Raw genomic sequence first — 67,548 nt, forward strand, 5'->3', positions numbered from 1 at the left:
AGGGCGGGGAGGCAGGGTAAGGGGCAGGGTGGAGGGTAAAGGGCGGGGCGACAGAGTAAGGGGTGGGGCGGCAGGGTAAGGGGCGGGGCGAAGGGTAAAGGGCGGGGCGGAGGGTAAGGGGCGGGGCGGAGGGTAAAGGGCGGGGAGGCAGGGTAAGGGGCGGGGCGGCAGAGTAAATAGTGGGGCGGAGTAGGGGGCGGGGCGAGGTAAAGGGAGGGGCGGGGGTAGGGGCGGGGCAGAGAGTAAGGGGCGGGCGGCAGTTGGTAAGGCGCGGCGCGGCAGGGTAAAGGGCGGGCGGCAGGGTAAAGGGCGGCGCGGGTAAGGGGCGGGGCGGAGGGTAAAGGGCGGGGAGGCAGGGTAAGGGGCGGGGCGGCAGAGTAAATAGTGGGGCGGAGTAGGGGGCGGGGCGAGGTAAAGGGAGGGGCGGGGGTAAGGGGCGGGGCAGAGAGTAAGGGGCGGGGCGGCAGTTGGTAAGGCGCGGCGCGGCAGGGTAAAGGGCGGGCGGCAGGGTAAAGGGCGGCGCGGCAAGGTAAGGGGCGGGGCGGAGGGTAAAGGGCGGGGAGGCAGGGTAAGGGGCGGGGCGGCAGAGTAAATAGTGGGGCGGAGTAAGGGGCGGGGCGGCAGGGTAAGGGGCGGGGCGGCAGGGTAAGGGGCGGGGCGGCAGGGTAAGGGGCGGGGCGGCAGGGTAGGGGCGGGGTATGAGCGGAGCGGCAGGGTCTGAGCAGGGCGTAGAATAAGGGACGGGGCCTCTGGTAGGGGCGGGGCCAATGCGGGCTGCTCCTCGGAGCCTCCTCCAGGGCAGAGCCGGCCTCCTTCCGGTGAGGCGAGAGCTGGCCCGGGTTTGTCTGGAACTGTCGTGAAAGGGGGCGTGGCGCTCCGCGGTGTGCTCTGACGTAACAGGAGCGCGACGCTTGCGCGGCGGCCGGCGGCGCGGGCGCTATGGAGCGCTGTTCTGGCGCCTTGGAGGAGGCGGCGGACGGGGCCCGGCAGCAGGAGCGGCACTACCAGTTGCTGTCGGCGCTGCAGGGCCTGGTCAAGGAGCTGCCCAGGTGCGCGGCCGCTGGGGCGGGCAGGCTGGGGGGCCGGGCGGGCGGGCCGCGGGCTCACCGCGCTCCGCCCGCAGCTCCTTCCAGCAGCGCCTGTCCTACACCACGCTCAGCGACCTGGCCCTGGCGCTGCTCGACGGCACCGTGTTCGAGATCGTGCAGGGGCTGCTGGAGATCCAGCACCTCACCGAGAAGAGCCTGTACAACCAGCGCCTACGGCTGCAGAACGAGCACCGAGGTGCGCGGGGGCGGGGGCGGCCTGCCCGGGCTGCTTGGTCTCGGGCGGAGCCCTTCCCCGGGTTCCGTTCGGCAGCAGCCCCTGAAATCGACCTCATTGAGGGAGCGGGGCTTGATGGCATATGGGGTCCAGTCAGCTCCACGTTGTCAGTTGCAGTGTCACCTTCGCGCGGGACCCCCAGAGATGCTCTCACCCACTCCCAGGCGGGATCCGTCAGCCCGTGAGCAGCTCTGGCTGCGCGTAGCCCCGCAGCGCCCGATAGGGCCCGTTCCCTCTCCAAGGTGCATCAGGTTCCCATGCACGGAGCCCCGAGGCACCCTCTGGGCCCTGATAACTCGTCCCTTGGAGCCACACACTGGGCAAAACCTCCTGAGCCTTGGCCCCTCCCAGGCATCCCTACAGGGGTGGGAGGGGCCTCCGGAGCCCCTTCCAGCGGGGTGTGCCGGGCCGCTTTTCTGGCCCCCTCAGATTTCTCACCTTTGTCGTTTTATTTTTACCCAACTTTATTTTTAAAATAAACAGGAAAGTTGAAAGTACACTATAATGAATACCCATACGTTCTCCAGCTCCACTCAGTAATTAAAGTTTTGACAAGATTCTTTTTGTCCATCAATGTATGCAACACCGCCGACTTCCCCAGAAGCCCTTAGCATTCCTCTAGAGCAAAGTTTTTAATAGCAGCGATGCTGGAATCTGTGGCTGGACAGGTCTTCATGGTTCTTTGCAAAACATTAAACAGCATCCCTGGCTTCTATACTAGACGAGAGTGGCACCTTCCCCCAGAGCCAACAGCCAAGAATGTCTCCGGACATCCTTGGGGTCAGCCTTGGTCCAATGTTAGAACCAGCGATCTAGAACAAGAACACTGCTGTGTAACCACAATGGATAGAAATCAGTCATTCCAGGGTGCGTTCTGATGTTCAGACACACCAACACTTGTCTCAGATTATCCACTGACAAGGATCCAGTGTGTGGTTGTGCATTGCGGTTTGGCCTCTGCTTCTGAAAGAATTCCCACCATTCACTGTGGTGCTGACTTTTTGAAGAGTCCGGGGCATTCTGCCTTAGAACATCCCCACTCTGCATCTGATGGACTGCCTCATGCTGACATCCTCCCTCCCTGTCCACCTTCTGTGCTCCCTGTGACCTGGACAGCGTGACGATATGTGCTAAATGTTTGTGGCAAAAGTGCCTCCTGGTGATGTGAGGTCCCTTCCCTGTGGGGCGGGTTTGATGGACGTCTGTCCCCGGATGAGTGTATCTGTCAGGAATGGATGTTGGGTTTTGTCAAAGCTTTTTTTCTGCATCTTTTGAAATGATCAAGTGACTTTTTGGTGACTAGAGTGAATTAACAGTATTTTTTAAATTCCTGGGATAAACGGTGCATTTTTTAAATTCTTAGGATAAACGGCATTCCTGGGATAAATCCTACTTGGTCATCATATCCTTGGGCCCCCTACGGTCTGTGCCACCCTACTCCCTTGGGAGCTGTAGACAGGGTGTGCAGGGTGGCTCCACCCCTCTGCCAACCAAGGACAGCAGAGGAGTGACTGCTGTACCCTGGAGCAGAGGTCATCCTGCTTGTCCTCCTTTCCCGGGCCTTTGCCTGCGTGGTCTCTGGGACATCTCAGTGGATATCCCACAGATGATAGGCCTGTCACGCCGGATTCCTGGCCTGTAGCCATGTGGGCCTAGAAACCTCCAGCCCGCAGTCTCTCCCATCCCCATCTTCCAATTCCCTGCGCTCAGGCTGTGGCCCTGGCTCCACCCTCACCCCACATGCCTGGCCTCCCCCTCCTCTAGGAGTCTGGAGCCCTGCTGCTGCAGACCACCATACCCTGGGTGAGAGCAGGCCCGAGTGGGCTGGGGGCTGCATGTCCGGAGCTCCGCCCAGCATCCGGTGCAGGCCTCTACCACATCCCCACCACTGGCCTGCTGCCTGTGGTGCTGGGACAGCCAGAACATGCATTCACCTCACCCCTCCTCACCCTTCGCCACCTGACGGTGCCTCTGGTCTCGTCCTCTCCCAGTGCTCAGGCAGGCGCTGCGACAGAAGCATCAGGAAGCCCAGCAGGCCTGCCGGCCCCACAACCTGCCTGTGCTCCAGGCGGCCCAGCAGCGTGAGCTCGAGGTAGGGGTGTGGGCATGGGGGGGGCCCACCTGCACTCCGCTGACAGGGCCATGTGGAGGGGATCGGAGTGGTGTGGGAGCCGACCTGGGCTGGGCCGCAAGGGCCTGATGTGCCTGCGTGTTGCTCTTTGGATGGGTGTGCTAAGCATGGGTACCACAAAGGCCTGACGTGCCCATGTATTGCTCTTTGCTGGGGGGTGTACACTTGGCATGGGTGAAGAGTGTGTGGTGTCCCCACCCCTCCACGTGCTCCCACAGACCACAGCTCCTCAGCCTGGGCCTTTGCAGGGCAGGTGTGAGTGGGGGCCACTGTGCCCCATGTCCTTGGGGATGCGAGGACAGTGGTGGGAGGATGGAGCCACCAAGTCCTGTTCCCAGATGGACAGGAACAACCCAGAGGCCCACCCACAACCAAGAACCCCCAGGGGAGGGTGCATGCCCAGACCTGCACAGGGTCCCGAGGCAGCCCCAAGCCAGGGCATGCAGGAAGGAGGTGCTGAGTGGGGCGGTGGCAGCTCTAGTGGGAGGAGACATGCAGAGGCTAAAAGATGGTGGTCAGCTGGACAGCCAGCAGAGGTGGGGCCAGCATCTGGCCGTTCATGGGGGTCAGTGCCAGGTGGCACCCGGCAGATCAAAGGGAGGACACCTGGCAGGAGGTGGGAAGAAGGGTGTTGGGAACAGGGCTCTGTGTGGGAGGGTCATAGGTGCAGGTGCAGTGCATACACCATCCTTAGTTTTGAACCTGGAGCAACTGGGGAGGGAAGAGGGACCAGAGGTGGCAGGCCAGGAGTGTGTCTGTGACATCAGTGGGCGGGCAGGAGGCTGAGCCCTGAGCCGCCCTCTCCATGGCAGGCGGTGGAACACCGGATCCGTGAGGAGCAGCGGGCCATGGACCAGAAGATTGTGCTGGAGCTGGACCGGAAGGTGGCAGACCAGCAGAGCACACTGGAGAAGGCAGGGGTAGCCGGCTTCTACGTGACCACCAACCCGCAGGTCAGTGCCGTGGGCCTCGCCTGGCACAGCCCAGGGGCTACTGGTCCCCAAAGGCCACATCCCCTCTGGGGGTCTAGCTGGTCACTGGGGGGCCTCTGCCACCGGAGGACAAGCCAGCTGCTTGCAGGGCATCGCCCACCTTGCTCGGGCCCGCTGTGCGCCACATGGCCCTCATCCGCGGTTCCCTGCATCTCTGCGCACCTCTGTGTGTGCCAAGCCAGGGCTGCTGCAGACCCTGCTGCGGGCCGAGTCCCAGCTTCAGCCCGTTTCTGGCAGGCAGCGGCCAGACTTCCCACAGGCTCCCTGCCCGGTGCCCGCTCGGCCCTGATGGTCGCCTCGAGTGCCTGGGGAAAGGAGGCTGCTTCCCTGGGTTCTGCCAGGGCTGAGGAGGACCCCCTGGGCCCATCTGCACCCCAGGAGCTCACCCTGCAGATGAACCTCCTGGAGCTCATCCGGAAGCTGCAGCAGAGGGGCCGCCAGGCAGGGAAGGCAGCCCTGTGAGCCTGGCCGCCCGCAACCACTACCCGTCCCAGCTGGGAGCACCACCCCGCCCCGCAGTGACCACAGGCAGCAGATAACCCCGTGGCACTGGTCTTCCTGAAGCCTGGCCACCACTCTCCCAGCAGCCTGCAGGAGGGGCACCCTGTGAGGAGAACCCAGGTGGACCACGCTGCCCCTGCCCCCCACCCTCACCCCAGCTGGTGAGGGTGGGCAGGCAAAGGGCACAGCACGCCCAGCTATCTGGCTGCCTACCCTGGCCTCCCTCTCGGCCCCTCCCTTGGTAGGTGCGGCCTCTGAGAGGGACAGGCTTCCAAACTGCGTGTGACCCCGAGAAATAAAGCTGCCTCAGCGTGACCTGCACATGGCTTGTGTGACACTCTGTGGAGCCTGTCATGACCGGGCCCACACAGCCCTCATCTGGGGGCTCCGTGGTCTACAGAAGTAAGAAGATGCCCCCACCCCCCACATCACAGGGACCCCTCACCAGCCAAGTCCCAGGGCACTTGGGCCACAGCCAGCCTGCTCCGTGGGTTGTCAGAGCAGCAGGAGTCTGGTATGGGTCACTGGGGGGCAGGGGTGAAGGGCACGGGGCAGGGAGGGTCTCAGGGGAAAGACCAAGGCCGGGCAAGCATGAAACCTGCCCATTGGAGGTGCTATCTATCTGCATTGCTCTGAGCCCAGCTCTGGGGCTGGGGTCGGGGGTGTCCAATGCCCTGCCTGGCCGGGTCTGCATGGGGTGCCTGAGGCTGGAGTGGCTGAGCCTGACCCTAAGGCCTCTCAGGCCATCAGAGCCACTCCCTCAGCCGCAAGCGAGGGCCCGATGCTGTAGAAAAGTGGTTTATTGACAGGCCAGCTTCCACAGCCAGCCGCTGCCCAGCATGGGGCTCAGGGCGCCAGGGTTGGACTCTGGGGAAGGTGGTTCTTAAGATCCAAGGTCGTGGGGGTGGGCAGGCAGTTCCTGACGGCTCCCAGCTCCTCTGGCAAGTGTGGGCCTCAGCCTGCACCTGGCTGCCCACGAGCAGAGCAGAGATCTGCAGGCTCTCACAGCTCAGGGTGAGGCTGGGGTTGGCCGGAGCCCCGGGACGTCGCCGCCTGGGTGTGGGTACAGGAAGCCTAGGCCGGCTGGTGGAAGAGGCTGCCGGTGCAGAGCCTCCGCTTGAGCTCCTGCCACAGCAGCTGCCGCTCCCGCTGAGCCCCCTTCATGACCCCGCTGTTCTCTAGGGCGCGGCGGGACAAGTAGGGCAGCACCTCCATCACGGGCCCGTAAGGGACATACTTGTACACCGGGAAGCCTGCCTGGCCTGCACGCAGGGGAGGGATTGGTGAGGCCCCGCCCCTGGGGAGACCCAGCCCCACCCCCGAGGCTACCCCCGCGCCCGCACCCAGTCCCACCCTTGAGGACATCCAGCCACGCACCCCGACTCCACCCCCGGAGGCCCAGCTCCGCCCCTTGCGCTACAGCCCCGCCCCCCACCATACAGCTCCGCCCCTGCACCCTGGAAACCCAGCCCCACCCCTGTACCCCGCCCCGTCACCAAAGAAGCCCAGCCCCACCCCCGGGAGGCCCAGCTCCTCCCCTCTGCGTTACAGCCCCGTTCCCAGAGAGACCCAGTCCCGACCCCGGGGAGGCCCGACTCCGCTCTTCTGCACCCGGCCCCACCCCCAGGGAGGCCCAGCTCCAGCCCCACCCCAAGGAGGCCCCTCACCCAGCGGGAAGCTGATCTGGTCGCACATGCCCAGAAGCTGTCCAAAGTACACCTGGCGGTCGGCGGGGTGCAGGCCCAGCTCCTCCATCCTGTAAACAGGCAGAGTGCGGGCTGAGACCCTCTCCCCTCACCCTGAGACCCCTACCTGCAGGGTAGGGTGAAGGGCATAGGCTCTGTCCTGCCTACTGCAGGCCTCCGCCCAGCTGCTCCTGCCGCGGGCCAAGGCCACCAAGTGTCCCCTTCCCCAGCCAGCCTCCCCTCCTGCTGTGCTTGCCCCCAGCTGCCCAGAGAGGCAGACTCACCCAGCGGCTGGCCCTCTGTATGGCCTGGGAGGCCCTCAGCCCTCCCACCACACCCTCCTCAAATCCTCGGTACCAATACTGTGTTCCCAGCCCCGCAACCCTGCCACCAGCCCCTCACCCTCCCCTCGCTGGCTGCTCTGTGCACAGTGCAGTCACCAGCCACTGGTGGCCACTGAGTCTCTGGAGGATGGATGGTCTGAGTTGAGATGCACTGCACACATCAAACACACATGGGCCTCTGAAGACAGTGTGCAAACAGAATGCAGAGTATCTCACTGCTTTTCTGAAAACGTTTAAGTGGTGCTGTTTTGGGTATGTGGGGTTAACTGAAATGTATCAAATTCAACTTCTGTTTTTTAAGTTGACTGCAAAGCATTTGGGATTAATGCCTGTGGTTCACATTTGTCCTAGTGCTGCTCAGACACAGGTGGGGGCCCCAAGTTTGGTCCACACCCTCCCTACTCTCACTTCTGGTCGTAGGATCTTTAAAAAATCCCGAGTTCGAAATACCTATGCACTGGTGATGCCCACACTTTACCTCTGGCTCCTGACCAGGCAGATCCGCAGCTACCACCCTCCCTCCACCTGGGTCCTCACACTCACCCAGGCTGGGCCTGTCATGGGACCCCCATCCCATCCCTGGAGCCCACCACCCTTCTCACCAGAGCACCCAGCGCACCTCACCCTGGACATCCACACAAGGGGCATCCCACAGACACTTCTCTCCCTCCCCTGGGGCTGGGCTCCGAGGTCGGGCCCCAGTCTGGGAACACGCACGTGGCATCCTGTGAGATCTGCCCCTCCCAACCCCCCCACTGCAGCCCCTTCTGTGCCAGCCCATGCCCACAGCTGTGTGACTGCAGCTGCCCCAGCACAGGAGAGGCTCTCCATCCGCCCGGCGACACCTGAGCTGGGCCTGACTCCCTCTGGCCCACAGAACAATAACAAACATCACACGGGCAAAGGCCTGCTATCTCCAGGGCTTCTGGAAGCCTGAGACCACCTGTGGAGAAGCCTGAGCTAGCCTGCTGGACATCCGACCTGGGAACCAGTGTCCTTCGCTGCCCCGGCCACAGATGAAGCTGTTCAGGGCCAATGGGACCCCAGCTGACCACGGACGCAGGACAACCCCAGGCCAGGCCCGCTCACCCTGCTGGCTCACAAAACACTGTGCACAGGCCCCCGAGCTGTGGGTGGGCTCATGACTTGGCCAAACCTAACCCAGGCTCTCTGACGGGGTCCCTAACATGTGGCACCAGAGGCCACAGCACTTCCCCGGGAAGACCAGCCCAAACTCTTCCGGGCCCAGGGCCTCTGGAGCAGGACGCAAGACCCCAGCCTGCCTGCAGGGCAGAGGCTCCCCCAGAACGGCCTGGCCAGGCTGCAGGGCCTGGGACGGCAGGGCACTCGGGTCAGGGAAGCCACGTCTAGGGTCGCAGGACCGGGCCAAGATGGGAGGCCAGACCAGCTCCTGTGGGACGATCCTGAAGTTAGGAGAAAGGAGGCCTTCTGTGGACAGTTACACCTTCAGCATTCTCATGGTCCTTGCCTAGTCAGGCTGAGAGGACCGGCCTGGGACCAAAAGCTGAAGTGCAAAAGGGCAGCCACAGGTGGCTGAGACTGCAATGGGACCTAAGGATGTGGGCGCCAACAGGGCCTCTGTGAACGCCGTCAGGGGGGACCATGGGCACAGAGGGACTAGTCTCAATCAAGGCTCCAGCACAAAATTGTGTTTTAAGCCTAAGCAAAAACCAGCTTTTAAAATTTGCAACTCAATCCTGTGTTCCTTCCAAAGTCAAGGAAGCCAGAACTCATCTCCTCTGAGCACAGAAGGGTGCCCCTGGCCACCTCACATCCAAGGACGGGGTGGGCTGTCCAAGGAGGCTCCAGGGAGGAAGAGAAGAAGGCAGAACAGCCCACCCGGCCAGGATGCCAGTCAGACTGCCCCACACCAAGGAAACACCTGACCTCCCCCACAGGACTCCAGAGGCTGCCCTGGCCACCCCGTGGCCTCCACGCTCCTGTTCCCAGTCAGGCGGTTTCAAGGGCAGGCATCAGAAACCGTGGCTCTGAGCTGCAGATTCAGGCTGCAGAAAAGCAGCCCTTGGCAGGAGAAGGTCAAGCAGGACATTGCTGAACCGCTCAGGGCAACCAGTCACCCCAGGCAGCACCAGCAAGTGCCCCGGGCACACCTCGGCACCTCCAGTACCCAGGCCTTGCCTAGGGGTGCCCGCTGTGGGAGAGGGGCCCGCCTTGCTCCTGGGGAAGGCGCGGGCCAGCCAGGCCACCACGCACCCAGCTTCCTGTGGGGGGAGGGGAGGAGCCAGAACCCCTGGTGGGGTCCAGGTTCGGTTGAGATATGAGATAAAAGAACATAGGACGAGGAATCTCCCATGGTTAAGACTCAGCACCTTTACTGCTGGGGGGACAGCTGTGATCCCTGTTAGGGAACTAAGGAGTTTCCCCAATGGCTCAGCGGGTAAAGAACCCACCTGCAACACTGGAGACACAAGAGACTAGGGTTCAATCCCTGGGTTGGGAAGATCCCCTGGAAGAGGAAATGGCAACCCACTCTAGTATCCTTGCCTGGAGAATCCCATGGACAGAGGGGCCTGGCGGCCCACAGTCCATGGGGGTCACAAAGAGTCGGACACAACTTAGCGACTGAGCACTGCACTGGGGAACTAAGATCCCACAAGTCACGAATCAATGCCAAAAATAAAAAGGAATGTATTTCACTTCATTCCTATCTGTGACTTACAAGGCTACCCCATGGGGACACAGACCGCGTTAAATCCCAAGCGCAGTTTAAAGTGCTGCGGAGCTGTCTATAAATGAGGTGATACGTCTCAGGTCGCCAACATTTCACGCTGTGTGAATCACCTGATGACATTTATTTTTAATCAGAAACCTGAGGAAGTCGGGTATTAATGCTAAAAGCCACAGGAACTACAGGCAGCCTTTCTGCTACTGCAGCGAGATGCCCAGCCAGGCCCAGGAGGTCCAGTGGCCACAGATGTCCCCCGAAATCCCCACCTGCCTCATGCTTCCAGTGCAGCCCAGGGCATCGGGGGGGTGGGGGGGGGGTGGGGCAGGACCCACCTACGCAGAGTGAAGCGCACGGTGTCCTCGTTGTGCGAGGCCACCATCACTGCAGCCCTGGCGTTGTGCTTCAGCTCCTCCAGGACATAGTCCAGGCACCTAGAGGGGGACGCGTGAGCCAGGCCGCACAGCCCCCCGGGGGCAGAGGCCACGGGCCAGCCCGGGGTTCCGGGACCACGGGGAGAAGCAAGTGTCCCACTCACCTGGGGTCGTGCGTCCAAGACCACGGAGGCTGGCCCCCCAAGACACCCGGCCCGCCCCTCACGCCCAGAGCCCTGCCCCCTGGGAGCTGGGCGCCACCCACCTGTGGTACACAATGCTAGTGGCCTCGTACGTGGGGTTGATGGGGTCCTCGTAGCCCACCTCCAGCGCACGGGCGCGCTCCTGAGTCATGTACGCACCACGCACCAGCTTCGCCCCGAAACACCAGCCCTCCCGGCGAGCCAGCTCCACGTCCAGGGTGACGTTGTCGTAGGCATCCTGTGGGCCACGCCGGAGGTCAAGGACGACTGGGATGAGACTCCCTCCGGCCTGTGTCCCCCAGCGGAGCCTCCCTGGGGCCTGGTGCCCCCAGCGTGTAGCCAGCAGCTGTGGTCACTTGGCGGGGGCTCTGCAAGCTGCCAGCACCTGCCAGGACCCCACCCACCCACTCGCCCTGTCCCCGAAGCCCCGACGCTGACCCCTCCAAACACCCAGCTGGGCCCCGAGTGGCCACCCAGGGTTTGCACTCAGGGTCCCTGAAGCACATGCACAAGTCTGGGCGGGGGCCCAGAGCCTGCGTTAGACACTTGGAGAGAACCAGGATGCAAGGGGCCAGAGAAGACAGCCACTCAAAACCTGGGGGTTGAGGCACTTTAAGTGGACTCAGAAAGCTGCTCCATCCATGTTCCTGCAGCCCCTCATCCCCAGCGTGGGGCAGGAGCACACCCTGAGGTAGCACTGGAACGTATTGAAGATGAGCGGCCTCTCCACGTTGAATCTGCGCTGCATCTCCAGCGTCAGGCGGCTGATGGCTGGCTGGAAGTAGGTCTGCTCCGCGTCCACCATCAGCCGCACACCCGCCTGGCTGGCTTTCTGAAGGACGCAGGGGAGGAGGTCTGTGTGGGCACAGGTGAACGAGCACCCCCCTGACCCTACCGCGTCCCGGGCGTCCCCCCCAACCCCAGCACGTCCGGGGCACCCTCCCGACCCCAGCACGTCCTGGGTGCCCCCCCAACCCCAGCATATCTGGGGCACCCCCATCCCAACCCCAGCGCGTCCTGGGTGCCCCCCCAACCCCAGCATATCTGGGGAGCCCCCATCCCAACCCCAGCACATCTGGGGCACCCCCATCCCAACCCCAGCGCGTCCAGGGCACCCCCCGACCCCAGAGCATCCAGGGCACCCCCCCGACCCCAGCACATCCTGGGCGCCCCACCTTGGCCAGCACGTCCATCCTTTGCAGCATGCGTGTCATCTGCCGCTCCTCCTCCTCTGTGAACCGTGACAGCAGGGGCTCCAGCCGTCCCGTCTGGGGGGCAGGGCCATCTGGTCAAGGCGGGCTCCCTGCCTGGGCCCCTAGGCCAGCACGGCCCACTCCCATGGGCACCCTGTGCCCTGTGCCCCAACGTCCCAGGCCTGGTACCCCGGCCCCGCTCCCCACCCTGCCGTGTCCAAATGTGAAGGCCAGTGGCCCACCCAGGGTCCCCAGCCACCAGGACTGCGCTGCCCCTGGGAAGCTGGCTCCTGTGCAGGCCCAGCCTGCATCCAAGGAGTCTGACCCCACATGAGGTGACACCCGCGCCTCCCCGAGGAAGCCCCAGCTCTGTGCATGGGGCTCCCCACAACGACACTGTGGGAACCGTGAGGCGGGGACTGGCTGGCCGGGGCACGTCACCTGCATGTTGGGGACCACCAGGTGCCTGGAGAGCTCGGTCCTGCTGTCGATGAGGCTGCACCAGTCCAGCAGGTCCAGCGTGCTGCAGGAAGAGGCATGCCCGTGCCAGCCACACGCCCAGGCCCCACACCAGCCCCCTCCCTGCGGGAGCGCCCCCACACCAACCCCCACGGAACCTGCCTTGAAATACAGATACAAATGCAAATAGTACATCCTCTGGTTATGAAACAGAAGTGAGACACAAGACCCTTCAGAGGATCTCAGCTGCCCTCACACTCCACCCGCCTGCCCGGCAGGTCCGGGACAATGGGGTGTAGCACCCCCACTGGAGAACCCAGACAATTCCCTGGGAAGCTCTGGGATTCAGGGTTCCCATGACCTAGTGGAGAGTTAGCAAGAAGATTGGGAGAGGCCGTTGAGGCTCAGCCAGAACCCCGCCTGGATGCAGGCGGCCACCCCTGGGGGACCTCAACAGGGCTCCGCCTACCCAGACACGCCCAGTGTCTCCGCAGTGAACCAGTCCTCAATCTCCGCCCGGGACGCGATGCCCATCTTGACCACGCTTTCCTGCAGAAGCAGGGAGCATCAGTCCTCCCCGCCCTGCTCCTGGCCCCGCTCACAAGCACCTCCTGCCCTGCTTGCTGGCCTACGATGCCAAGCTGACCTCCTCACACCAGCACGAGACCCGGCTACCTTCTGCCTCGGGTCTCTGCTCCACAGACAGCCTCTCCCTGCTGCCCACCACCCCCCAAGGCTCCCCACATGCCTGCCCCACCCCTGCGGGGCCCCCCCTCCCACCCAGCGCCCGCCTGCCCTAAGTCCCTCCCTGCCTGCACACAGGCCCTGGAGAAGTGGCAGGGCTCAGACACAGCTGGGCCTCCTGGGCAGGGTTCCTCGCGGCCCACCTGCCCACAACCACCAGGGAGGGGCACCCACCTGCAGCGCAGCCACCTCCAGCTTCGTGTCCACGGCGGCCAGCCCGGCCTTGCCCTGCTCAGCAGCCACATGGTGGAAGAAGCGTCTCCACTTGGTCAGCACGTCCGAGAACTGCAGCTGTGAACACCAGCCCTGAGCTTCCACCCAGGCGCCCGTGAGCCCCTCCCGGGACCCCCTGCAGCCCAAGCCCCCAACCCCACCTGTGCTCCAGGCTCCCAGCCTGAGCCCCCTGAGTCTGCCTGAGTGCGCCCAGAGCCCAGACACCAGCACATGAGTGAAGGCACCTTCACTTAATGCTTGCAGTGCCCCGCGTTCGTACCAACCCTCTGCGGGTGGGCGGGGGGTTCTGACACTCACCAGAAACTGCGGTCTCCCCAGTGCCGTGAGCTTAATGGCTGAGAAGCCATCCTCGCTGGCTCCGCCTGTGAGAAGACACAGGAAGAGCCATCAGGCCTTGGGGGCTGGGGGGACCCTGAGCCCAGAATCTGTGCCACTCCAGTCAGGACATGTCTCAGCAACATGCAGGAGGCTGCAGGCGGCGGGCGGGGACCACACCTTCTATGGGTTACCCACGACACCCGGCCTTGAGACTCCCAGAAAGCGCTAATGATCTCACTCAAATGATCCACCCAGTGAGACGGTCGGTGGTACCAGCACACCCGTCCTCCCAGGAGGACACCTACCCGCCCTCACACCCAGGCCCTCGGAATCAGCTCTGGTGGCTGCCTGGCAATTTCAGGTTGCGGGAGCGGCAGCGGGAGGGGAGGGCCCTTCGAGGACCCAGACACCTGGGCCGGGTGACCAGCCAGGGCAGAAGGACACCAATCCCGCATGGCCTGTGAACGCCCTGCACACGGCTGCCCCTGACGCCACCACAGCCAGGCAGGCCACTCAGCGGGCTTGGAGCTGGCCACGTGCGGTCAGGAAGGCGGGGGGCCAGGGAGCGAGGGAGACCTGCCCACGCTCGCCCGCCTGGTTCCTCTCCGGTGGCCTCAGCACCCCGGGCTGCCCCGAGGGCACACAGAGCACAGACTTGCCCGCAGAGCACCGGCGGGAGGCAGACGGCACTCCACCGCCTCTGTCCATCTCGTCTGGCTGCTGGAAGCCCACGATCACACCTCTGTTCATCCACCCCCAGGCCAGAACCAAGGAGACGCCCTGAGCCCTGGACACCAGGCAGCTGCTGTCTGTGCAACCAATCAGGCGCCCGATGCTGACCCCGGCAGGCTGCCTCTGGGTGGTCCTCACTCCTGTCCCTAAAGTGTTCACAAAGTGTCAGGGCCCTAACAGGAGAGCTGCTGGGGACCCGCTGGATTTCCGAGACTAAAGTACACTGAGGCCAGTGTGTCTTCCGGCTGAGCTCACCTTGTGAGCGGGTGGTCCTGCCCCGGGGCCACACAGGGCAGCATCTCCATCCCGGAGGGCGCAGCTGCAGCCCCTGGGACGGTGCTGCCCTCGGCAAAGCCAAGCGCCATGTGACGAGATCCAAGCCCCCCGACAGGTCCGCATCTGGGCACGTGGGGCCAGCCAGGCTCCTCAGGAAGCAAGGGGCTGGACTAGGTGTGTGAGCCCAGGCAGCCTCCCGACCTCGGCCACCGAGACAGGACCAAAGCCTGGGTGAGCACTCCAGCCCCCGCCTCGAGCTCGCCCCCCAGCGTCCCTGGAGCGGGGGCCAAGCAGGCCTCACCTGAGGCCTCGATGCAGTGCAGGAAGGTCTCCATGTGGCTGTCACACTTGGCCTCACTGGCGTAGAAGTAGGTGCGGGCACTGGTGACCCCGTCCCTGCGGTCCCCGAAGGCCCGGTGTGCCTGGAACTGCTTCTCCCTCTTACTGACACCTGGGGGCAGGGGCGCCAGCCTGAGTACCCCGCCCCCACCGCCCTACACATGACCCCTGCCGCCGAAGCTGCACCCGCTCTACCTCCAAAGCGGCCCATGCCTGCTCCCTGACTCAGCCCGGGTCACACCCAGGCCAGGAAGGCAGAGCCCAGACCTCCAGGAGGGCCAGGAGGGCCAGGAGGGAGTGTCACCCATCCAAGTACCTGGGGACACGGGCTGGAGCTGCAGCAGCAGCCCTGGGCCCCAAGCCAAGGGTTGTGTGCGGAGGGCGGGGGGGGCTCACTCCTGACTGGCTCCCCTAACTCACCGTGGCCGTCACGCTCCAAGGCCGAGGAACAGGACCTGCAGGTGGAAGGGGACGGCGAGGGTCAGGCCTCCACTGAGGAGGGCAGGCGGGGGGCAGCTCACCTGCCAGGCGGGAGTGCCCCGCCCCACCCACCCCACCCTCCAAGGTCACCTCCTCCGAGCCTGGCAGACCTGGCTATGCCGACCAGCCCCGTGCCCCACAGTCTCCACCCCTCACCCCAGGGAGCCCCTCCCTACAGCGGATAAGGGGCAAGCAAAGCAACACACAGCCCAAGGCCTGGGTGGGTCCTTCCCGAGAGGAAAAGGCGGGGCCCCAACCAGAGAGAGGGTGGCCGCCAGCTTCCAAGCAAGGCCACACAGCCCTTCCCTCAAGGCTCTCACCCACCCACACAACACAGGGTTACTTTCAAACCCGCAACCCGAAGGCATGTTTCCAGCGCACACCCTCTCTTGGCCGCCCCGGCCATCACACCTGAACACCCAGGTCCTCCCAAGGGCAGGACCCTAGGCCACCCTGGAGGAGGCACCGCAGCTGTGGCCCAGCAGGGTGGAGGGACGCCACGGCCCCCATCCACACCGAAGCTGTGGGGGCTCAGGCCTGCTCCATCAGCGCCCAGTCCAGAGTCCACCTCTCAGGCGACCGCCCGCCACAGAGGGGACACCATCGCTCAGAGGGCCCCAGGGCCGGGGCCGGTGACATTCCCAGGTAGTGGCCGGCCGTCTGCCCTCCAAGCCCCAGCCAGGCTCCAAAACCACAGGGAGCAACCAGCCACACAGCTGCATGTGGGGCCAGGGCCCAGCCTGAGCAGACAGCACTGGGGGGACAGGGCTGTGGTTCTGGAGCAGGCAGGCGAGGGGGTGGGGCCTCCGGGAGACAAAAGGGGCAGTTGACAGGCTGGGGGGAGGGGGTGTCATCTCAGCATGGGGAGAAGGGGGAGCACACTCTGTGCATGCACACACATGCACACACATACACGTGCACACACATGCAGCCATGCATGCACACACATGCAAACACACATGCACACACATACATGTGCAGACATGCATGCACACGTGCAGACACACACATGCAGACACGTGCACATACACGTGCAAACAGCCATGCACCACATGCACACACAACACACATGTGCGGCGGTGTGCACATGTATGTGAACACATGCAGACATGTGTGCCCACATGTGCAGACACACATGCAGACACGCACACATGGGTGTGCAGGCACACACATACATGCACGGCCCAAGATGTGGATGTTAGGTAGTTAGAATAGGGAAAAGGAGTCCAGAATGGCAGTGGCTAAAAGACCTGGAAGGGAAAAGCCCACAAAAATAGAACAAAGAAAGGTCCGAGGACTGGAGTGAGAACCTCAGGTAAAACAAACAGCACTCCTGGCTGGCCCAATTTACATAGGACAAGCCCAGGGAGAGAAAAACATAAAAAGAGGAGCCAAAGCTAGCTCTTGCTCTCTCTCTCTCTCTCTCTCTCTCTCTCTCTCTCTCTCTCTCTCTCCCCCTCTCCCTCTCCCTCTCTCTCCCTCCCTCTCCCTCCCTCCTCCTCTCTCTCCCTCCCTCCCTCCCTCCTGTGTGCTGGGGTGCTGGGGTGCTCTTCTCTTCTTGTCTTTGGATCGACGCGCCCTCACACCTTGAAGATGGATTTTCCTGTTATCTTCTAAATAAAATACAGCTGTAACGCTAAGCTGTAACACTGATTTGTCTAAGAGCTATAACACAGTCCGTTTGAGACCTGAGAGTTATAGCACGGTCTGTCCAAGACCCAAGAGCTGTGACACGCCGAGGGGGCTTTAATGTCCGTCACCCCAAATCTTTGTTGTGACGAGACAAACACTGAGGAACATACACTCGCCTGACCTCTATGGTGCCGTGACTCACATTTAACCTGGCTATAGCAACCTCAGCGAAACTCCTGCAGTAGAAGCCAAACACGAAGAAAACCCAGCGCAGGGGAAGGCCCAACGTGCTGGAAACTGGAACAGTGGGAAAAATGAATTCAGCAGAAAGCTCACGCAGCTCAGTCTCAGATTCTAGAAGACCTCTGGTTAAGGTAGGAGGTCCTCACTCCTATGGCTGGAGGGACATGCCTAACAAAATCTTAATTCCTTTACAATCTCTCGTTTCTTGTTTCCTTGAACCCCACCCCCACCCCACCCCCCTCGAACAGGCGGGCAGCAGTGGGTGCAATTGAGGGACTCTGGAGAATACTCTCTGGTATGTCCCAAAGGCACTATCTGCTGGGCCCCAGTAGCTGTTACCCAAGCCAGTGGGGGTTCTTCTGTCCTCACTCTTCTTTGTGCCAAGGATCAGACCAATGAAAACTATGAGCACCGGTCAGATATTTAGCAAGTTTTCCAGCAGGCTATGAAGGGGATTCCTTGGCACATTTTTCCCACTGTTTTTTCCTCCTGTCCATCCAGCTCTCTCTCCCAGGACTCGAGCCCGACCAAAACCCAGGATGCCCGGCTTCAGGACCTAATGAAGCTTAGGCTCTGATGTCTCATTGCAAAAATTCAGTGAGAGACAAAGCGATAGGTAAGAGGTAGATTTGTTAAGATTCAAAGACAGAAGTGCTGCGCTTTACAGGGTACAGGCCCTGGAAAGTGGCCTGGCTAGGTTTTGCGAGCGGGGTGAATTCATATGCTAATGAGCAGGAGGGTCATCCCAGCCGTAGGGGAACCACCCACTCCTCTGTCTTTTGACAGTGACTTGGAGCTGTTCTGCCACCTCTGGGTGTGTCTTTTGGCTTACAGATTGGGGATTAAGGTTTACTTGAATTTGACTTGTTATCTTGGACCCAACTGATTTTAATTGGTTTACATTGTGCCCTTGTGCTAAGTCACTCTTTCCAGGGTTGTGCTCTGCCCCCTTTCCCTCCTGTTTCACGCTCCTTCCCTCAGCCCCATCCGGGCCCACAGTGTCGCCTCTACAATCTTCTAGAGGGACAACCAGAAAATAGCTGGCCTTGGGAAGGAAGTACTGTATAACATCCAACCCCTTAATCCTACCTAGTACTGGTCATGCTGGAGACCTTGGGGATGCCCAAACTCCAGTCCAGGGGTCCCAGGAGGTCATCACGCCTTGACCTGCCTAGGGATCTGGTCCTCGAAAGGTTGTCATGCCTCAACCTGCTTGGGGATCTGCCAGTCCCAGGGGTCCCAGGAGGTCATCACGCCTTGACCTGCCTAGGGATCTGGTCCTCGAAAGGTTGTCATGCCTCAACCTGCTTGGGGATCCGCCAGTCCCAGGGGTCCCAGGAGGTCATCACGCCTCGACCTGCCCAGGGACCAATTCTCGGGAGGCCGTCATGCCTCGACCTGCCTGGTGATTCGATCTCTAGAAGGCTGTCACGCCTCAGCCTGCCTGGGGATCTGCACCCTGACCCGGGGACACCTGGCTCTCAGGTTGCAACAGTTCTGGGTAGGATAAGCTTCAGAAAAACTCACCCCTAAGGAAGTCCACCCATGGAAACAGAAGGAAGCCTATTACTTGTGAGACTGTGCCCAGTCTCTCCTGAGCCCAGTGAGAACCCCATTGCCTTTCCGGAAAGGCTAAAAGAGGCCCTCCAAAAGTTTACCAACCTGGACTTAGACTCTTACGAGGGACCAGTGATTTTAAAGGACAAATTCCTGTCCCAGTGTGCATCAGATATCAGAATTAAGTTACAACAGCTACAGCAGCAGGACCCTGCTTCCTCTTTAGATGAGATGGTCCAGACAGCCACCAATACCTTTTATAACAGGGAACAGGAGAAGGAGGCCAAGGCCCAGGAGAGGGAGAGAAGGAAAGAGACAAGACATGCCCAGATGCTGGCCACCCTCCAGGGAAGCCCTATGGCACACCCTGATTCCTTGAAGGACAAGGCACGAGGCAAATGCCTAATCTGTAGACAGGCGGGGCATTGGGCCAAAGAGTGTCCCAACCATGACAAGTCTCCTAGAACAGCTTGCCACAAATGCCATCAATTGGGACACTGGGCGGCACTCTGCCCTCGGGACCCAAGAGCCTCAAGGTCAAGTGCCAAGCCTTCCCTCACAATGGTTCAAGAGGACTGAAGCGGCCCGCTCCAGCCAGCCCACCTGTCATAGATAACCATCACGGCTGGAGCCAAGGGTGCAACTGGATGTGGCAGGTAGGTCCGAAAATTTCTTGGTTGACATGGGGGCTCCCTACTCTGTCTTGATCTCCTACTCCGGAGCCTTCTCCTCCCAAACCTGTACCATTTTGGGTGCTACAGGAAAAACAACTACTAAAAGATTCACCCAAGCACTTCTTTGTTGCTGGGATGGACAGATATTTTCCCACCAGTTTCTCGTGGTCCCTGAATGTCCTACTCCCTTATTGGGAAAATATATACTCACTAAACTGGGGACCACCCTTGTGATGGGAAGCTTTTCAGCCCCTAGGGCCCTACAGCTTCTGGTTACTACTGAAGAACCCATTACACCTTCTCCAATAGAGAGGGACCAAAAACTATGGGAAGACAAAATTAACCCCCAGGTGTGGGACCAGAGGATTCCTAGACAAGCCCACCAAGCTGAACCGGTCATCATTGTCCTCCGAGATCCCACTCGGTTTCCTAACCGGAAACAAAATCCTCTCAAAAGAGAAGCTCGGGAGGGACTACAGCCTTTAATAAATAAATTCCTTGCTTGTGGGCTATTGGTCCCCACCAGTTCACCATGTAACACCCCAATCCTCTCAGTAAAGAAAAAGGACGGAACCTGGCGAATGGTTCAAGATCTCCGGATCATAAATGAAGCTGTAGTCCCCCTCCATCTCACAGTACCCAATCCCTATGTAATCTTGGGAGAAATCCCACCCAGTGCGAAGTGGTTTACAGTCTTGGATCTCAAAGATGCAGTTTTTTGCATACCACTGGCTAAAGAATCCCAATATCTTTTTGCCTTTGAGTGGGAGGTCCCAGGAGGAAAACACCAACAGATGACTTGGATAGTATTACCTCAGGGGTTCAGAGATAGCCCCCACCTGTTTGGACAGGCCCTTAGCCGGGATCTCCTAGATCTGGACCTGGGGCCTGATGGGAAAATATTACAATACGTAGATGACCTACTGATCTGCTCTCCAGATGAGAAAAGTGCCCAACAACATGCAATTCAGGTTCTAAACTTTTTGGCAGAAAGCGGATATAAAGTCTCCCGTGCTAAGGTACAGATGGTCAAGACAAAGGTCACTTACCTGGGATACCAGATTACACATGGGTCTAGAAGGCTGTCCTCTGATCAGGTACAAGGAATCCTCCAGTTGCCCCTCCCCCACAACTCAAAAACAATTGCAAGCTTTCCTGGAGCTAACTGGATATTGCAGAATCTGGATACCCAACTATGGTCTAATTGTCCAGCCCTTATATGAAAGCTTGAAGGGACGAGATGATTCAATCCCACTGATGTGGGGAACTCCTCAAAAGAAGGCAGAGGCTACACTAAAATAGGCCTTAACTCAGCCACCTGCCTTAAGGTCGCCAGACCCAGAAGAAACATTCCAGCTTTAAGTCCATGAAAGAGAGGGAATAGCCTTGGGAGTGTTAACTCAAAGGTTGGGATCTGAGCCCCAGCCTGTAGCTTACTTATCCAACAGACTCGATCCAACCGCCGAAGGCTGGCCCCCGCTGCCTTCGAAATCTTGCAGCTATTGCAATCATGATATAAGATGCTTTAAAACTCTCCTTTGAGGGCAAACTAACTACTTTTACCAGCCACCAAGTAAAACAACTCCTAAATGGGAGAGGCCACTTATGGATGTCTGATCAAAGAATCCTCAGATATCAAGTAATACTGATGGAAAATCCAGGCCTGACTATATCCCCTTGTGTGGTTCTTAACCCAGCCACCCTCCTGCCTACCCCCAAGGGCTCTCTCCCTTTTCACTCTTGACTAGAAACCTTGGACCACTGGACAAAACTCCGAGAGGGATTGTCAGAAGATCCTCTGACCAATCCTGAGGAAATCTGGTACACTGATGGAAGCAGCTTTGTCTTGGATGGAAAAAGAAGAGCTGAATATGCAATAGTCTCCAATTTTGAGATCATAGAGGCTAAGCCTCTGCCACCAGGTACTTCAGTCCAATTAGCTGAGCTCATAGCCCTGACTCGAGCTTTAGAGCTGGGAAAAGGAAAAAGAATAGCCATTTATACTGACTCCAAGTATGCCTTTCTGGTGCTACATGCACATGCAGCTATTTGGAAAGAAAGGGGCCACTTGACCACCCAAGGGTCCCCAATGGAATATGGTGATCAAATCCTTAGGCTCTAGGAGGCAGTCCATCTGCCCACAGAGGTTTCAGTCTCCCACTGTAAAGGACACCAGAAAGGGAGCACAGAAGTGGCACGAGGGAACCAAGCAGCTGATCAGGCAGCTAAGAGAGCAGCGTTACAGAACCATGACCTAATTGGGATTGCCACCTTAGTTCCACAGACTAACTTGCCAGAAACTCCTTCATATACTGAAGGTGAGACTCTTAAAGCTAAGAGTGAGGGCTTTCAAGATCATATGGGGTGGTTCCAAAAGGAGGGACTCCTTTTTCTGCCTGGGAACCTCCAATGGAAGTTGGTTAACTCCTTACATGCCACCACTCATTTAGGGGAAAAGGCCCTTCAAAGATTACTAGAAAGGTCCTTCAGAGGAACAGGCCTCCAAATGACTATAGGGCAAGTGGTCTCCTCTCGTCCCACTTGCCAATTAAACAACCCCCAAGGAGCTCAAAGACCCCAGCTGGCCCACATGGAACATGGGACCCATCCAGGAGAGGACTGGCAGATGGACTTCATCCAGATGCCAGTTTCTCAAGGGTATAAATACCTATTAGTCATGATAGATACATTCACAGGATGGATTGAAGGCTTTCCCACCCGGATTGAGAAGGCTGAAGAGGTAGTAAAGAAAAAAACTACTCCATGAAATCATTCCAAGATTTGGTCTGCCCAGGTCATTACAAAGTGACAATGGGACATCATTTACTTCTAAGGTCACCCAAGGGGCCTCTAAAGCATTGGACATTACTTATTATCTCCATTGTGCCTGGAGGCCTCAGTCTTCAGGAAAAGTAGAAAGAGCCAACCAATTCTTAAAATCAGCAATGAAAAAGATAACCCAGGAGACTTCCCTGGGATGGAAAGAGGCTTTACCAATAGCTCTCCTCCACACCCATATTGCCCCTAAGGAACAGGTTGGTCTTAGTCCTTATGAGATGCTATATGGGAGACCTTTTGTTTATGTCAATGACCTCTTCCTAGATCCAGAGATTCAGACCCTCCAGTCTTATACCATGGCCGCTGGGCAGTTCCAACAGGATATATGTTTGTGGGGTATGAACCAGGATCCAAAAGATTCTAAGGAGTCACCACTCTATGCTCTGAAAAGATGGGTCCCCAAAGGCTCAACTGCAGCCCACATGGAAGGACCCCTACCCTGTAATACTTTCTACCTCCACAGCAGTCAAGGTACCAGGACATGACTCCTGGATTCAGGAGTCAAGCCGTGGAAGAAAACAGAAGGGGACACTCAATACACCTGTGAGCCCCTGGGAGATCTCAGATGCCTATTCAAAACTACAAATGAGTGCCATTCTAATGAACAACCCCAAAATCTGGTCTCTGGGGATAAGATTTCTCAGGATAACTCTAAAGAGCCAACACAGCTTGGCAGGGATAATACTCCAAAACAGACAGGAGATAGATCTTCTGATCCCTAAACAAGGAGGGACTTGAGCCATCCTGGCGATGTGAATTTGGAATTGGCTAATGCCCCTGCTAGTCCTTGCTATGCCATATTGATGCTGCTTATGATTGTTCCATGTACTGTCAATTGTCTAACCTGTCTTGTCTCTGCCCAGGTCAAGCTGCAACATGCAGTGCCAGTTCAACAAAGATATAAAACTACAGCCGACCATGGAAAACATCAGTCACCCTTAGATGGACACCACTATAAGGACTCTGAGGCTTGAGACTAGCAAGAGGGGGAGGCCCAATACCCCTTGCCATCCCAGTTCATAGCCAGTAAGACCTCAACGTCCCCATTCCTAAAGAATTGGGCCTCCCATCTCTTGAGGGGGGAATGTTAGGTAGTTAGAAGAGGGGAAAGGAGTCCAGAATGGCAGTGGCTAAAAGACCTGGAAGGGAAAAGCCCACAAAAATAGAACAAAGGAAGGACGGAGGACTGGAGTGAGAACCTCAGGTAAAACAAACAGCACTCCTGGCTGGCCCAATTTACATAGGACAGGCCCAGGGAGAGAAAAACATATAAAAAGAGGAGCCAAAGCTAGCTCGCTCTCTCTCCCTCTCTCTCTCTCTCTCTCTCTCTCTCTCTCTCTCCCCCCGCCCCCCGCACGCTGGGGCACTCTTCTCTTTGAGTCTTTGGATCAACATGCCCTCACGCCTTGAAGATGGATTTTCCTGTTATCTTCTAAATAAAATAGAGCTGTAACACTGATTTGTCTAAGAGCTATAACACGGTCCGTTCGAGACCTAAGAGTTATAATACGGTCTGTCCAAGACCCAAGAGCTGTGACACGCCAAGGAGACTTTAATGTCCGTCACTCCAAATCTTTGTTGTGACGAGACAAAAACCAAGGAGCATACACTCGCCTGACATCAAGAAGGGAACACAGTGTGCCAGGAAGGGGCAGGCACAGGACAGAATGGCAGGAATGACAGGAAGTCCCGGACCGCGCCCTCAACCATCTCTAAGCTCAGCTCTACGTCAGGAGATTTGCTGGCTGGATGCCTTACAGGAAAAAATTTAAAGTGGGGGGGGGGGGTGATCCCCAGGTGGCACAGTGGTAAAGAACCCGCCTGCCAGTGCAGAACACTGCGGAGACACATGTTCAGTCCCTGGGTGAAGAAGATCCCCTGGAGAAGGAAATGGCAACCCACTCCAGTATTCTTGCCTGGAGAATCTCATGGACCTGTGTGGTGGGCTGCAGTCCTCAGGGTTGCAAAGAGTCGGTCACGACTGCACGACTGAGAATGCACACACACATAAGAGGTGAGGAGAGACCACGCTGGCTACCCCCACACTGAAGGAAGAAACAAAACAGGCTCTATCTTGAAAGCAGGACTCCATCTTGGGCCGGACTGTGGACTTTGAGCTATATGCCCAGTATCTATGGAAACGACATACCACTGGAAAACCAGGCCCCAGGAAGGAAGAGCCCCAGGGCTCTCCATGCCTAAAAGAATACCCTAATTATCTGTGTAACCAAATAGTATCATACATTCTATTATGCTTATTGGGGTATGACCACAGGCCTATTGATAATTGTCCACTGTTAACTACCTAGGCTTAAGGCATATGAATCACAGGGTAACTTTAATTGTATCTTTCTTTTTCCTTTTTCAGACTAGATTCAGGGAACCTTATACACTCAGGGTATATAAGGTTTTCACAAACATGGGTCGGGGTCCTTGGCTAAGAGGAGACTCTGCCTTGGGTCTGCCAGTGTAATAAACTGCACTCCACTATCTGCATTGTCCTTCTGAGTGAGCTTGTTTCCCAGAACGCGTGGCTACACCACCACCAGCTCTGCCCTGATTAAAGGCGGGAGGCAGGAGAGAAGCATGGAAGAGCCTGGCGGCCCCAGGCCCTGATTCCAGGCAGCAACCAAGACCCCGTACACAATCCTGGCCACGACCTTCACCCTGGGGACCCAGGCCAGGCCTGGCACAGCCAGGACAGACATGTCTGCCATCCACAACGTCCCAGCCACTGTCACAGCCCATCATCGGGAAGAAACCTCGCCCTCGCCCTCGCCCTCGCCCTCTCCCTGGCCCTGTGGTGCTCAGCCTGCTGGGGGGTGCCCTGGGGGGCTCCTCTCCCGGACCAAGGACCCTGGCCTCCACCTTCTAACAAGTGTTCTGGGAACCACCGTCCCACCCTGCCTGGATGGCCACTCTGCCTCCCACCTCCCACCCTGGGAAGCCCCCCAGGCCCCTCCTCCTGGCGGCAGGGGTGTCAGCATCATTCCCGGGGCAGGGTTTAGGGGCCTGTAACCGCTCCGTTCCCCCCGCAGGAGCTAGATGGCTGGATGTCGGATCAGCACCCATGAGCCCAGCTCTGCACCCTCAGCCTGACCCCACCAAGCACACGGGATGGCCTGGCAGCTGCAGACAGGCTGCCATGTGAGGACAGGGAGGGACCGCAGCTCACGGCCCAGAGGCCAGCCAGCAGGGTTCCAGCAGGACCAGCCACCCAGGGTCACGGGCTCCCAGCCCTAGAGAGAGCTGGCCAGCCTCCCAGCGATCCCCTGCAGGGCGAATTGCCCGGGGAAAGGAGGCTTTTCATACCAGAGAAAGAACTTCCATTGTGAAACCACCAGCCCCCACCCAGACCCAGTGGGACGCGGCCCATTAGTTATTCAAAAGGTAGCCCCAGGCAGCCACCAGCCACCAGCCCCCAGGAACAGGGGGTGCAGAACTGGAGAACCCCGCCTTCCCGACAGCAAATTGAGAGACAGGGGCTTGGCTCCCCAAGCCAATCCAGCAGCAGCTCCGCTGGGACATTCCGTTCCCAGGGCTGGAGTCTCCTATGACCCGTCCCCTCCCCGCCCCTGGTCAGAGAAAACACCAAACCTGAGATGGGGCGGGCAACTCAGGGAGCCAGTTCCCCAGCCTCACTGGCTCAGGCACAGCTGCCTTCAGGACTCAGCTCGGCCTGGCCTGGAGGGGAGCAGAAACCAGCCCAGCAACCAGGCAGGCGTTCTGCAAAGCAAGGGCTGGATCTGCCTGGGTCTCCAATGGGGGGCCTATCCTGTGGCCCAGGAGGGGGGTGGGGTGGGGGGTGCCCACCTGTCCCCACACCCCCTGCCCAGAGAACAGACCCCTGCAGCCAGTCAGTGACCTCAGCAGGAGCCACTGGGCTGGCCCGCCACATGAAGCCGGCACATTCCATTTTCCTCGGATGCCCCCCGGGCAGGCTCCAAGCCTACCAGGACAAGCCCAGCTGCTAATCAGGAAACAGTCTAAGGGGCCAGGCAGAGGGACCGCCCTGGGGGTCAGAATCCTCAGAAGAGATGCTTCACCAGGAAGCCAGAGGACCACCAATGCCAGTGTGGTCGTCTGTGCCACTGCCCCTCAACTTTGCCGCCACCCCCCACAGGGTGACAGCAACCTGAACTTCATATAATTTTCACGAAACACAAGGTGTTACTCTTGTTTTGCTTCAACCATTTAAAACTGCAGCCATGATCCTTAGCCTGCAGACTGTCCAAAACCAGGAGGATCAGACTGGGGGCCAGGGTTGGCCAGCCCCAGCCTAGGGCACACAAGGCCTTGGTGAAGGCTCAGGCCATCTTCCTCATGGGACAAAGGCCCAACCCCAGGCAGGCCCAGGAGGGCTGCAGAGGTCAGGCGGCCAGAGCTCCCTTGGCGGTCCCTACCCGTCCCGCCCCCGGGCGTCGCGTGGACCTTACTCCATCTCCGTGCGCTCAGCCTCCTCGGGCGTCAGGTCCTCCTCCACACCGTAGTCCAGGATGGAGCCCACGCCGAAGGCCCTGTTGTGCTGGATCAGGGGCCGGATGGACTCCTGGTCCTCGCCAGCCACAAACTGCCCGTAGAAGGTCATCTTCATCAGCGTGTTGAACAACCTTTGCCCCAGAAGTCTCCTGGCGAGATGAAGCAACTGGAAGGCAGGGGGAGCGGCTGTCTGGGGCCACCTGGGCTCCCGGCCCCCAGCAGGACTCCCTGCCTCCTTCCCAATCAAGCAAAGCCCTGACAAGCTCCCCAGGGCCACACACAGCTCATGTCCCTGGTTTTACAGCCATGCCACTCAGAATGGTTTGCTTCCCGCTCGCAGAAGCCGGCCATCCCCCACTCCTCGTCGAAGTTGGCCGGTCCCTGGCACTGCTCTGATCCCCCTCCTGCCCTGCAGGCTCACAGGTGACCCTGGAGGCATGTGGCAGCCACCTGACCACCACTGGGTGGATACAGGAACTGGCGGGCCTCTCTGGGAAGAGCAGCGGTGAGTTCACAGCGTTGTCTGTATCCACGCCTCGGCTGGGGATGACAGGGACTGGTGTGACTTTCTCGGAGGCAAGCACCCAGAGTTTTCAATGTTTTGCTCACTACTTATTCCAAGTCCCTAAAACACTGTCTGGCAAGGGGCCGGCCCCGCAGTGGGTGCTGAACAGATGAACACACAGAACTCCGAGTAAGCACGAGTTCCGCTGGAGGCAGCATGGGGCAGAAATGAGCCGGGTAGGGGTCCAGGAGACGACCGCCCAGGGCAGGCCAGTGGGGGCTCAGCACAGTCGTGCGGCCACCGCAGACCAGCAGCCCAGGGGTGCGGGCCCCAGAGGAAGACAGCCATCCCTACCACTCAGCTTTCTCCTCTACCCACCCGCACCGCACCCCAAATTCCTGCCATCTTCATTCAAATGGGCTGAGCAGGTGCCTTCTGCCCAGCGCAGTTCTAGGCTAAGCGACAGAGGAGGGGCTCCCCTCCTAGTTGCGGGCAGACCCAGAAGGTGGGAGGGGCAAGGTCCTTCACAGGATTCAGAATGGCGGCGAGGGGGTGCTGGACAGGGCTAAAGGGGGGCTCTGCCAGGCAAGGAGGCGATGAGGCGGGAAGGAATCAGGATGGGGGCCAGGGGTGACTGCTGGAAGACACACCCACCACCTGTCCAGGAATCGCTGTGCCACCTCCAGCTCCAAGACTGGGACAGTCTATGGTTTCTCAACCCCAGTGAACAACAGAACCCCACTGTCTTGTGGGGATCAGGCCTCAGGGAACATCTCCAGTCCAAGCAAAAGCATGGGTGAGTCACACGTCTTCATCCCCAAACCAGCGTCAAACGGCGCACACCACCCCAAGGCTGACACAGCTGCCCTGCACCTGGCGCTCCAACAGACACTCAGGGGGCCACATGGCACCCTAAGGGCAAAGGTTTCTAGGCCATCACCTCTGCCCGGTGGCAGCCTCTGCCCAGTGTCTGAATTTATTGCGTCTCATTGTTTTTATAAAGATCGGAAATGGAAAGTGAAAGCACCCAGCTGGGAGCGGGCAGCCTTCTCCCACCTCCCAAGAGCCCCGGCCAGAGGTCAGGGAGTCTGTGGGCCTGGGCAGCCTCACGGAAGGGTAAGTCAGGTCTCAGACAAATCCCAGTTCACCCCAGAGGCAGATGAGGCAGAATCAGGGACCTGAGAGCCAGCACTCAGCTGTGGGAAACCCCTGACATCATACATGCCGATTCTGAGGACTGTCAGAAACACGGAGTGGATGTGGGCCGACTGTCTGCTGTTGGGCTGGCAAGCTTGCCTGCCCAGGGACACGTGGTAAATAATCTAGGCTGTGCAGGCCACACAGTCCGTCCTAGCCACCCAGCTATTGTGGAAGAGCCCCAGCCAACACTCACTGAAGGAGCAGGAGCAGGGCTGATGCTGAGGTGTGGTCCAGGGACCTACCGGTCCCCTTGTGCCTCTGTGTTGTCAGGGGCAACAACACTAAAGGCCCCACCAGGTCCCACCCTGGCACAGGAGAGGCCAGCGATGGAAGCACTGGGGCAGGGCTGGCGGTTTGAAGCCCAGAGCAAAGCAGCCTGTAAGCTTGTCCTGTGCCCAGTGAGCCCTGTAGGCTCATCCTGCTGCCCAGGGTGCCCTGGAGTGGCTCCGTCCGAAACCAGGCAGCCCCACCTCTTCCCCAAGTAGCAGCATCCTTCGTGAATTTAGAAACTTGCACCAGGAATGCAGACACTGTAAAAGACTCAGAGATGCCTACAGGTGAGGACGAGTAAGGCCAGTTCTCTCACCTCCCTGCCCACGCCCCTTCCCCCAGGCTCTCCCCCGCTGCCTCATATCCAAGCATAGAGGCTTTCATCACAGAACACCTGGATGTTCTAAACCATCCTCAAAAAGGCCTCCCTGTGGGCAAGTGCGGGCCCCCACTGGGTCCGGAGCCAATGCCACAGCGCAAACTGGGCTCCTGCAAGCTGAAACTCCCTGGGGCAGGAGCTGCACAGACCTGCGCCGGCTGTGCAGGAGGAATTTCTGCTGCAGGCCAGACTGCGAGAAGGCCCAGGTCTGGGAGCAGCCCACAGGCCCACAGTCTAGTCTCTGCCCCGTTTCCTCCAGCACCAGGCACCAAGGTCACCGTCACCAGCAGGACCACCAGCAGGGACGACAGTAGGACAGACCCCTCGGAGGTGGGGCAGAGCAGCATGCACCGTGACTGGGCTCCGTAAACATGTCCCCAGGGCACCGGCAGAGCGCCAGGGGAGAAGCCACCTTGCTCTCCAGGCACCCAAAGCACGGTCCAGGGGCACCGGCCCCGGCAGACGCCCGAAGGACAGCAGAGCTGGCCCGTCCCTCCTGTTGTCCCCGCAGTGCCCGAGGACTCCAGCTGTGCGGGCTTCTCTGTGATTTTGAACCTAGCCCTTCCAGAGCCACCCAGCTCTAACTCTGTCTTCACCACCCACCCGTTGTGGCCTCACTTTCACCTCTGCCCAAGGTGTGGCTAGGTGCTCCTCCTGGGTCCAATCTCCCTAGTCTCTCCCTGGAGCCAAGGTGCCCTCCACACAGCCTCACTGAGACGTCAACACCATCTGCATGCAGAGCCTTCAAGACCCTCAGCGTCAACTGGACCCTTGCTTTTAAACTGTTCCCAGGGTCACCCTGGCCAACAGCAGCTAAGACACTTCTGCTTTTTAATTTCCCAAATCCTTCACACTTTTCAAAGTCATTGTGCTCAAGTTTCGAAAGTCAGATATTTGAGCAGCTTCCCATTCTCTCTCAACACTGTCTGTTCACGGTGGCCATGTGTGGGGACCCCAGCTTCCAAGAACTCTGGGGTTCCAGGCTATGAGCCACACACAGCCAGGCTCCCTTTTCGGCAAAGCAGATGACATTCAATTTTAATCTCAAGTGAACACTGTGTATTACTGCAAGCACTATACAGCTTAAACTTTAGACTGGTTTTTGTTTTTAGTTGCTATGGTGAAGAATTTGCCTGCAATACCTGACACCTGGGTTGGATCCCTGAGTTGGGAAGATCCCCTAGAGTAGAAAACGGCAGCCCACTCCAGTATTCTTGCCTGGGAAATTCCATGGACAGAGGAACTTGACGGGCTACAGTCCATGGGGTCACAAAGAATCGGACACGACTGAGCGACTGAACAACCACCCAAACTGACATGTAATAAAATTCACTGCCCGAAAACCACGTGCAGGAAACACCTCCCTTCCTAACTTCCCGGCCACGGGCGATGCTCCACAGTACCTGCTCTCCACCTGAAACCTTGTAACGGCTCCCAGACGGGCGAAGGTCCGCGGGGCCCGGCCGCACCCCCGCCCCGCGCCCCCGCGGCCCCGCACACCTGCTCGTGGCGCGCCAGCAGCGCCGGCGAGGCGCAGAGGCGCAGCACCAGCAGGCTGCGCACCAGCTCCCAGCTGCGCCGGCTCCGGTACGCCTCCTGCGTGTTGCCGAAGTCCACGGCGGGCACCGGCGGCCGCGCGGTTTCGGCCGGCCCGCGCCCGGGCTCGGCTCCCGGCCCCGCTGCGGGCTGCTCTCGGGCCGCTGGCGCGGTAGACAGCGGGGCGCGGCGACAGAGGGCAGAGAGCTGCACCCTCGGCGCTCGCCTGAGACCCATGGCTGCTGTCCGCCCACCCTGGGGTTGCTTAAATAGGCGCCCCGCCCCGCCCCGCCAGGCCCCGCCTCTCCAGGCCCCGCCCCCGCCAGGCCCCGTCCCGAGCTCCGCTCCACGCCCCTCCCCGAGGCTGCGGCCCCGCCAAGCTCCGCTCCCGGCCCCGCCCCGCGCTCCGCACCACGCCCCTCCCCGAGGCTCCGCCCCCGCGCCCTGCCCCTTGGCAGGCCCTGACCAAGGAGCCACTCCACGTGCACCCGAGCCCCGCCTTCTCAGCCGGAGGCTACGCCGCAGAGAAGACCCCGCCTGCTTGGCTGACCACCCTGGCTTCTCCTGCACACGTGCACACATTCACACCTGGGCTTTGAGACGCTGGGTCTGCGGAGAATCCGGGAAGGCGAGGGTGATGCTGCTTCTCCCCCAGTGTAAAGGCGCTTTGGGAAACACTCCCACCGACCGGTCCTCTCTCCGGCCTAAGGCAGGAGCGTGGAAGGAGTCTTGCCAACTCCGTTCTCTCCCGCCTTCCCGGTCCCACCGCCCACCCACGGGGCAGGCGTGGACCACCAGGCTCCCCTTGGACGCCCTGACCTGTCCAGCACTTGGGGACTGCGTGACTGTGCAGCGGTCCTGTGCATCGCAGAATCTTAAGCAGCACCATTCCAGGCTTCTCCGTGCCAGACACCAGCAGCACCCCTCCCCCAGACCTTGCTAACGTCCCCTGGGGACCCCATCATCACGCCCACATTGATGGAGGCTTCTCGACTTTGTCACTGGCCTCTTCCCTGCTTCCCCCTGTTGGAGCTGAAGACAAAAAGGGAGAGACACGGGGGATGGGCGAGTCAAGGCGCAAGGGGCAGGGACTTGAGGGTCCTTCCATCAGCTCAGAAACTTAGCTCCCCTGGGGCTCCCCTGGGGTCCAGGAGTGGAGACTCCACACTCCCAGAGCAGGGGGCCCAAGTCTGATCCCTAGTCAGGGAGCTAGATCCCTCATGCTGCATCCGAGACCCAGTGCAACCAAAGAAAGCAATATTTTTTTTTAAAAAAAGAAACTAAGCTCCCCAAGAGTGGCCCAGCAACAGACTGTCCCATTTTCCTTTCACGGATAAGCTTCCCTCCTCCCCAAAACCTTTCAGGGACTCCCTACTGCTATCCGTACAAGGCTGCTGGCTCAGCTGGGGTCATCGGCCCCCAGAGGCCAGGGCCCCCTACTCCCACCTTACCTCTCGCCATGCTGGTCGGTCTGCCAGGCCCTCCTCTGAGCTCCGGGTCCTGTGAGGGCTGCCCGCTGCTCTCAGCCACCTGTGCCCGCCGCCCGCCCCTGCACCCAGCCCCCTCCTTCTGTTGCCCTCCTCCTCAGGGCCCGTTAGCAGGCACACGCATCCCCAGCTGGGCACTGACTGGACTCCAGCTCCCCCCTCTTGCCCTTGACACTCAGGTACCTGTGTGCCCCCCGCAGCTGCCTCTTGATGTGTCTTTATTGAAGGAAAGAGCGTGTCTGACGTGGGAAGTCTGACGCCGGGCTCCAGGCTGGTGATAGGGTTGGGGACTCATCCTCTGGGCCCCGCCCTGAGCCCTGGGTTGCCCTGGAGTGCGTCCAGCCCTCGCCTGGCACCCTGGCTCTGGCTTTCCATGCAGACACTCCGCTGGTGCCAGTCTCTCCTCGGCTGGACGCACCCAGCTGGTCCAGGATGTATTCCCCCAGTAACACCTGCACCCAGTTACCAGCAAAGGACCAGACTCCCAGCCCTCTGCGTCTGGCCAGGACGAAGTGCAGCTTGTGTTAGGGGCCAGGGTGGGGGGTTCGTTGGCATCCTGGGGTCCCACAGCTCACCGCGCTGAGAGTGGAGAAGACTGATCACACACACATTTGGGCAAAATGACGGTACCTGTGAAAGGCCAGATCCTCTCACAGGCTGACCTTCCTGTGCCCCCGTCCTCCAACAGCTCCACCCTTGCTCTGACTCAGGAAATAGAGGGTAGAGTCCAGGGCAAAACACAGCTGACAAAGGAGAAGTCCAGGCAAATCACAGACCAGGCGGCACAGACGTGTGGCCATCAGTGCTGGGCCTGGCACCACGCCCTGGCCACCCGGGGCCAGTCCTCCGGGGCCTGCCTTCCGCACGGGGGCCATGCTGGGTTCGCCGTCTGACGTCACCTCTGGGTTCCCACCTTCCAGCTCTGGTTCCCATCGCCCAGTTAGCTGAGGTGGATCTGAAAGGGTCAGACCCCTGGGATCTCAGTGGTGCGGCCATACGGTCAGCCCCAGGGAAGTGCCCATTGGAAAGGCCGAGGGCTCCGGGAGGGAGCAGCTGGGTGATGACTCCAGTGGGCGGCCAGCCCAGCAGCTCAGGACACTCGCCCACCCATCTCTGCCACATCATGTGCCCGGCTCTTCCCAGAGCACATGTCCTCTGGGAGTCTCCTGCTCCCTGTTGTCTCCTACCGATACCTGGGGATCACTCTGTTTCCACTTCTTCGGTGAGCAGGACATTGACACTCTGTCAAAGTTACTATTTTGCCAGCTGCTTCTTACCCACGTTTCCTGAAATATTGGTCTGCCCAAATCACAGCTCCCTGTCAGAACTCACTCTGATTTATGACAGTTTGCTGCTTTGCTCTGCACCCATTTCTACTGATATATTGGCTCTGTCTGCACACAGAGGAATTCATTCACATTTGTTTAATTTGGGGTTTGTCTTCCTCTTATCAACCTGTACCAAACAGTGCCAGTATTTGCTCCCCCAGAATGTAAATTCTATCCTGGGTACATCATCCCCTTATCCACTCGCTGCTGGCACTCCCAGATTCTGCCCGAGCTCTCTTTCACTCTGGGGTTTGTCATCTTTCTCAGCTACTAAAATGCGACTGCATCCCCTGATGTTAAGACTGTCTGCTCCATCCCAGAACACACTGCTGTGTTACGTGGGTGTCACTCTTCACCCCATGGCCATTCTGTCTGGTGACTTTCAATCACTCGTGCATGCGTGCTCCATCACTCGCTCAGTCCTGCCCAACTCTTTGTGACCCCATGAACTGCAGCCCGCCTCAGTCCATGGGATTCTCCAGGCAGCAATACTGGAGTGGGTTGCCATTTTCACCTCCAGGGGATCTTCCTCACCCAAGGATCAAACCCATGTCTCCTGCATTGGCAGATAGATTTCCTTACCACTGAGCCAGCAGAGAAGCCCTTCAATATGTGTGAGGAAAGGCATTCAGGTTCCCCAACCCCAATTCTTTCTCTGTAAAAACTGTCTTCTACATGCTGGCAAGCATGGCAATCACAACCTTCCACCCGGGGAGCTATGACTGCTGACTGGGTTTATGCAGGAGAAACTGAGACCCAGCGGGGAGGAACAACCTGCCTAGGGACCACTGCAGAATTGGAAGGAAGGGTCACCACACCAGACTAGGGGTCTGCAGGCCAGGGAGGCAGGCATGTAGGGCGCCTGCCCTGGCTCGGGCCTTGAAGGGGACCTGCAGCCCCTGGTATCAGCAGGGAGGGCGTGAGAAGGGAGCCAGGCTACTAAGCCTATGCATCCGAGGTTGGCGAAGGGCCTGCCCAGGGAGGGCCGTAGGCTCAGCTACAGACGCCTCTAACAGGACAGGGTGGGCGTGTCATGTGAAGAAAGACCGGAATGACATGGCAGGGGAACAGCAGCCAGTGGTGACCCAGGTGGCCATGGCTCTGGGCCAGAGAAGGTCTGGGACCTCTTCTGCCAGGAAATGAGAGTAATAGTACCCCCACCCCGCCCCCGCTGTTGGGGTCACTATTAAGATTCAGTGGGTTCTGAGGGCATTTAGCACAAGCCCCGGGCCCACCGGACAACCCGGAGCTCTGCTCTCCTATCTGCAGATGGCCCCTGGGAGGGCTGGAGAAGCCTCAGAGACCAGGTGTCCCACAGGCCAGGGGGACCCAGGGGATCCCAGGGCTTGGTGATGAGCAGGTGGCAGGCAGGGCTCCTGTGTGCAAGGGGATACCCTGCCCCCATCCGTCCTGGGGCTGTGGACCTAGAAGTGCCCCTCACCCAGAGCTTCCTGTGTGCTGGTCATTCCCCGGGGGTGACGGCTGGGCACCAGTGCCTGGACCTTGTGGGCAGCCAGCAGGTCCTGGGCCATCCAGCAAAGCTATGATTTCGGTCCCCTCCACTGCAGCCCTCCCTGGACGCCCCCCACACCCCATGAATCTGAGCAGGATGTGAGAGATGCCACCCGGTCCCCTGGGGTCGACCAGAAGCCAGGACTCGGTGACACTGGGCCAGCAACACCCTTTGTGTGCAGCCCAGTGATGGTGACTCCCAGCCCCATCCGACTCCTCCGGGGGGCCCGCCTGGCCTCTCCAGGGATGGGGGTGCTGCTGGTGACAGCCACTCTAGTGGTCTCTGCGAGTGCCTGGGCCCAGTGGGGTCTCCTGGGAGGGGGGCAGCAGGACAGACATAGCCTTGCTCTTTACATGCCTTCCAGCTTGGAGCTTTTTATCCCAACAAGCAGGGTGACTTCTGTGATTAAAAAGCTAATTTGAGGGACTTCCCTGGTGCCCACAGAGGCCATGGAAAGGGGTGAAAGTGGGGCAAGAACAGGTGAATCGAGGAAGCCAGGGCTGGGTGACTCTTGTCTTTTATGGTAATATCTTTGTATCAATTGCCCTTTTTTATAAAGAGTCACCATCATTTTTTGCAAAAGTAAACATGTCATAAAATAACTGTGTAGCTTATACTGTGGTGCGTAATAATCAGGGCGGGTCAGAGACGGACACGTGGGCCCCTGGCCGGCCCCTCACCAGCTCTCTGCACCCCAGGCTCACTGGGGCTCTGTGGAGGTTGGTTCGGTCGGGGTGCAGGCTCGGGCCTGGGCTGTCTCCGGGTCGCTGTTCAAGGTCCCCAGCTCTTCTCTCGATCCATCCCTGTGCACGGTCAGCAGTTCTACTTTAGCTGGGCCAGGAGCCCGACCACTGCAGGACATGCAGGCCCGGGTGAATAGCGCCCCGGGTTCCAGCCTGCTGGCACTGCTGCCCCAGGTTCCCACGAGGAAGGTGCAAGGACTTGGGGCCCCCAGCAGGTCCCTGCATGCCCCAGCTATGGCTGCTGGTAGTGCCTTAGCCCAGCATTGATCCTCCCTTCCTGCTCCCGCCATACTTTGAACTTTGGACTTCATACTTTGGACTCCGGTCTCAGCTGTGCGTACCTCCACAGGCTCCGCATGCTGACCTTGGCCTCCCCGCCCCCGGCAGCGCGCACAGTCCTCCTGTGCGATGTGCCACCTCCTGGAGAGGCCAGCGTGCAGCCCAGGGCACAGACGACCCAGCCCCTGACCATCCACGCGGATGCCGTGTGGCAGAGAGTGGTGCACACAGGCCTCCCCTCCTCAATTACTGTGTAAACATGCGTGAGGGAGACGGGGGGCCATGGGAGCAGAGAGTTCTGTGCTCCGTCTGCTCTAGGGAGGCTGCAGGGACGCAGGAGTCTCTGGGGGATAGCTGCCTTCCTCCTCTGGGGCACAGAGTGGGGAACGAGGTGCCCACCCCAGGTGAGCCCAGCAAGCTCCCCAGGGCCCAGGCCAGAGCAGGCTGCGGGGCTCAGTGGGCAGGCTCCACCTCCAGGCCATAAGGATATCAGCTGGGGGGTCCTGGTGAGGACGGGGGCCGGGAGGTGCAGGATGGCTGATGAGAAATGCAACACATACACACATTTACACACATACACACACATACATGTGCATGCATACACATACACACAGATACTCATACACATACACACGCGCATACACATGCATATACACACACATACACACATTTACAAACATACATATGCATACACACATACTCATACACATATATATACACACACATTTACAAACACACACACATACACATGCATATACACACGCATACTCATACACACATACACATACATGCACATGCACATACATGTGCGCACACATACACACATGGTCATATACTCATACACACATACACATACATACACATGCACACGCATGCACACATACACACATGGTCATATACACACTTACACACATTTACACACACATACACCTGCATATACACACACATACTCATACACACGCACACTCATACACATACACACATCCTCATACACACACACACACATTTACAAACACATACACCTGCATATACACACACATACTCATACACATATACATACATACACACATTTACAAATACATACATGTGCATATACACACATACACATGCATATACACACATACTCATACACACATACACACACATGCTCATACACATACACATGCATATACATACACATACACACATACTGATACACATACACACACATACACATACACACACATACTCATATACACATACACACATTTACACACACATACACACATATACATACACATACACACATACTCATATACACATACACACACGTACACACACACAATACTAAAACAGAGTCCTGAGGCGCCCCAACTTCTGCCTTAGTCCCCCTCCCACGGTCCAGGAGCCTCTCTCTGGACCACCAAGGCCTTACTCTCAGCCCCTCAGAGTACTTCACGGGTTTTGAATACTGCCTGAAGTTTTGAAAAAGCTGGTTTCCTTTCTTTTTAACACGCTTTATTTATTTACTTTTGGCCATGCCAGGTCTCCGTTGCTGTGCAGGCTTTTCTCTAGTTGGGGTGAGCAGGGCTATCCTTCTTTGAGGAGTCCGGGCTTCTCATTGCAGAAGTTTTTCTTGTTGCGGAGCACAGGTTGTAGGGCACGTGGCCTTCAGTAGTTGCGGGCGGGCAAAAACCCTGGAGTGGTAGCCGTTCCCTTCTCCAGGGGACCTGCCCGGTCCACGGATTGAACCCCGGTCTCCTCCTGCACTGCAGGCAGGTTCTTGACCGTCTGGGCCGCCAGGGAAGCCTGAAGCCTGGCCCTTGCACCTCCTGGTTTGTTTTCTTGGGGTCCAGGCCCTTTGAGCCTGCTGGGGATCTGAGGGCCAGGGCTGGCCGGCAGAGGGCAGCAGAGGACTGTGGAGCTGCCTTACAGACGGCCCGCCCCACTTAGGAACGAACAGAGGCCCTGGCCAGCCCGCGCTCGGCCCCTTCCCCGCACAGAGCAGAGGCCATCTGCCCGGCCCGGCCGGCTGGCTGGCAGGGTCACCCCCGGACCTCCCGTCCCGTCACTGACTTTCCTCGCTGCATTCACCCGCTCTGTGCCCGTCTGAGCCCCGTTTCACAATGCCCACTCATCCAGGCTCAGTGGCCTGAGGTCTCCAGCGGGCGCAGGGAAGGGGGCCACGGCTCCCAGCCTCGATGGGAGGGCCAGAGACTGCCTGGGGAGAGTCCGGCCACACGGAGTCCGGCGGGGAGGTGGCATTGAGGCCCGAGCGGCATTGAGGGGTCCTGGCCTGAGCTTGGGCTCCCTGTCTCTCAGACCTCACCTTGCTGCCCCTCATCTCTGCAGGGAGCTGACGTGGGATGGGAGTATCAGACGACTGTGGTGGGAGGACGTCCTCCTCGGTGGGGCTGGCGGGGGTCGGTGGGAGCCGACGGGCAGATGGAAGCCCAGCCCTTTCTCTGAGCACCAGGAGCAGCTGGGGCCCATCTGGGCAGGAGACCTGCAGCGGTGGGCGGTGGGCACAGCCCAAGGTGGTCTAGGAGGGGGTCGCAGTTCGAGGAGCACAGTTCCCCAGGCCCCCTGAGCTGGAGGGTCCCCCTTCAGAATGGGCAGGGTCCCCTGGGGAGAAGGAGCCATGAGCTGGCCGCCAGCCCGCGCGGCCCACCCAAGCCCACCCGTGCCTTCCCTTTCCGTGCAGTCCTACCTGGCTCCCGGGAGCCCTCACTCCCCGTCCCTGGGTTCAGATCCCAGAGTTGACACTTGGGTCTCCCCCAAACCGACGCAGAGGCCATGGGGAGACCCAAATCAGTGCCACAGGGAAGGCGGCAGCCCGGCTTAAGGGGAGCAATGTGAGGGATGTGAGGGGTATGAGGGGTATGTGAGAGGTTTGAGGGGTGTGTGAGGGGTGTGTGAGGGGTGTGAGGGGTGTATGAGGGGTGTGAGGGGTGTGTGAGTGTAGTGTGAGGGGTTTGAGGGGTGTGAGGGTTGTGTGAGGGGTTTGATGGGTGTGAGGGGTGTGTGAGGGTTGTGAAGGGTGTGAGGGGTGTATGAGGGGTGTGAGGGTTGTGTGAGGGGTGTGAGGGGTGTGTGAGGGGTGTGAGGGTTGTGAGAGGGTTATGTGAGGGGTTTGTGGGGTGTGTGAGGGGGGTGTGGGGGGTGTGGGGGGGTGTTGAGGGGTGTGAGTGGTGTGAAGCGTTGTTTGAGGTTTTGTGGGTGTTTGAGGGGTGTGAGGGGTGTGTGAGGGCTGTGAGAGGGGTGTGAGGGGGGTGTGGGGGGTGTGGGGGTGTGTTGAGGGGTGTGAGTGGTGTGAAGCGTGTTTGAGGGTTTTGTGGGGTGTTTGAGGGGTGTGAGAAGTGTGTGAGGGCTGTGAGGTTTGTGGGGGGTGTTAGGGGGTGTGAGGGGTTTGTGGGTGGTGAGGGGTGTGAGGGGTGTGTGAGGGGTGTGAGAGGGCGTGAGGGTGTGTGAGGGTGTGAGAGTGTGAGGGGTAAGGGGTGTGTGGAGGGTTTTGGGGGGTGTGTGAGGGGGTGAAGGTGTTGAGGGGTGTGAGGGTGTGAGGTGTGTGAGGGTGTGTGGGGTTTCTGAGGGAGTGAGGGGTGTGTGAGGGTGTGGGGGTGTATGAGGGGTGTGTGGGTGTGATGTGTGAGGTGTGTGAGGGGTGTGAGGGGTAGGGTGTGTGAGGGTTTGTGGGGTTTGAGGGGAGTGAGGGGTGTGTGAGGGGTTTGAGGGGGTTGTGTGGGGGGGGTGTGAGGGGTGTGTGAGGGGTGTGAGGGTGTGTGAGGGTGTGTTGTGGGGGGGTTTTGGGGGTGGAGGGGTGTGAGGGGTGTTGAGGGGTGTGTGTGGGGTATGTGAGTGGTGTGAGGGGCTGTGAGGGTTGTGTGATGGGTGTGAGTTGTGTGGGGTGTGTGAGGGGTGTGAGGGGTATGTGAGGGGTGTGAGGGGTGTGTGAGGGGTGTGAGGGGTGTGAGGGTCGTGGGGGGTGTGAGGGTGTGTGTGAGGGGTGTGAGGAGTGTGTGATGCATGTGAACGTTGTGTGATGGGTGTGAGTTGTGTGGGGTGTGTGAGGGGTGTGACGGGTGTATGCAGGGTGTGTGGGTTGTGTGAGAGGTGTGAGGGTGTGTGAGGGCTGTGAGGAGTGTGAGCAGTGTGTGAGGGGTGTGAGGGATATGAGGGGTGTGTGAGGGCTGTGTGAGGGGGTGTGAGGGGTGTGTGAGAAGTGTCAAGAATGTGAGCAGTTTGTGAGGGGTGTGCGGGGGTGTAGGGTGTGTAACGCGTGTGAGGAATATGTGAGGGGTGTGAGGGGTGTGTGGGGTGTGTGTGGGGGGTGTGAGGGGTGTGAGCGGTGTGTGGGGTGTGAGGGGTATGAGGGGTGTGTGAGGAGTGTGACGGGTGTGAGGGGTGTGTGACGGGTGTGTGACAGGTGTGAAGGGCGAGGTGTCCAGTTGTAATCGGAGGAGACACCCGCCTGCCCTAAAGTTCCCTGAGGCTGAAGCAGCCGGCACAGAAGTGCGGGAAGCGTGGTGCGGATGAAAACTCGCCTATGGCGCGTGGGGCTAGACCCGGACTCCTGGGCACAGGGGCCCGCCGCTTCCCCGGCAGCTCGCCCAGACCTGAGTGGAGGGGCCCGGGTGTTTTTAAAAGTGCAGGGAAACCCCTGCTTCCCGGGCGTGGTTTCTGGGAGGCCCCCAGGTCTCTGGGTCAGTATCTCCCCCAGCCCGTGTCCCTTGCACGTGGCCGCTCAGGGACGGGTGTGAGCGCTGAGGGGCGCTCGGGGCGGGTAGGGCGGGCAGCTGGAAGCGGGGCTCTGACGGTGGGTGCAGCGGAAGCAGGCAGGACGGCCGGCGGCGGCCCCAGCCTGACGTCGGAGGGGGCGTGCACCAGTGGCAGGGGGCGGAGTTGGGGGGGGGGTCTGCCGGGGAGTCCCGGCGTCCCGCCCACCCTAGATTCTCCCAGCTCTGCCCTGCCTCGGGGCCTTCGCTCCTCCTCTGAGAGGCCCTTAGGTGGCACCTGAGTTCGGCCACACTGCCGCACCCCCTGCGCCCGTTCTAGCGAGCACGACCTGCAGACTGGGGTGCAGGGGACGGCCGGGCTTCCTCCGCCCCGGGCCTCTGGGCCGCTTTTCAGGCTGGGTGTGCGCCGGATGCTCGCTGCGGCCCTGCCCCTGACTGATTTCCCCCCGTGACTGATTGCTCTGCCCTCTGGGACGGGCCAGGGGACCAGGGGCTGTGCGGGCAGGTGCTGGCCGCCACAGCCTCCAGAGCTCGGCCGGGCCCCAGCCGGGAGCAGCCTCGTTCCCTGCGTTCTGCCCCCATAAATAAAAGGCCCCTTCTCCTTCTCCTCCCAACCTCACGCTGCCGCGCTGCCGCAGCCGGCTCGCCCGGCCCTTTGTGCCCGCACGTTGCCATGGAGACGGGATTCAAAGCCCTGGCACTTCAAGGCTTTCCCTCCTGTCCCTGCGGGCGGCTGGGGGAAGCCGGGGTGCTGACGGCTAGTGCTCCCTCCTCTCCGTCCCGTGAAACGCTGGGCTCCGCCACGACCAGCTCCCGCCGTTTCTCCCAAGATCTTATTCAGAGCGGGGCATCGCAAGGGACACCAAGGCCTGGCGGCCCCGGCTCCCGCGGTCTCTCTGCAGCCCACGAGGCGCTGGGCGCGTGGGTGCCGTGGGGTGTGTGCAGTGGAGTGGACGTGCCCTCCTCACTCCCGGGCAAAACTGCCTTTGCCCAGGGCACAGCTGTGGAGTGCCCACAGGGTCCATGAGGCTCAGGCCCCTGCACGCCCACAGCAGGCACGGCCCGGGGTCCCTGATGCCAGGCCACCTGCCCACCCCCCGTCTGCACGTCCGCTGCGCACCCCTGAGTCTGAGTCACTCCATTCACGATGTCTCGGTCTTTCTCCACACCCTGAACACCACTCACACTTCATCTCCCCATAGTCCACCCTCTAATCACCTCCTCAGACTCATGCAACTGCAAACGTCCCCAGCAGAACTTCCCAGTTGCAGCCACTGCCCTCCTGAGCCCTGGCATGGTGAGGAGAGCTGACCCTTTGGGGTGTCACCTGCTCACTGTGGCTCTCAGGGGCATCTGGGACAACCTCGAGGCTCAGTGGTCCCCTCCGCCTGATGGAAGCAGCCATCGGCCCTCGGACACCTGTCCCCAGATGTCAGGGTGGGGGGCTAGGCTCTGTGGGGGCCTCACGGCTTCGGAGGAGACCCTGACCCTGTGTCCCAATCCAGACAGTCTGGAGAGGTCAACCCAGCAGGGACTTCACTGGCCGCCCCACGCCCCATGGCAGGCTGGCTGCTGAGGGCCTTCGCGGGAGTTTACGGTGGGGAAACGGGAGCCAGGCTGCTCCCCAGGCCCCACAGGGTCACGCTCTGCACCTGCAGTCCCTGGCCTGGGTGCCCCGGACCCACAGTAGCTCTCACCCCCACAGGGAGCGCGGAGGGGGCCACGGTCCCCCGTCTGTGACCTAGGCCAGGCCGTGGCCATGTCTGCACCGCACTCAGCACCCAACACACGTGCGGCTGTGACCCACGCTCCTGGGGCTGGACTCTCCCTCCAGGGAGCCCAGGTCCCCCACACGGAGTCTTCCCATCCTGGGGCCTGGGTGGGGTACAGCCTGCTCCCCGAGGGATGCACAGGAGGTGCTCCTGACTGGGCAGCTGAGCGGCCTCTGCAGGCAACTCCCCCAGTTCTCAGCCCCTTCCCGCTGCCATCCCGCCTCCATCAGCCTCCACTGAAAGGATGACCGTTTCCCCCGAAAGGTTCTGCCAGGCCAAGATGAGCTGGTGAGCAATGGGCAAGGAAGACTGTGCTCGGCTGCAGTAAAACCAGGTCCCACCTGGCTCTGGTCCCCAAAGCACAGCCTTGGGGGCTGCCCGGAGCTCTGGCAGGTCAAGCATCCCCTCACTGTTCATGGGTATGAAGTGGGTCCCTGAGGAGAGGACAGTCAGTCTTAGCCGCCCCAGCCCAGCACTCGGGAACAGCCACCTGCCTCTTCCAGGCAGCACTCCTGAATTACCCACCTCTTCTCCAAATGAAACTGTTGTCTCCGCACCTCCCATGGACAGCCCCACATGGCATCTGCAAAGCTGGGGACCCTGCCAGGGAGGCCGCTCCCCCCACAACCCTCCTACCTGCCCCTTGCTTGTTAATTGCACCTCCTAAGAAGTTGGTGTCACACTATTTCAGCAACAGGGGCCTGAGGCTGGAAGGGCAAGGGCCTGCCTGGGGACACGCAGCCAGCTGGTGGGAACCCAGGGTCTGCTGCCCCGTGATGAGTGGGCATGGCTGGAGTGTGACACAGCAGTGTGGGCAAAGTCAACAGGACCCCCGGGGACAGGCGGTGGCCCTCCTAGGGGGGGCTGGGGGCTCAGGGTCTCCGCGCTCCTGTCAGTCTGGCCCTGCAGCTGAGAAGCAGGGCCGCGGGACGACAGATAACCTAAGGCAGGTCTTGCTAGTCCCATGCCAGTGAGGACACGGGCAGATGGCGGGGCTCCTGGTGCGGGCTCCACACGCCTGGGCACCAGGAGAGCCCCTGCCTGCTGCCCACCGCAGCTGGGGCGGGGGGCACTTGGGCTATTTGCAGATAATGATTTATTTTCTGTTGTCACTGGATCTCCAACCTGAGATGTGGATGAAAGGGGCACAGGAGTGTGTGCCCCTCTCACTCCATCTCCAAGCATCTGATGGCCCAGCCCCACCTGTGGGTGACCCCTTCACCCCCTCACCCCCAGCCCTCTATGCGGGTGTGCCCTTTCTCACAGGACTTCCCTTGTAGTGCAGTCGGTAAAGAATCTGCCTGCAGTGCAGGAGACCTGGGTTCAATCCCTGGGTCGAGAAGATCCCCTGGAGAAGGGAATGGGAACCCACTCCAGTATTCTTGCCTGGAGAACCCCATACGCAGAGGGGCCTGGTGGGCTACAGTCCATGGGGTCGTGAGAGTCAGACATAACAGCGACTAAACCACCCCCACCTCTCTCACAACATGAGTCCCTGAGCCTTAATGGACTCTGTTTCCCTGTCAGAGGGTCAGGCGATGGCATCTCGCTGTCTTTTTTTTTTTTTAATTTTTGGCCACACCATGTGGCATCTTGGACAAAGCACGTGGGATCTTAGTTCCCTGACCAGGGATTGAACCCACAGCCCCTGCATTGGAGGGTGAAGCCTCAACCACCGGACCACCAGGGAAGTTGCTTATCTCACCATAGTTTACATTTGTATTTTTCTTATTTTGAGTCAGTTTGAGCCTGTTTTGATGGACTCATTTCATATCTTGATGATTTTTCTCTTGAGTTGTTGGTCTTTTCCTCATTGATAGGTGAGAATTCTTTAAATGTAACAGAAAGTGGCTTTTTGTGAGGTGACTCGTGGATATTCCCACAGTATGCTGTTTATCTTTTTATCTTGTGTCCCCCACTCACTGCCAAGCATCTGCCTTTTATTTTTATGAGGTTGGATATATCCATCTCTGGTTTTTGTATAATTCTTGGAATGATTCAATTTACAGGGTTTTTTTTTCCTTCTTCTTCTAGTAGTTTTATGTTTTTTATACTTTTTAAAGCTGTAGTCCATTTGGAACTTATTTTAGTATCAGGAGTGGGGTAGGGAATCCAAACATTTCCCCCAAATGTCTGTTTAGTTGTCCTAAAATGATGTATTTGTTATATATTTTGAATTATTTATTGGATAATCCGTTTCTCCTCCTGGATTTCACCTGCTCCCTTCTCACATTCGCACTGAAGCCTCTTTCTGGGCTTTCTCTCCCATCATCTGACTGTCCATGGGCTGTGTTAATTACTGTGGTTCTAGAGAATATTTTCGGATCCCACATGGCCCGTCTCCCTCGGTATGCTTATTTTAAATTTTTTCCTGGGTTTCTTTGCTTGCTCAGAATTACTTTGGCAGTGCCTCCTGATTTACCCAGAGAACCACCAGTCGGCACTGCAGCCGGGGCCCCTCCCAGACGCACCCCCGCGCCGGGCCACCGCCCTTGACCTACGCCCGCGGCCCCGCCCCCGGCCCGCCCTCGCGCAGAGTGCGCAGGCGCGGCGCTGTCCAGCGTGCTGGACCGCGATTCGGCCCCTGCCCCTGGGAGGGGAGCTTGCCGAGGGCGCGGCTCGGGCGCAGGACCTTTCTGGGTGTCCTCTCCTGTCTGTGAGAAGAGGCACGGTTCTGGCCGAGCCAGGAAGCTTTGTGGGCCCAGGCGTGGCCCTGTGCTCACATGCAGAGCCGCCCACCCTGTAGGACAGACTAGAGAGACCCAGTGGCTGGAGCAGGTGGGCGGCACTGGGCAGGGGTGTCCAGGGCGAGGAGCCGAGCCCGGGGCCGGTGGTTCTGGCCACTCTGCTGACCAGCCATTCCGGAGGGGCCCGGCAGCGGGGCAGAGAGGCAGCAGCCAGGGCGCCCTCGGACAGACCCTGCAGCCTGGAGCCTGTGTGCTGACTGGAGCCTCCCAGAAACCCCACCCTCAGGAGTATCAGGAGTGGCAGCCCAAGCCCAAGGCCGAGGGCCCGATGGAGCAGCAGATGGCTCCGTAGCAGGGTCTCCCCTCACCTGCGCTCAGCGGTCCCCCAGGGCCAGGCTCAGTTCCTGGAGTGTCTGACCTGGGAGAACCTCCCCCCTGGGAGGAACCAGCCCCCTGACTGGGAAGGCTGCACCTGGATGGGTGAGGGGCAGGGGTCCAGAGCAGGGGCTGGGCTGGGGGGCAGACCTTGCGCATCCTGGGGTAGGCTGGGAGAAGTGCCTCTGCGGCTGGCAGCAAACCTCAGCCAGCCTGGCCTGTCAGCAGGAATCCTGGCTAAAAATACCCCGGTCTCAGAGGCCTGCCTGCTGCTGCAGCCGCCTTGGAGCCCCCTCCTCAAGCCAGACATTGCACAAGCACCCTTCAGCCCCGGGAGGGGGGGGGGCAATAGGGCCTGTTGAACAGATGAGTAAGCTCGGAACTGCACCTGGTGAGTTCCAGGCAGGACCCCAGTCTCCAGGACTGGCCACTGAGGCCTGTCACTTGAAGGCAAGGTCTGGGCCCTGTCCTGCTCCCTGCTTGTGACCCTGGAGGGGAGGGCAGGGGGCAGAGGACAAGGCGAGGCTCGCTCCAGAATAGGCTGGGGTGTGGGGCATGGCCCTCTGTCCTGTGGCTCCAGGGTGAAGAGCCATTTGCTGGGGGCAGAGCCTCGGGACCTCAGGCTGAGCCCCCAGGCAGGGTGTCGGGGCGGTGGGTGAATCCCAAGCTGTCTCTGCTTCAACTGCCTGCTCCACTGGACATCAGTCCCTTTGGGCTTCTGGGTGACCCCTCAGTACAGAAGTGAACCCAGGACAAGGCTTTCCCTCCAGAGCTCAACCTCCCCATCTGTATCCTGTGAGAGTGAAAGGACCTGAGTCTGGAGAGACTTAAGGGTATCTGGAGTGGGCCTCCAGTGTGTCTGTTGAATGACTAAATGACTGAAAAAGGGAGCAGATGAAGGCATTGAGGGGAGGAGGGCCAGGGGCTTCACAGTACACTCCAGGGGAGCGTGCTGAGCTCCAGCTGGACTGGCCCTACCCTGCCCTCAGCCCCTCCACCTGGAGAATGGAGTCAGTCTTCATGCCCCATGGACTGCAGCGGCCCAGTCCCCAGGTCTTGGGGTCCAGGGAGCCCCAGAAAAAGCGGCACTGGGTGCTCGCTCAGCCAGGGTCAGCCCCACAGGAGCCTCTCCCTGTGGCTCCAGGCGGGACTGCATGGCCCACCCTGCCCTCCACTCCTGCCCACCCCACCTGGCAGCCCCGGCCACCTTCCCCAGCCTGCTGGGTGCTTGTGGACCCAGTGCCCCCTCCCCCGACCCGGTTTTGACCGCACATCAGGCTCCTGGTGTGAACAGCGGCTCCCAATTTAGCTGTCACTGCCGGGTGGGTGGCTCTGGAAGGATCCGCATTCCCTGCAGGCGTGGGGGAGGGGCGCAAATCAAGCGCTGCCGCCTGGGGCGAAGCCTGGGGACCCTGCCTTCCAGAGCGCGGCCCCTGCACAGATTCCAGGCTCCCCGGGGACCAGCAGTGTCCTATTCAGGCCCCAGCCTGGCCCCAGCTGGAGCCCAGGCAGGGATCAGCCACCTACACTCCCTGAGATGGGATGCTGCGCCTGCCCGCAGGGAGCCCTGGGGACTCAGCCCAGCCTGGGAGTCAGGAGAAGGGGCAGGCACAGCCAGGGTGGGGGGGGGGGGGCAGGGGCCAGGGCCACGGCTCCACATAGCCCCTTCCCGGGCCCAGGCTCCCATCCCGGAGACTGGCCACGGGACTGGGGACTGGGGCTGCATGAGGGCCACCATGGTGTCATGCACACACCTCCCGCGGGTGGGAGGAGCACTTCCTGCAGGGTGAACCCCTGAGGCCGCCCTGTGGAAGGAGGCCTCTGACTGCTGCGGAGGTTGGAGACATTCGGAGCAGGGCAGGCCCAGTGGGATGCAGAGGATGCGGCTGCTGGGGCTCAGGATGTCACCCCTTCCTTACGTGGCCCCAGCAACTGCTGTGTGTGTCTTTGATGAATAAGAGATGAGGAAGTGGATTAATGGTGGCCTAATATCAGCAAAGCTGGGCAGAGGGACTCCTCAGGGGCACAGGGCTGATGGTGACAGGAGCCAGACCACCCTCTGCAGCCCTGGGGCCGGGGTGGGGGAGAGGGAGCATCTGGGTGAAGCAGCGGGAGGGGCTGCCAGGACGTGGGTCTACCCAAGTCCCCTCAGCCTCCACCATCCTGTCTGTAAAGTGGGTGGCGGTGGTGGTGTCCGCACCACAGCACAGAAGGGGATGATGCACTTAGCAGGCCTGGCACAGAGTTCCTCTGGGCCTCGGGCAGGCTGCTGCCCTCCACTGAGAGGCCAGATGGCAGGCCAACACCGCCCAGCTCCCTGGCATGGGGATCACACTCCCAGCCGCCCGCTCAGTGCCAGGAAGGGTCACATTGGAGCAGCACTTGGGCAGAATCAGGTCCTTCCTTGGGTGACCCTGGGTGGCCTGACGTGCGTGCAGCAGAAACCATGCCCGTGCTCCCATCCCTCCCCAGATGGCCGTCAGGGGACCACATGCCCATGAGTCCCACACCAGCCGCTGAGCAAAGCCACCGCAGGACTGTCTCTGAAGGATGGAACACAGCTCCTGGGCACTTCCAAGCAGGTTCAAACCCATCACCCAGTACCAGCCATGATGGAAGGGTCCCCTGGTCCAGGCTGGATTGTGCCAGAGGACCTGGAGGCTTGAGGGAGGCTCTCGCGTGCCCTCTCAGGGATGGAGGCCAGGAGGCATCAGTGTCCACCTGCTGCCCCGCGCTCAGCGAGGCCAGGGCCTGGGCTGAGGTCACACAGCCTCTCCTGCCCGACGGGCTGATCTCGGCAGCTGGTCCCCAGGACCGGGTGGAGGTGAGGCAGCCAGGAATGTGGTCTCACCAGAGGGGCGGAGCGGGAGAGCTGACAGAGGCCATTCCCTGTGTGTGGTGACTGCGGGGCCAGCTCAGGCAGAAGCTCAGCCCAGGTGGGGTGACAAGCTGCACAGCCCTGAGAGGCAAGGTGTCCGCAGCCTCCAGGCCCCAGAGACACGTGTCCAGAAAGCCTGGGCAGCTCACATCGGTGTGGCCTGGACCACAGCCTGTCATCTCTTCATCCCCACTGGGCAGCCCAGCGGCTGGTCTGCAGAGTGCGACCAGGCCCTTCCCATGGCATCTCCAGCTCCCACCCCAGTTACTGACCCCCAGAGGTTGCAGCACATCCCCCAGGCTTTGTACCCACACCCTTACCACATTCCACCCCCCGAGCCTCCTGCTGGAGGTGGGCTGACCTGCCACCCAGCCCTGCCCAGCACCCCCTCTCCCTGCGGTTCCACACCCATCTCCCCGCTCCCCAGCCACCACCCATGGCCCCCACACAGGGGTCATTTCCCAGGCTGGACAGCCCGCGAGGAGGGTGCTGGCCGTGGTGCTGACCTGGGAGACACAGGACCTTTTCCGCAGTGGCTTGCAGGCCTCAGCCCACTCCCACCACACAGATCTTTGGCTGCATGGTAGGCCCAAGCCCCAGGCCAGAAGAGCCGGAACATCCAAGTTCAGTGGGTAAAACGTGTGGCCCCAGAATGGGTGACCCCTACTGCTGCCAGGAAGGGTTTCGAATCTACAGGCAGGCGGGGTACAAGCTTTAGCAGTGGTGGGCCCACCTGGGGATCTAGATAGTTACAGCCACCCAGGAGCACGGAGTCGAGGTCCACACTCACCCTAACCTCAGAATGACGGCCACTGAGTGTCACATGGCCGGTTCTCTGGTCTCAGGTGGGCCAGAGGGGAGAACTTCCCAGTCTGGGAGCTGTTGCCACGTGCAGGGGCCATGGGGGAAGGGCTGACACCAGGGACAAGCCTCTGCCTCTTGCCAACCCTGTGAGCCCAACCTCAGGTTTCCCGCCTGTCCAGTGGGGGACACGCCTCCGCGCGGCAGCAGGAGTCACTGGTGGCACCCAGCATCCACTGGGGAGGCAGCTGTGTGTGGGTGGCTGGGGGCGGGCCCAAAGGTACCAAGGCTAGGGGTCCTGACTCCCGCTTACCTCCCATGTGTCTGGGAATTGAGTGTGCTCCACAATGACCTGGTAAGTCAAGCCTGGGACAAGGGTGACTGGGGCGCAGCAGGCAAAGGTCGGTGCCACAGGCAGCAGCCGGAGGGGTTCAGGCACCAGCAGTGGTGTCCAGCCCATGAGGCTGCCTGTGACTCTGTGTGCAGACGGGAACACTGGACTCAGAGAGGTCCCACCTGCCCTTGGGAGGCCAGCAAGCCTTGCTCCCCAGTGCTCTGCCGACCTCGCCCAGGCCACCTCTGCGGTCAGGAGGGAGGCAGATCTGATGCGGAGGCAGAACGTGCCGGGCCTCCCAGTCATCAGCCCCTCAGCCTCTGGGGGACACTAGCTGGGTCCCCAGGGGGACTCCCAAGCCCTCAGCCAGGATGCTCCAGCCACAGGGAGGACCCAAGGCCACCCTGAGCACAGGATCCCAGGGCCCCCCTGCCAGCCAGTCCCCATCCACATGGCCCTAGGGCAGCCTGCAGGGATGCTAACCCGGGGGGGCTGGCTGAAGACTCAGGAGAGCTCCCCCCAACAGAGGAAGGCGGGACAGCTGTGCAGGTGACCCCGGAGTGTGAGAGTGCATCACTGGGTTCTCTGGCCCTAGAGTCTAGCCTGACTCTGTGCAGGGTTGGGGGGCACCAAGCAAGTAGGCTCTGAAGAGGAGCTCCTGGGCGGGAAAGGACGTCCATGGGAGGGGATGGGGGGCGGGGGGCGGAGACACCTGTGGAGGTAGGGGCAGGCCTGAGCCTGAGCCCCCTCCCTGAGTCACAAAGACAGGTGGGGCCCTAGGACTTCGGCGAAGCTTGAGTCTGTTTTACAACTGAAAAATGGAGCAAGGCTCCCCCAGCAAAGGGCTGCTGGCGGAGGGGGTGGGCCTCCGGGGTTTATTGAAGCGAGGAAGGGCGTCGGCCACGCCGAGGCGCACCCCGTGTTCCCCGGCCTGCGGACAAAGCCCTGCAGGGCAGCTAGGCGCTCGGAGAACCCCAAACGCCCCAAGCTCGGGCCGCCACGCCCTCGACCCTAACCCCCAGCCGGCTCAGCCGGGCCGCCATCCCCGCGACCGCCTGCAGGGGCCGCCGCCTCTTCAGAAACGCGCCGCCTTTGTCCGGGCCGCGCGGCGCCGCTGCACCGGGCGGGCCGAGCGCCTCCCTGCCGCCCAGCCCGCGTCCCCGGCCCACGCCCCTCCCGCCGGCCCGGCCCGGCCCGGCCCGGCCCGGCGCGCGCAGGTGGGCGCCCCGCCCGCCGCCAGGCCCCGCCCCGGCCCGCCCCCGGCCCGCCCCGCCCGGCCCGGCCGGCGGGGACCCGGCGGAGCGCTCGCGCGTCAAACCACATGATCCCATAAAACATTCATCGGCTCCCGGCCCGCCGCCCTCGCCTCCGCGCCGCCGCCCGCAGCCCAGCCGACCGGGCGGAGCGCGCAGCCTCGTCCCGCGGCCGGGCCGGGGCCTGGCCGGAGCGGCGGCGCCTGGATGCGGACCCGGCCGCGGGCGGACGGGCGCCGGCCCCGGAGCGACTTTCGGTTCCCGACGCGCCCCGCCCGACCCCTACGATGAAGAGGGCGTCCGCCAGAGGTGAGTGCCGCGCCCGGGCCGGCCGCGCGCGGGATCCGGGCGCCCCTCCCCGAGCCGCGGGGCGCGCCCGGGCTGCCGGGTGCTGCGGAGGGTCACCGCAGTGCCGCCCGGCCCCGGGAGGGCGGAGCCCGCGGCGGCAGGAAAAGTTGCCGCTTGCCGGGAAAGTTGGCGGCGGCGACGGGGCCGGCGGCGGGGCCAGGGTTGGGGGCTGCTGTCGGAAAGGGTGGGGTCCCGCTTCGGAGCGCCCGGCCGCGAAGGGGTTAACGAGCAGGTCTGCAGAAACGCGGGCACCCAGCAGGGGCGGGAGTGTCCAGCCGCCTCCCTCCTCGCGCCCCGCGGACTCGGCTCAGGACCTCTGGTTTTTCTGGGGTCAGACGCAGCGGGATGATGGGGGCGTCGACGACAGTAGAGGGCGCGGGGGGCGGGGCTGACCCAGAGCTGTCCCCCCCTAGGGGGCGGGCGAGAAGAGGTGCATGCAAGCACCCCCCATCCGCAACCTGAGGGCCCCTGAGGGCTGCGCGGAGGGGCAGGGGACGTGAAGGGACTCGAGCGCCCCCTCCCTGGCGGCTCCCGCGGGACCCTTCCCCTCTACCTGGTGTGAAGGGCTGGGGGCGGGTGGGGCATGCGTTGCCTGGAGGGTGCGCCCCTGGTCTCCCCCACCTTCGTGTCCGTGGTGCCGCAGGCTGCACACGTTTCTGTGCACGTGCTCATGTCCACAAGGCTGCACACTTGCACACGCATGTGCACACGCGTGCCAGGCTGCCCCGCGTAGACGCGCACACGCTGTGGTGCACATCCGCCCCCGCCCGCACGCCCACGGCCACGCGTGCATATAGCACGCGCGCTGTGGTCGCCTCAGTGGGAGCACGCTGGGCGCACAGGAGCACGTGTCCTGGCCGGGAGGCCGGGCAGCGGGAACTCAGCGGGGGGGAAAGGACTGGAGGAGCCGCCCGCGTCCAGGGAGCCTCGGGGCCCAGCCGCGGAGCCTGTGCGGCCTGGACTCCATGTGCGTCTGCACGTGTGTCTCTGTTCGCATGACCGCGTGTTCCTGCGAGCACAGCGGGCGTCTGTCTCTTCCACTCCCGGCACAGGTGCCCTGTGTTGCCCAGGCAGGCCATGGCCGGCTTCCCCCGACCCGGATCTGTAGCAGAGCCCCGGGAACCGTGTGCTGGGGGCTAGTTCAGTGCCCAGCCCTGGGCTTGAGGCCAAAGAGCTGTCTGATTGCCCCCCTCCCCCCAGGCTGGGGCAGAACTGGCTGATGGGGGCTGGGACCCACCTGGGCGGGGAAGGCCCACTTCACACCTCGAGGTCAGTGCCTCAGTGCTGTGACACACAGGCCAGCCCCTGGCACACCCCGGAGTCTGCCACTTGGTCCAGCTCAGGGTAAGCATGTGCCCACCCCACAGCTGACCCAGGGTGACCTCATGAAGGCTCTGTCCCCAGTGGCTGGTGGTCTCCACAGCGAGAATCCTCTGGGTGAGGGGTTCTGTGGTGGGTCACCTTCCTCAGCTGCTAGACTGGAGGACTGAGGTAAGGGTGTAGGTTTTCCGCTCTCACCGTGGTGAGCAGGACCCCAGGCCAGGGCTCAGAGAAGTGGGGCCACACCACCTGGCCCCCTCCAACAGTGTCTTTGTCTATAGAATGAGGACAAGCAGCTCGTCCCTATAGGCTGTGGGGTGGGTCCCGTGATGGGGCAGGCAGTGGGGACTGGCTGCTCCTTTTCTCAGCCTCAGTCTTCCTATCTGTAAAGTGGGTACCCTCCCCACTCCTGCTCCACTGGAGGTGAGGGAGGAACCAGCGCCCGCATGAGGCAGGAGGCTACTCACAGACCCCAGTTCCTGGGTGTGGAATGGCAGGAGAATCAGGCCCGGATGTGGTCCCAGCTCCGCCACTGGCCATGGTGTGACCTTGGGTGTGTGATTCACCTCACTGGGGACATGGGTCAGTGATCAGGCCTCCCTCAGGAGTAGCTGGGGACATGTAAAGGGTGAGGCCCCCACGGAGTGCTGGCCCAGGTGCTTCTGCCTGCAGCCTACTGAGAACACCACCACCCCGCGCTGGTCTGCAGTTCCACACAGGGAAGTCCTCCTGGAACCTTGCACTGCCAGCAGGACGCTCCCCACTAAGATGGGGAACAAAGGCCCATGGAGATCCCTGGGGAGCTGGAGAAGGGAGGGGCAGGTGGGGGCAGAAGGAAGAAAGGGCGCTGCAGGAGGGGGACGTAGCCATGTGTGTCCCCCACGCCGGGCTGCTGAACCCCGAGCCTTGGCTTTCTGACATGATGACCAGTGCCAGCTGGGGGCCCACGGTCAGGGCTGGCTCTCCGTGTGGTCGTGGAGGAGAGGTGGGGCAGGCAAGCCTGGGCCAGGAGTCTCAACCATCAGGAGGTCTTGTGGGGGGTCTGTGGGAAACATGCTGGGGCTCCAGGAGGCAGGGGGAAGCACCCCCGGGGGAGGGCCGTTTTCCTGCTCTCCTGGGCCTGTAGCCAGAAAGTCCCCACAGAGCCTCAGTCTGTGTGTGCACAGGGGGTCAGGAGCTGGAGGGGAGACTAGGAGTGTCTCTGGGAGTCGGGGGTAGGTGTGAGTGGCTCCCCCACCCCCGGCCCCGTCCTGGCCTTCCTGACTGCTCTTGGCTCTGCACCGTCTGTGTGCCCTGACCTCCGACCCCCAGGCCCACCCGCTCCTCCCCTCCCAGCGGCCGGTCCCCAGGCCCCGCCTTTGCCCCTGGGTGGTCCCTCACTGGCTCCCTGGCTCTCCTGGCGTCAGACGCCCTCTGAGCCTGGCAGCTGAGCGCCGTGGCCCTTGCCCGTCTTGAGCTGCTAGGACTGAACGCTTTTGAAGGACAGGTGACCACGGAGCTGGAAGCGTCCGCCCAGGCCGGAGGGCGGGCGGCACCCACAGCCTGCATCTCCGCCATCGCTGGAGCCTGTGGGCCTGGCCGGGCGTCTTCTGCTGCAGTTTCTTCCTTGGTCGCTGTATCTTAAACTCTGCGCACGATGGGACCCGCTCCTGTGTGTCCGGGTGTGCGGGTGAGGGTGAAGCCCTTTCCGAGGACCTGCCTTCAGTTGTGTGTCCTAAGCGGCCTTGGTCTCTCACCGCCGCCGCTTGTGCAGCAGGACACGGAGACCAGGTGCAGACACCATGCAGGGGCCCGGGGGTGTGGCCGTGTGCCACCGCGCCCCCCCAGAGGAGGCGGGGCCTGGCCCCGCCCCGCCCACCTGCCCGGAGCCGGGCTCCGAGGGCCTCTCACGCCCGGCCTGCTGGCCACACCCTGGTCCAGCCCTGGTGCCCCGGGCGCCATGGGCCGGCCTCTCCCCTACCCACCCTAACCCAGAGGTGGAGCTGAAGGAGCCGGGTGGCCGCACTCACACCGGGCACGTGGCGAGCCCCAGCTGGGCCCTGGCATGTGGAGCTAGGCCCATGCTGACAAGGGGAGCCCGGGACAGGAAGCGGGGTTTCCTTAGCTGACTCAGCTTTGTTCAGGCAGCTGCCTGGTGCCCCCGAGGGGGGAGGGTGCTCCTTGGCCCAACGCCATCACAGAACAGGCTCCAGGGGATCTTGGTTCCACGGAGTGTTGGGGGGACTGGAGGAGCGTTTCGCGGTCAGGCGGGTTTGGGACTGGCTGGGTAGGAGGTGCTGACGGAGCTTCTTTACTGCAGGGCGTCGGATGGGCAGAGCCCCTCTGATGGGCACCCTGTGTAGCACACTCAGGGCCTGTGGTGCCCAGGAGCCCGCTTTGGGAACCGGTGGCTGAGATCCAATGGAAGGGCTGGGAGGGGGACCTTGGGGCCCCCACCCAGGGCCCCAGGGAGGGGAGGCCATCCCACACAAGCCCTGCAGCCACACACCTGGTGGGCGGAGGGACTGTGCTCTCCTGGCAGCAAGGCAATGTGCAAATTTAACCTTTGGGTTTATGGCTCTATTTCTTTGCAGCAAATGTCACGGGAAATGTCAGGCTGAGGCTGAAGCTGATGGGTGAGGGGCCCATCGAGGAAAGGGGTTGGGTACTGAGGGACTCGGGCCATGGCAGGGCCCTGGGTCCCTCACCTCCTCCAGGGAGCCCTCTCAGATTGCCCCTCAACTGCTTGGTCCCAGCACAGTGTCCCTGTTCTGTCCCAACCCTTGCAACTTTGCTGAGATGGTGCCTTTATTTACCTCCCACCAGAGCCCAGATGGGACAGGCTCGGGGACCTGCCAGAATTCTCCTCGGCCTGAAGTCTGGCAGCCGTTGGATCAGCCCAGGCAGGACCAGCCTGCTGTGTGACCTTGGGCAGCAGCACCCTCTCCCGGTCACCAGAGGCCTCGTCCGTGACCCATGCGGCCAACACCCGGCCCGATGCCTTCATGGGTGGGAAAATGCCCTGAGTGGGAGGTGTGTGGGGTGCTGGGGTGTGTGCGAGGCCAGTGGGGGCAGGGGGCTGGCTCATGGCGTCCTGTGGCTGCTCCAGGCAGAGAGTAGGTGCTCAGCACACACAGAGAGGACTTGCAGCCACGGGGTAGGGTGGGGCTTGAGGCCAGTGGGCAGTCTGCAGCCCCTGGACCTGCTGGCCTCCAGGCCGGCCGGGCAGGGCCAGCTCTGAGGCCTCAGCCTGGCCTGCCACGGAGTGCCGTCTGGGCCGCAGCTCTCAGGGGGTTGGTTAACAAATGTCCGCTGCTTCCAGGCTGTGTGCCAGGCGTGTGCACATGAGGGGGATCTCGGGCCCCTGGGCTGCCACCCCTGGCAGCTCCGCACCTGTTTCCCTCCACGTGCCTCCCTGGGGGTCTCGGGCTCCCCAGCTTCAGTCTGTCTGGTGGTCATTGCCCTGTACCACGTATCCCTCCACCCCTACATCCGGGCCCAAGGCCCAGCGTCCTGGCCACCTCCCGCTACCCTTCCCCAAGGGCAAGTCCAGTGTCAAGCCGGACCCCTCCCCGCCCGCCCCCTGTATCCCTCCTTGGGGGTCTGCTGCAGACCATCCCACTCCTGGGCCCGTGGCCACGGATGCCCACGTATCCTCGCCACCATCTCATCTTCCTTTCAGGCTCTGAGATGCTGTCCTAAACACGCTGCCAGCCAGGTCCCTCCTTCCCTGAACTCTCCCGTGTCCTCCCCCAGCCCCGCCCCCCACGACGAGGCCTGCTCTGGGGGTCTTGTTCGGGAAAGTCTCTTCCACTCCAGCTCCCGAGTCCCAGCATCTGGCACTCACACACCTGCCTCCCCACCGTCCACATCTTCAAGTTCAGACCAGGGCTGGTGTTGGGGCACAGGCTGGGGTGGATGCAGGAACGGTGGCATGGCCTCAGCAGTGCCCTGAGTCAGCATCCAGGGCCCCGGGCACCGGTGGTCTTTGGGGCCAGTGGCTGTCGGGCACGGGCTGGGTGCCCAAGGTGGCCCCAAATAAAGGGTACAGGTCTGCAGAGGGTGCCCACCCATGGGCAGTGCTCTCCTCAAGGGCCGAGGGGGACTGCATGGAGAGCATGGGCTTTGGCCCGGGCCAGCCGTGCCCCGGCAGGCCCCTCGCTCTCTGGGCCTCCCTGCCACTCCTTAGAAACTCCAGGTTTCTAAGGGAGTCAGTGGAGACTGCTGCCCAGGGCCCCACTGGGGGCTGGACTGTCCCAGCTCTTGGGGCCCCTTTCTGCTCAGCTGGGAACCCCCTGCCCTGCGCTGGGCCATGCTGTGGGAATAGAGACTGTGATGGCGCTGCCTGAGACCCCCCCGTCCTGCCCTGCCCCGAGGACATCGGGCGGCACTCAGGCTAGATTGTGGGGTCCCCCCACCCATATGCCCCGTCTGGGCCCCCACCCACCTGCCCACCTGCCGCATGGCAGCCTCCCCTCGGGACGGTTGGTTTGGCCTAGCAGCTGAGGCCAGACTTGGGGAGCACCCTCCTCAGCCCTGCTGGCAGGGTGAGCTGTGCCCCACACTTCACACGATGTGAGGGGCAGGGGGACCCCCGACAGGTCCCTGAGGGCGGCTGGCTTCCAGCTGCATCCCCGGCAGGTGTCCCATGCAGGGCCGCAGGGACCTTGAGATTCCTGTGACATATTCAGGCCCTCGGGTCCTGGGGAGATGCCCGAAAGCCCATGAGGGTCCCCAGAGGAGCTGGTGTGGGAGCTGGTAGGCTGGTGACGAGCCTGAGGCCTGGGCCCCACTGGGCCCCTGATGAGGCCACACCGGGCCCCCATTCTGGCCCAGGACCGGGGACTCCTGGCTCAGGAGGGCAGGGTCGGGGGGGGTCAGATGAGTAGGGGGGCCAAGAGGGGTGCAGGGAGGGGTGCGGGGAGCACGAGCTGGACGGACAGGGCCGTGGGGGCGGGGGTGGCGAGCTCTGAGCTCCCTCTGGTGGGCACAGGGCCCCTGGCCAGATCCAGGCCACATGTCATCTCTCGGCCTCAGCCCCGGTTTCTGCCATGCAGAGGCTGACACAGGGACAGGTGTGACAAGCGTCTGGCTTCCTGTGCGAGAATCAGCAAAAGAAAAGCTCTCCCCATAGAGACGTTCCTGCTGCATCCCTCCCCGACGTCACCGAGAGGGCCTGTCACAGCTGAGACAGATGGTGGCCCTAGGGACCGCACTCGTCACCTGCTCCTGGGGCGGCGGGCGGGGCGGCCGGGGGGGTCAGTGCCTCTCCGGAGCCCACCCTTCAGCACCGGGCCTGGTGGGCGCTGGGAATCGGGGAGGCTCCCCATCCGACCTCTGCGACCTGTTTCCTGCCAAGCGGGCAGCTCGGACGTGGGGGCAGGGGCCACTGTCCCCATGTTGCCAGGTCTGGCTATCTGCGCTCTTCGGCTGAGGGGATGAGTCTGCGGAGGGTGGGCCACCGGGCGGGGCCCTTGAGGGGCTCCCGCTGTCAGGACAGCCTCCCCTGCACCTCCTCCTGGGCAGCCACCCCGTCCAGTGTGGGCACATGAGCCCAGATGGACCAACGGAAAACATGTCTGACTTGCCCTGTTCGCGCCTGCGGCCCGGGGTTGGGGGCGGGGCAGAAACAAGCGAAGAGACCGTCGAGGTGACCGTGGAGGGGGGGTGAAGGGCCCCCACCCACGGGGGTCTGTCGGGCTCACAGCCTCCACCCCCCCACTCACAGACGACAAACCTGGGTCTGAGAAGCCGAGGTCGCCGGAGTCCCCAGGCTGAGCAGGGAGAGAGGACATGAAATAAATTAGGAAAAATTTGGGGGAAAAGGCAAACATGTGTGTCAGGCTGGGCAGAGCGCGGAGGGCCCGGCCGGAGGCAGGGAAGCCGGCTGGGAGCCGGGTGGGCGAGAGGCAGGGCCTCAGCAGGGCCAAGTGGTGTGATGTGCAGGTGGCCCCCGGGTGCCCAGCTGCAGGGCGTCCCCAGCAACGCCCAGGGCCTCCCGGGGCTGCTCCCCAGCCCCTCGGCCTCAGGCACTTCTGGGCCTGGGAGGCAGGTGGCGGAGGCCCAGTGGGGCGCCTGTCCCGGGGGCGGGTGCTCAGGAAACCAGGCCAGCCTACCGGCCCCACCCCGGGGCGCCTGGCACAGCGGCCGAAGCGCCTTGACCTGCTTCTCCATGAGCAGCGGCGCCCGATGCTCCCACCCTCACTGGTGAGAAGCCGCCAACGAGCTCCATCCCAAATTGATTTCAAATAAGGCAGAGTTATCACACAATCATATAGGAATAATTTATCACTCGTCAATAAAGGAGCAATTACTTATTCACGTCACCCACCCCTCCCACACGCCAGGCGTTTGGATGCAGGCACGCGACTGGGGCTCACGTAGAGGCAGGAGGAAGGCCTGTCCGCGCTCTGCCAAGGTCAACGGACCCCCCACCCCGAGGCCCCGGGGGTTTTTCCCCCTGGCTCCCCTGCTCCTGAGGGTCCCCAGTCTGGGGTCAGGGGGTCAGATCTGTGACCCGGGAGCACCCAGGGCAGGGGACTCTGAGAGGCCCGGCACACGGATGGTCTTCAGGCTAGAAGCCATCCCTCTGAGAGCCTGGATTTCCGAGGCCTCGGAGCCGAGCGCCCGATGCTCCCTAGAGACCGGGGGCGTCCTTGGCCACCCTTGGCCGAGCAGCAGCTGAAGAGCAGCCAGCCGCCCGCCGCGCCGGAGGCTTAGGGAGCGTCAGTCCCAGTTTCTCCCCCGCCCCGCACCTTGGAGACGCTGCCGCTAACCCACGTTCCTCTTCACCTTCTGGCAGAGACACTTTATTTTCTTCTTTTTATTTATCTCTGTTTCTGAGGTTTCACTGCCAAGCCTGCAGTCTTTTTAAAAAGATAGCACTGTGGTCGGCCGCGTCTTGCTCAAAGTTAAAGCCTGCGCCGGGCCCTGGGAGGCTGGTCCCGGGGCTGTGGTGCGCAGTCCTCCTCCAGCCCACCTGCTGCTGCCGCGTGCCCCGTTCTTCCAGATGGTTACCCCCACGTGTCCGTGGCTCCGACCCCAGCCCCCCTTCTCCAGCACACTCGCCAGCGAGGCTGCCAGTTGAATGCATAACCAGTGTTTCCTAACCCGGGTCACACAGATGCTCATTACCGCATGGCCACAGGGGGTGACCCCTCGCTCTGGCATGGCCCTTTGTTTTTCCTGGAGTTTACAGCTGACTTTGTCTTTTGCCCTTGTCCCAGGTGCCACCCTCTGGGGCCTACTCTGCTCCACGGCAGGCACTCTGCTGGTGGTCTGGTTTCTCCCCGGGGTGGGGGGAATATCTCCCTCCAGGCCTTCACCTTGCCATCCCCTCCTGGGCCGGGCATACAGCCGTCCCTTCCCAGCTGCCCCTGACTGCCCTTCACCACCCAGTCTTTCTTGGGGTTCGTGTTTCCCTCTTTCTGGGTTCACGTCCAGTTTTAGCTGAAGCACATTCCACTGTCTAAGAAAGGCCCGGTGAAGAACCAGTCTGTGAGCCCTCGAATGTCAGCAGGTCTAAGCTGCATGGCCCACTTCAAAGTGAGTCTGTGGCCGTGTTGCGGTTCCTCTCCTGACCCTGAGGCCTGAGGTCGTACCACGAATGTCCCACGTTGTGCCAGGCACTCGCCCGAGGGGGTCTTCAGCTCTGGGAGGTTCTCAAGTAGTATTTCTCGGATAACTTTCTCCTTTTATCTTCTGTTTTTCTTTCTGGAGTTTCCTAAGACAGGTGCTGGCTCTGTGTTCATCTTTTTCTCTTCTGTTTTTTTGTTGTTGTTCTTCTTTCTAGAAGACTTCCTTGATCTTGTTTGCCAAACTTTCTATTGATTTTTGGTAATTTTAGTAGGTCTATCTTTAGCTCCCAGGATTGTTCTTGTTTCCTGATGGCTCTTTTTTCATAGCACCCTGTTCTTGTTTTATATCCTCTTCTGTCCCTATGAGGACACTGGTTGGATTTCCCTAGTTTTTATCTACTCACTGCACAGTTTTTGCTTCCTCTAGAATCATTTCCACTTTTGTCAGCATTGGCACCTCTTCTAGACACCTGGTTTTCTGGTAATGTTTACTGGGGAGGCATGGAGGTGGGTGGGGTGCTCTGTTGAGAGAGGGGCCTGTCGACTGGCGGGTGTGGGTGATCAGGCAGGAGCCACTCTGCATGTCCCAGAGGCCACGGCGGAGACCAGGGCTACCAGACCTTGGGGTCCACCTCAGGCAGCCTACGGAGTGGGACGCTTGAGCTGAGGAGGCAGCACTCGGGGGGTCAGGGAGCCCAGAGCCTGCACTGGGAGGGGGGCTCAGCGGCTCACCCACTGCAGGGGCTGCTTCCCTGCCCAGCTCTCTGGGTCCTTTGGGGCTCAGGGCCTGCCCTGGTCACCTGGTGTGGCAGGCAGGGGTCTTGGACGCTGTGCCCGGTCACCTGGTGTGCCCCAGCAGTTAGCATCCTGCTGGCTCCCCGTGGTCACTGCCCCTCCATCAGGCTCTGTGCCCACGTCTGAGGCGTGGGGTTGACGGTCATCTCCTCGCTGCACTGGGGGCATGTATCTTAGCCCCCAGGAGTGAGGGGTGTCAGTGCCTTGGGTGTTCCCAGGAGGCCCACTGGTGCTGGGTGCATGTGAAGCTAGGGTGCCAGGGTGGACGGACAGGTCCTCCCTGGGAGCCAAGCTTGGCCACGAAAGCCCTGCACAACCTAAGTCCCCGATGCTGGAGTGCTCGGGGCTGCCTCCCGTCTGCCCTGTGCTGGGGTGGGGGGTGGGGTCTCTCCTCCTCCGGGGCTCAGGGCCGGGTCACACGGAGAGTGGGGCACTTGCTGGCCCACCAGCACCGTGCCATCCACTTGGTGGGAGGAGGGGACAGAGAGTCGGGTTTGACGTACTTCCTCCAACGTCAGGATCCAGGCCCTGGCTGACAGATCTTCCCATTTAAGGACAAATAATAAAAGTGGGGCACCTTGGTCAGGAAAGGGGAGATGCCATGGCGCGCAGGGCCTCCTTGCCAGCAGGCCTCCCTGGAGCCTCCCGTGGACACACAGCCACCCGAAGGCAATGGCCTTGGCCGGTGGCAGCATCTCGGGATGAGGGTCCGGGCCCCCCACTTGCCTCTAGCCGGGGTGCTCCGTGGGCCTTGCTGCTTCTCCCCACCATCTCCCTTGCTGGTTGCTGCCCCACCCAAGCGCTGCCGCTCAGTTTCAAAGCCCCCAAGCACCCCGCCCAGGGTAAGCCCGAGTCGGGGCACAAACAACCCCGGTCGGGAGCATTTGGGAGGACTTGGCCCTCCTGGGCAGCAGAAGCAGGCTCCCAGTCCAGCTTCCCCTCGGGTCAGCGGTGCCCACAGTGGTCTAGAGCCAGGACAGGCTGATCCCCAGGGTGAGCAGTCCAGGGCCTCCAGAGCCCAGTGTTGTCTTTTCAGAGCCGAGTAAGTCCCGCTCTGCAGACGCCGCCGCTGGCCTCATCACCAATGCCAACAAGGGCCGAGGGCTTGGGAGCCGCTGACATGATGGCCCATCAGCTTCTGCCACCAAGGCCAGCCGACCCCTTGGCCCGGCCCTGGGGCTCCCACATCTGCCCGTGTCACCTCGTCACAGCAGCCCCAGGGCCATCCAGTGGGCTTGCCTCTGAGTCCGGATCACCCAGGCCCCAGTAGCACACATCGAGAGAGGGTGTGTGTGTGTGTGTGTGCGTGCCCACGGTGCACGCCCAAAGTGTGGGCCCCGGGCATGGGCTCCCGCACTGCAGTGGCCTTGCTGAAGGCGGCCAATAGGACTTCATGGAAATAGTCAGCTTCGAGCTGGCCACAGAGGCAAGGTCCTGGGAGGACAGGGGAGGTCGGGAGCCAGCCCTGTTGGCCCTGCCAGTCTTGGCATTTGGTCCGGGACAGGAGAGGGCAGTGGATGGCATCACGGCAGGCTGGTGGGCCTGGTAGTAGCTGTGTGGCAGCAGGTCTCAGGCCCTGGTGTGGGGCACGCCCCGTCTCTGAGCCCCCCCGGGGCAGGGGCATGTCAGCCAGCGGCCAGTTTCTCATTAGCATCCTCTGGGGACGCGAGCCAACACTGGCCACTGCCTTGCATTAGCACAGGACCCTGACGAGCCAGTCGTGCGGACAGAGATCCCCAGGTAATTAGGCAGCCAGTGTTTGCTGCGGGCCTGATGGTGTGCGTGGTGGGAGGAGGAAGTGCCTGCTGAGTCCCTGCTGGGAGTCGGGCATGGCCTACTCGAGCGGTCCTGGGGCTGGACCAGGCTTCCGCTGCCTGTCATCAGTGCCTCCCCTTCCCCCCGCCCTGTGGGGCCCCGGGGTCAGGGCCGGGGAGGTGGGCGCCATGGAAGAGCATGTACCTGGACAGGGCGGGGTCCCAAGCCCGTGCACCCCGCATCCTGCCCGTCAGAGGGTGCTCTTGTATCCTCACTTGGCGGTTGGCTTCAGTGCGCCTCCCTCGATGTCTGCCTGCGGCCAGCTGGGCTCCGTGGCCCCGGCAGCCCCCAGACGCTGTGTGGTGGGGTGACAGGTCAGGCAGCATGCACTCTGCACCTAGGCCTCCCGGTTCCATGCGGCCAGGCCCCCTACCTGTCACCCTCTGTGTAACTGCCTCCCAGGTGCCGCGTTGGCTGGAAATCTGGGGCTTGAGGCGGGGCTGCTGGCTGAGGCCGTGGTGGGAGCTTTGGCTCGCTGCAGCTCAGGCAGGCCTTTCAGTGCCCAGACCCCCGAGACTGGGACGCCTGCCAGTTCCTGGGCTGTGAGCGGGTGCCCCACCCACCACCCCCGGATCACCTGTAAAACAGGCAACACGTTAGTGCCCTGGAGACTGCCAGGCCCGCTCACCCCAGGTCTGCCCGTCACAGGCTCTGCCCACAGCGGGCCTGTCTCCCCCACTGCTTGGCCTGGTGTTTGGAACCGCTCAGCCCCGTGTCCAGCACCCTCCTGCCATGGTGGGTCACCTTGCCCGCTAGGGATCGGGCCAGCCCATGCACCCCCGCCGCCCACCCCTGAGCCAGGCAAGGGGCCCGAAACGGCCCAGCCACGTGTGCTGCGCTGCGCGTGTCTGTGCCTGCCGGCCGGCCGGAAGGTAGGCGGTGAGGATGACCGAGGGGGACAGATGGGCGTCGGGGGCGGCGGTGAGCCCGTCGCGGGGGAGCCGGCAGGGGTGGGACGCGTGCAGCCACGCTGGGGAGCCGCGACCCTTGCGCGTGGACGCCACCCCCACCTGAGCTATTTCTGGCCTGGCCGAGCTGGCTGCGGCCCCCTGTTCTGCCTTGTAACCACGGTTGGTGACGTGACCCTCTGTGGGATGTTCTCAGTGCTCGAGAGGGTCCTGGGCGGATGCTGCCGGAGCCCACCACAGACAGCCGACCCCAGGCTCCAGGACCTAAGGCCAGCTGCCACACCTCCAAGTCTGGCCCGCTCCGGCTGCGGCCATGCCAGCTGCCCTTTGGGCCGGGACTGCTGGTGCCTCTGGCCCCTCCTGGCCGTTCTGTGGCTCCTTGTTTTGCCCACGTTTCCCCAGGACCTGCTCTGAGTGGCAGCAGCTCGCAGCTTAACCGCTCACTGCCTCAGCTTCCTAATCTGAAGGTGGGCTCACACACTGAAAAGAAAACAGGTTCTCACGTGACTCCGACTCAGGCCTTTGTATACCAACTGGTGGGCCCTCGTGACAGCCTGCAGAGGGGGTGTCACGGCCGCCCCATCACCGCAGGGAGGCTCTGGGCCTCAAGGCTGGCAGCCCTGAGCCATCTCTTTGGTGCAGATAGCCTTGGAGGTCACACCAGGCCTGACACCTCCCAGCCTCCTGGCCTTGTCAGCAGCCAGGAGGAGAGACCCTGAAGAGCATCTGGTCTCCATGCCCCCACCTCCCAGGCCCAAGGGGCTGGAACCATGGCTCCAGAGCAGACCTGGCCTAAGCTGGAGGTGCCCCTCTGCGGGGAGGGCACCAGAGAAGACCCCAGCCATTCTCTGCAGAGGCTCTGGGACAGGAGGGTTTGGCTCTGGAGGAAGCTGAGAGGGCCTGCTGGCCTGGCATGGGACCCGGGTCGTGAGGCTTGCAGGGGCCTGAGGGGGCCTGGTGCACCGTGCCATGGTTTCTGTGAATGAGGCCCACGCGCTGAGCGGTTTTCTCACCTTGTGTGCAGGAGGTCAGCTCCCACTGGGGTCCAGTGGGGCCGGTGCAGTGGGTGGCCAGCTGGAGCCTGGGGCAGGATTGAGGAGAAAGAAAGGAGAGGCAGGTGAGCAGGGCGCAACCTAAGGGCGTCTGATGGGGGCAGACCTGGAGGCCTGAGAGGCCCAGACCGCGGAGGCCAGCAAGGAGGGGGCTGGGGGGAGCATTGTGGGACAAGGGGATGGGCTGGGAGACAGTCTGGGGATGGCTGAGGGACGGGGGGTGGGGATGCCTTCTAAGGTGGGAGTGATTAGGTGAGTGGTGGGGTCCAGGCCCTGGGGCGTGGCCAGGGGCGGCCTCCCACTACCTGGTGGGGGCTCCCGTGTTCCAGGGCCTCCGCCGTGAGTATGAACACATGACCCAAAGTTGGGCTTGATTATCTCATAAAGAGATGCCCCCTCTGCTTGCTCAGCAGAGGGGTTGCCATGGAGACCAGCGGGCAAGCCCCAAGGGGGCCAGGCCAGAGCCAATTACCGCGGCTGAGGCGAGGAGCGGGCCCACTGCCGGCTGCTGTGCTGACAGCAGGGCCCGTGCAGAGGGACTGACCCTCAGAAGTTGGTTTCCAAAAAGCCGCCGGCTGGGCGAGAGGGAGCCATGTCTGTATGCCTGATGCTTGCCTCCTGGCAGGACCCAGACACGTGGCCTGTGGCCTATGGTCCTCTGGAGGCCCCGCATGGAGACGGCCAGTGCTGGTGGTGAGCTGACCTCAACCCAGACAACTTCACGGACCGTGGCTGCCAGCCTGGGAGCCACGGGTCAGGGGGCAAGGGTAACAGAGCTCAGTCGGCAGGCATGGGGCGGGTTGGTCACGATGGCATGGCCCAGCCGTGGTGGTGAGGTCCAGAGTTGGCCTGATGAAGGCCTGCCCCCCGCCTGGCCCCCACCCCAGAGAGTCCCCTGCCACAAGGTTTCAGGAACAGGAAGTACCATTTTTATAGCACAGGCACATTCCGCGGTAACAGCAGTGGGAGGCCACAGAGCTGGCTTCACCAGGCCTTGCCTCCCAAAGGAGGCCTGGAAGGAGACAGTAGGGAGGGGATGCCAGCTGAGATGCCACCCGGTGACCTCCTGTGTGCTGCCAGCCCAGGTAGGGGCATCCAGGGCTTGCAGGAGGTGGGCCTGGGGCTTCCGTGTCCCCAGCAGCCAACAAACGGCCCAGCCCCAGTGGACACGCCCAGCCTGCTGGGCCTCTGGGCTTGGGGCAGATGTCAGCACTTGCCCAGGCAGAGAGGACCCAGGAGGGGGCGGGAGCCCAAGGTCACAGTTCTGGGTAGGGGAAGCTGACCCATGGTCCTCTCCTTTCTCCCTCCCGGCTCCAACCCCAGCACTTAGCTGGCCTCAGGTCTGCAGAATCCTGCTCTTAGCTAGCTGCCAAGGAAGGTGTTAGCTGTCAATGCAGGTGTTAGCTGTCAACGAAGGTGTTAGCTGATAACTCAAGTGTTAGCTGATAAGCCATAACCCTCCCAGGGGGATTCACATTTTAATAGACTCACTCCTGAGGCAGAAAGAACCTCTGCATTCAAAGCAGAGGCTCTAATGGTGAGGTGACAGGCAGGGAGCCCAGTGGTGGGCGTGTGGCCCTGCCGGTGAGCCCAGCCTGGGGACAGCAACCAGGAGCGCTCTCCCACCCACTCCAGGTCTTGGGTGAGGCCCTGTGATGGGGGAGGGAAGAGGGGGGCTGCATCCCTCTGGCTGGGGTGGAACCCCTGGGAGAATGTCTGGGCATAAGGGTTGGGCGCAGCTGGACTGGAGTAAGCTCCTTGCCCAGGTAGGAGATGGAGCAGAAAATGAGGCGGAGAGGAGGAGGCGGCCAGAGGTTCACCAGGAAGCATGCCTGCCCCCTGTCCTGGACCTGCCTGCCCCTGCCCCTGCCCTCAGGGCTCCTGATCCAGGAGCTGGTGGGGCAGTTTCCTGGGTCCGGCTGTGGGACCAGACCCTGGCTGAAGGCCGAGGGGCTGCAGCTCCCAGCTCCCTAGGTGGTGATGCTCCCTAGGGGCTCTGGGTCACATCCCCACCCTTCCTGCAGCCCGTGAGGACCTTCTTGGGGTGGGTGATGCTGCTGCAGAAGCTGTAAGAAGACAGGCCTAAACGTGAGCTGTAGCCCCAGGCTCGCGGCATGAGTGGGGCCCACCTGGTGTACCAGTGTTTGCCAGGGGCTTCTCTCCCCGCCTGGCCTGTGAGCTGCTGGCGCTAGGACTGCGTGCAGGCCCACCGGTGCTCTGGCATCTACAGGTGTGCATGTCCATCCCAGGAGGCCTTCCCGTGGACCCCGAGTGGTGGCTGCGGCGTGGCAGCTCATGTATTTGAGTCCCAGGCGGCAGTCAAGATTTCCCGCGGAGCTTGAGACCGCTGGCGGGTTTTGGGGTGCAGCAACTTCCTCATGGCAGGTGGAGCAAGGATCCCCGCACTGGAGGTCCCAGGGCAAAGCTCCTCCTGCAAACCCCGTCCTCGCTGGTCCCGCCCACTCACCGGGGCAGAGCCCCTCCTGCAAGCCCGGCTCTCGCCGGCCCCGCCCACTCACAGGGGCGGAAACCCTCCTGCAAACCCTGGCCCCGCCCCGCCCACTCACCGCCCTCCGCTCTGCCCGCAGGAAGCCAGCTGCTGGCCTGGGTGCTGTGGCTGCAGGCGTGGAGGGTGGCGGCGCCCTGCCCAGGCGCCTGCGTGTGCTACAACGAACCCAAGGTGACCACCAGCTGCCCGCAGCAGGGTCTGCAGGCCGTGCCCGCCGACATCCCGGCCGCCAGCCAGCGAGTCTTCCTGCACGGCAACCGCATCGCGTACGTGCCCGCCGCCGGCTTCCGCGCCTGCCGCAACCTCACCATCCTGTGGCTGCACTCGAACGCGCTGGCCCACATCGACGCGGCCGCCTTCTCCGGCCTGGCGCTCCTGGAGCAGCTGGACCTCAGTGACAACGCGCAGCTGCGGTCCGTGGACCCCGCCACGTTCCGGGGCCTGGGCCGCCTGCACACGCTGCACCTGGACCGCTGCGGCCTACGGGAACTGGGCCCCGGCCTGTTCCGCGGCCTGGCCGCCCTGCAGTACCTCTACCTGCAGGACAACGGGCTGCAGGCGCTTCCCGACGACGCCTTCAGCGACCTGGGCAACCTCACGCACCTCTTCCTGCACGGCAACCGCATCCCCAGTGTACCCGAGCGCGCCTTCCGCGGCCTACACAGCCTCGACCGCCTCCTGCTGCACCAGAACCGCGTGGCGCGTGTGCACCCGCACGCTTTCCGGGACCTCGGC

At 61.7% G+C, this 67,548-nt stretch overlaps 3 protein-coding genes and 1 long non-coding RNA gene across 7 annotated transcripts in view; 2 read left to right on the forward strand and 2 right to left on the reverse strand.

The window, feature by feature from the left end:
- Nucleotides 1–274: 274 nt before the first annotated feature.
- On the forward strand, nucleotides 275–5,268 carry DGCR6L (DiGeorge syndrome critical region gene 6 like). Of its 2 annotated transcripts, none has more exons than XM_043489131.1 (6): nucleotides 275–283; nucleotides 901–1,049; nucleotides 1,124–1,284; nucleotides 3,315–3,415; nucleotides 4,267–4,407; nucleotides 4,825–5,268. In XM_043489131.1, exons 2-6 carry the CDS (start codon nucleotides 940–942, stop codon nucleotides 4,906–4,908), a joined length of 597 nt encoding a protein of 198 aa, XP_043345066.1. In that variant the 5' UTR covers nucleotides 275–283; nucleotides 901–939; the 3' UTR covers nucleotides 4,909–5,268. The 2 variants fall into 2 exon arrangements, with proteins under 2 accessions (XP_043345066.1, XP_043345058.1); XM_043489123.1 differs by lacking the exon at nucleotides 275–283 and adding an exon at nucleotides 514–529.
- Nucleotides 5,269–5,729: 461 nt separating this feature from the next.
- LOC122454546 (proline dehydrogenase 1, mitochondrial) lies at nucleotides 5,730–30,617 on the reverse strand. Of its 2 annotated transcripts, none has more exons than XM_043489104.1 (14): nucleotides 30,313–30,617; nucleotides 26,416–26,624; nucleotides 14,976–15,010; nucleotides 14,518–14,667; nucleotides 13,188–13,252; nucleotides 12,831–12,947; nucleotides 12,382–12,461; nucleotides 11,895–11,976; nucleotides 11,436–11,528; nucleotides 10,946–11,092; nucleotides 10,323–10,498; nucleotides 10,019–10,117; nucleotides 6,615–6,703; nucleotides 5,730–6,209 (listed from the first exon to the last, which is right to left on the reverse strand). In XM_043489104.1, exons 1-14 carry the CDS (start codon nucleotides 30,583–30,585, stop codon nucleotides 6,022–6,024), a joined length of 1,803 nt encoding a protein of 600 aa, XP_043345039.1. In that variant the 5' UTR covers nucleotides 30,586–30,617; the 3' UTR covers nucleotides 5,730–6,021. The 2 variants fall into 2 exon arrangements, with proteins under 2 accessions (XP_043345039.1, XP_043345049.1); XM_043489114.1 differs by having other exon boundaries at nucleotides 12,831–12,941; nucleotides 30,313–30,591.
- LOC122454573 lies at nucleotides 16,570–23,774 on the reverse strand. The gene is made up of 3 exons (XR_006273441.1): nucleotides 23,531–23,774; nucleotides 23,383–23,384; nucleotides 16,570–16,779 (listed from the first exon to the last, which is right to left on the reverse strand). It is a non-coding gene; the product is annotated as an uncharacterized LOC122454573 (long non-coding RNA).
- A 19,932-nt stretch (nucleotides 30,618–50,549) lies between the features above and the next one.
- RTN4R (reticulon 4 receptor) overlaps nucleotides 50,550–67,548 on the forward strand; it is an 18,030-nt gene continuing 1,031 nt past the window's right edge. Inside the window, exons 1-2 of one of the 2 annotated variants that reach the window (XM_043489158.1) lie at nucleotides 50,550–50,819; nucleotides 66,893–67,548. The exon at nucleotides 66,893–67,548 is cut by the window's right edge and continues 1,031 nt beyond it. In XM_043489158.1, the coding sequence (XP_043345093.1) occupies nucleotides 50,798–50,819; nucleotides 66,893–67,548 (678 nt within the window). In that variant the 5' untranslated portion in view covers nucleotides 50,550–50,797. Of the gene's footprint in view, nucleotides 50,820–64,210; nucleotides 64,370–66,892 lie in introns of those variants that run through there. The other variant, XM_043489148.1, reaches the window with a different exon arrangement.

The sequence above is a fragment of the Cervus canadensis genome, chromosome 1 (genome assembly GCF_019320065.1).
Source record: "Cervus canadensis isolate Bull #8, Minnesota chromosome 1, ASM1932006v1, whole genome shotgun sequence".
NCBI lineage: Eukaryota > Metazoa > Chordata > Mammalia > Artiodactyla > Cervidae > Cervus > Cervus canadensis.

Coding starts and splice junctions, on each gene's coding strand:
- DGCR6L (XM_043489131.1), top strand. CDS start 940: ATGGAGCGCTGTTCTGGCGCCTTGGAGGAGGCGGCGGACGGGGCCCGG. Junction 1,050..1,123: donor CTGGTCAAGGAGCTGCCCAG/GTGCGCGGCCGC, acceptor CTCCGCCCGCAG/CTCCTTCCAGCAGCGCCTGT. Junction 4,408..4,824: donor ACGTGACCACCAACCCGCAG/GTCAGTGCCGTG, acceptor TCTGCACCCCAG/GAGCTCACCCTGCAGATGAA.
- LOC122454546 (XM_043489104.1), bottom strand. CDS start 30,585: ATGGGTCTCAGGCGAGCGCCGAGGGTGCAGCTCTCTGCCCTCTGTCGC. Junction 14,668..14,975: donor CTTGGAGCGTGACGGCCACG/GTGAGTTAGGGG, acceptor CCCTGCCCCCAG/GTGTCAGTAAGAGGGAGAAG. Junction 6,704..10,018: donor GTGCGCTTCACTCTGCGTAG/GTGGGTCCTGCC, acceptor GCCTGTTTACAG/GATGGAGGAGCTGGGCCTGC.